General features: G+C 40.2%; 1 protein-coding gene and 1 pseudogene across 1 annotated transcript; one reads left to right on the top strand and one right to left on the bottom strand.

Moving 5' to 3' along the window:
• The first annotated feature begins 11,239 nt into the window (after window positions 1–11,239).
• Ndnf (neuron-derived neurotrophic factor) lies at window positions 11,240–48,717 on the top strand. The gene is made up of 4 exons (NM_001399535.1): window positions 11,240–11,726; window positions 39,342–39,530; window positions 44,401–44,525; window positions 45,957–48,717. Exons 2-4 carry the CDS (start codon window positions 39,343–39,345, stop codon window positions 47,348–47,350), a joined length of 1,707 nt encoding a protein of 568 aa, NP_001386464.1. The 5' UTR covers window positions 11,240–11,726; window position 39,342; the 3' UTR covers window positions 47,351–48,717.
• Window positions 48,718–59,963: 11,246 nt separating this feature from the next.
• LOC120102726 (small nucleolar RNA SNORA17) lies at window positions 59,964–60,065 on the bottom strand (annotated as a pseudogene).
• Between the last annotated feature and the right edge of the window lie 12,024 nt (window positions 60,066–72,089).

The raw sequence follows: 72,089 nt of genomic DNA on the forward strand, positions 1-72,089 counted from the left end.
TTAGGTTGTTAATTTCCTTCTAAAATAAGCTATTTTATATAGAGAGGGTTTATATCTTAAACAAATCAATCACATAAGTAATAGTAGACGTTGTGTTTAAATACAGAAAACCTTGGGGAAATTCTACCTTAAGGCAAAATTGGCTTAAATCCCACTTGGTTCAAATCCACAATCTAATTTACTTTCTCTCTTTTTCACTGAAAAGACTCTTCTGACTCCAGAGTTTCTGCGTCTCCATGTTCTGAAGACCTCATTTGTCCTGTCATGCTTGCAGGGCCTTGAGTTTCTATTCTGTGTTCTTGTTGCATCAGTGTGAGCCTAAAGATGTTACTAGGACATTCTGGTTAAAGGTTTTACAGTGGTATTACTTCCCTATGCTGTACCTCTCTGCCATGTCTGTCTTTCCCTCCCCTACCCCACATTTTCTATTCTCAGCATGCTTCTCTGCCCTTTCTGTCTTCCCCACCCCACATTGCTGTCCTATGACCCCCTCTATGCCATATCCTTCTTTCCCTTATTCTACATATGCCTTTCTGCAATGGCTGCCTTCCCCTCCTCACCCCATATTTCCTATTATATGTACCCTTTCTGCCATGTGTGCCTTCCCACCCTCCCCACACTTTGCAATCTGCATGTCCCTTTTGTCAGCACTTCCTGTGGTGCTGACAAGCTATGTAGCATTGTTTTCTTTTGAACTTGTTAGTTGGCATGTGCTGTTGATGATGACGATGATGTATTGTGACTGGGGTGAGCTGAAATCTCAAAGTAGTTTCCATTTCCATTTCCCTGATGGATGAAGATATTTAGCATCTTTTCATTTATTTATTGGCTGTTTGTACTTCTTTTGAGAGACGTCTGCTCGACATTAATTTGCTCATTCCTGGATCTCATTGCATGTTATTTTGCCATTTCAGTTTGCATTTCCTTACACATTCTAAATATGAATCCATGTCAAATGAATAGCTGTCGAAGAGTTTCGTCCATTCTGCACACTGCTTACTTCTTCACTTCATTGTTTCCATTGCTGCGTAGACACTTTTTAATTTCATGAAATCCCATCCATCAATTCTTAATACTTTAGAGCTCTGTTAAGAAAGTTTCTTATCTATGCCAATGTCTTGAAATGTTTCCCTGAGTGGTTTGAGCTACTTCTTTGACCTTTATACATGGTAAGAAGAGGTGTGGGAGAGGGGAGTGTGTGGGAGAGACTTTAGCCTTTTCCTTATGTTTCTTAATATCTAGTTATTAAAGAGATCATCTTTGCTTCATTTCTACACATACAAAAGAATATCAGTTGCTGATGGTTTTACCTACTGTCTCATAACTACTGTAATTTCTCAATTATCGTCCCCTTTTCATCCTTCCTACTCCCTTTCCCCTTTGTAATCTGTTATGATCCACTGGGATTATTGTTGTCCACTTTGTGTAATGCCTTGCCTTGAAGTGAGGATGAGGAAATCGATTCACAAGTGTGTCTGCCGGTGAAAAGAGAAAAGGAGTCACACTGCTGTGGTTCTGATGTTGTCTGTATTTAAGGCATAGCTGGAATCTGTGGCCTCCTCCTTTGAGAATATCACACCCAGTATTAAAAGCACTGCCCCAAAGCTAACTGGCTCTAAGGTGGTCTCCAGTTCCTGAGTGACATTCCATTAAGCACTACTTGCTTGTTGCTCAGTAGGTGATTTGCAGTTCCTCACAAAGGTGAGGCGTTTAAAGTTTTTCTTCTTTCCTCTTACTTTTTCTCTTCATCTTTCTTTGTTTCTTCTTCCTCTTCCTCTTCCTCTTCTTCCTTTCCAAATTAAAATGCCTTTCCCTTGCTTTCACAGACGAACAAGTAAATTTAAGTTTCCTGTCACCTGAGTTTCATACCTATTTGGATTCTCAGTTTGCTACTTTCTTTTCTCAATTACTAGAAAACATCCTACCGTTGTATATGAACTAGGATCCCCTGGGGTTTTGACTGAGCTGTTTGAGCTTGGAGGCAAGAAGTGATAGAACATCAAGATGGTTGCATTACTGGAAATTCATGGCTTCAGAAGCGCAAGAACATATAGGAGAACAAGACCAGGAACAGAGAGATATTCAGGATTCACACTGGGGCAATGACAGAATTTCAGTGATTTCAAATGAGAGGGAAGACCACAAAGCTAAATAAATCCGTATGGGAGATTTTGACTGATTTAATCTTCTAGACTTGTGGTCTAAAAGGTTGTGGCTAGCATGATTATATAACACACAACTGGCAGAAACAGTACCTGGGATGAATTCACTTTTTATCAGATGCCAACAGGGGACTCTCAAACATATTTTGTGGTAAAGTTTTTTCTCTTTAAGCCTATTAATATGAGAAGATCAAGAAAACAGAAATGAATCTAAAAACAGTTGATACAGCAGCTCCTGGCAACTTCCCAGGACTGACACAATTGGTTGAGAACACTGTATTTGAAGTTATGCTGAGTGAGACTCGGATCCTGGCTCAACCACTGATGGCTGGAAGCCTCAGTTTCACCATCTGAGAAGTATAAATAAATATGCCTTTCTCACAACCTGTGAGGGATGTGGGGTCAACCTTGTAGAGATTGGAAAGAGGTCTCAGTGCATCTTGTCAAACCTAAAGTTATCATCTGGGTGTCCAGTGTGCCAGAGTCAAGCAAGTCCTTCCAACTTATTATTCCTTTATGTATTTTTATAATCTGGATGAAGTAGATGTTCTGTATGTTTAATTATTTACTATGTGCTTTAATTGTCAAAATCGTTTAATGCTGCTAATAACACTCTGGGGGGGATGTTACTTCCCCATTTTATAGATGAGTGAGGACAGCCTCTGAGAGATTCAATTTTTCAAGTTCACACAGTCCCATAGCCATTAGACTTGTGGTGTGTAGGATACAGTACCCAAACTCAAAGGCCTGTGCTTTATTTTCCCACTCCATTTGAATCCATTCAGATATATGACATTTAAAAATAAGTAGGCCTTGTGTCTGTGTGACCTTAAGGCAAAATGACATCACCGGTAAGTAGCTCTGAGGGTCTGGACCCAAACTTCTCACGTGAAAGACACTTTTTTTCTTCAGCTTCATCTAAACAAAATTGATCAAATAAGGCATCCTCGCATGAATTTAATTATAGAAACATTATTTGTCACACAATCCCTGATCCTACTTTCATGGAAGGGCACGCCGCCATCCAGTTCTCTCAGACCTCTTTATGCTCTAGACTGGCACTGTGTTTTTCTCCTCTCTTATTTGTGTGTGTGTGCCTATCCTCACACAGACCTCACAGAGATCTGCTAACTTAGGCTCTCATGGTCGGCCTTTGTGTTAGTAACACAGAGCTAGACTAGACCAGAGTGGGAGGACATCACAGGCTTCAACTCTGCCATCGCGGAGTCTAGAAGAGAGAAGGCTCTTGGGAAATATGATTCACATTAAAAAATATTTGAATGATTTTTTTACCATGTAATTGATAGAGTATAATAATAAATTAATAAAAATGTCCACAGGAAATGAGATGAAAGCAAGAGTATCTGCTTTGAAGTGGAACACATAGGAGTTTTATGTGTGAGAGTACTGTTACTTGAAAATAAAAACTATCTCTGTTATAAGTCACCAGGGTTCTTCTTGAGTGTAGAAAACGATATTTGTTTTCTTGCTTTTTATATTTAGGTTTTGTGCATTGCCAAGAGGATGAAGCCAAAGCTTTTAACATGGTATTTCCAGTGTGCCCAGCCTAAAGAACAATTTCTTCTTCTGTTATTTCCTCTGACAAAAATCTATTGCAGCAAAATAAGTCTATCAACTGCCTCTCAAATGTGCCTTACTACTTCCTGTCTCTCTCTTCTGCATATAGCTTTCAGGATTTCTGTACTCCCACTCTCTCCCCTACCCAGTCAAACAGTTCCCAGTGGGAACAAGTCATATCCTGTGTTCTTACTCTTCTTTGCAGTTACCATTTGCTGTTGGAGGCTGTAACCAGTAGTTAAAAGCCAGCTAGTCTGTTACGTTGTGTGTTCTCTGAAGACAAAAGCGACTCCTTTCGAATCCTATGTTCCAGACTCTGTAAGATAATTGATGCCTAATAGGCATTTATTAAGTGTCTGAAGGAATGAAATAATATATTTCTAATAGCACTTTACAGATTTCTGGGCAAAGTGTTGTTTTAGATATCATTGCATCAAGTAATTTGCATGAAGTACGCAGTTCAGCACCTTAAAAAATAAGAATTAAAAACTTTGTATGGAATGCCGAATTATCCCTGATTCACTATTTAATAAAATATTAGTATATTTTATTAATATTAGTATATTTTATTAAATATAGTATATTATAAAATATTAGTATATTTTATTAAATATAGTATAAATAAGATTGTATTTGAGGTTTTAAGTTTTTAAAAAATAATTTTTTGTTTTTAATGAAGTGATTTTTTTCCTAGAAGGTAATAGCATTCTGATTTAAAGTAAATATAATTGATTATACCATAATGTTTTTTAAAAAATCTTCTAATCAAATCAAGAGTCAATGAAATATGTTATCCTCATATTTGATATCTGATGGTTTTCTATAGTAGCGGTTAATTTTTCCAGTTTGTAAGAGTCTTTGAATGTGTCAAAGTCTAGGCTGTTTCTTGTTCTTTTTTTTATTATTATTAACTTGAGTATTTCTTATATACATTTCGAGTGTTATTCCCTTTCCCGGTTTCCGGGCAAACATCCCCCTCCCCCCTCCCCTTCTCTATGGGTGTTCCCCTCCCCAACCTCCCCCCATTGCCGCCCTCCCCCCAACAGTCTAGTTCACCGGGGGTTCAGTCTTAGCAGGACCCAGGGCTTCCCCTTCCACTGGTGCTCTTACTAGGATATTCACTGCTACCTATGAGGTCAGAGTCCAGGGTCAGTCCATGTATAGTCTTTAGGTAGTGGCTTAGTCCCTGGAAGCTCTGGTTGCTTGACATTGTTGTACATATGGGGTCTCGAGCTCCTTCAAGCTCTTCCAGTTCTTTCTCTGATTCCTTCAACAGGGGTCCTATTCTCAGTTCAGTGGTTTGCTGCTGGCATTCGCCTCTGTGTTTGCTGTATTCTGGCTGTGTCTCTCAGGAGCTTGCACCCCAACCCCCAATTGTTGCTTTCTTTAGCAATCCTTCCAGGATTTCACCCTCCCAAGCTTCCCCTAGATTTGCATAGCACCTCATTATTTCCCTCTACCACATGGGAATTATATATATTTCTCTTCTAGACTACAGGTTCTGCAAGGAAAGAGACTCATTTACTCTACCCCTCCCAGCTCAATAGTGTGCACATAGTTAAGTGCTGAGTCTGTTGACTGAACTTCCTCAGAAAGCCTGAATGTTGGCTAGGGTTTATTTCTCCTTGGCATTGGCTATATGGGTCAGAGTAATCAAATGATCATTTAAGTCTTACAGAACTGAAGAGAATGGGTTTATGGCCCCTGAGGTAGAGAGACAGTGTATGGTACTCGAGACAAGGAAACTGAACGCATAAACAGGTGTGAGTGACATCTGCCAGCAAGACCAAGAGTAAGATTCTATTTTATCCAAGCTTCAAGGCTTGGAAGATGGTTTGAATTTGTTTTCTTGTCCCACTGCCCCTCCCCCCAGAGGCGAATGTCAACTCTTACAATGTAAAGAGTTGAGCTTATTGAAGATAGACTTACATTTGGTGGACAGGTAACAAATGATGATGATGCTCAAGCCTTGAAGACCTTTACAATCCCCTTTTGTGACTCTGTTTCTTATCATGTGGCCTTCTTCACTGTAGAGTGGTCCTTTAATCATTGAATATGATAGAGGACTCTGAGGCGCTCTAGTTTCTTGAGTTATTTTTATCAATATGTATATTCTATAACTCAGAACAGAAAATTTAAAATATTCATTTCAAAATAACTTACAATAAACTTAAGCATATTAAATAAAAGCATGCTCTGTAAAATAACCATATTTTTCAAAGAAAACAGTGTAACCAAAAAGGGCATTATTTTTTGTTCTTTAAAAACCTCTTTAATGTTGGCTTACTAGAAAACAGTTGCATATCATTTCTGTATACAACCTTTGCAGTGCTTGCTTTTGTTTGAGGTAAATGAGGAGATTCTAATTTTGTACAGGTAACTTCTTCAGTAATTCAGGGTATTCTTTAGTGTTACACCGAAACCCAGTGAGAAATAGTCTCTTTAACCTGGTTACTGTAATGTGAATCCGGAAGCTGCTTCGCTTTAGCTCCTAATGCTGCTACATCCAAGCCCAGTGGTTTATTTTGCACTTAGAAAGACTCTTTCACTCGGGGCTTATTCTAGGATGCATCATTTAGAAAATACTGGCTCCCTGTTTTATACAAATCTCTTGCAAACAGTGATACATCTTGTTACACAAAAACCACCTCAATTTCAGGACAAAGAGCTACCGGGTTCACTGGGACTGACCCAAGTTCTCTAAATATTCAGATTTTGTTTACATTGAAAATAGATGCTGCTGGTTACTACCTTGAAGAGACAGGCATTTCATTTTTAAAAAAAGTCCATCAGTATACAAACTAAAATAGCACAGAATGTTTGTCAGTTACTCTTTAAGTCTATATTCCATGCAAAAGGCAACCAGTGCAGCTCAATTATTCAAATATGTCATTTCAGGATAGATACCGTGTGCAGGTTAGTGTGCAATGGAAGGGCTTATATGCATTGTCTCTTTTGCTACAGGGAATATTAAAAAGAACTAGAAATGAAATTTCAATATGTGAATAATTTTTGTTGTTTCATCAAAGGCATCTTTAACGGTAACTGACATTTTGACAATAAAACTGAAATAACCATGAGGAAACGTTTCAGGGCATGGCTTCTTTCAATCCTGTGCTAGTAGGTTTCCCCACCAGGGTCTTGGTGTGCTTAGTACCAACTACAGGACAAAAGGCAAATCAGTCTCTTACAACTGACCTGAAAATAGAAAAGATCACCGCTGAAAAGGAACCAGGGACACATTTGGGGCACTGTGTCTAAGACTTGAACTAGGAATCCTCCCAAATGAACTTAATGCTGACTCTGCATTTTCCAATTCACTGGGTATGAATTTTGTAGTTTTTACAGTAAATTTGGGCAAAAATAAGCAAATACCCATCAAATGATTTAATATGTAAAGCTATTCTTGGAAACATATGTTATTAATTGTTCTATTTTTATATTCTCAAAATATTAATGCTCAGAAAATTTTTGCTCTATAATGAAAAGTTTTCAAGACTAGAATTACATATGACTGTCAGGCTTAATAATGCATATTATATCTAATACAACTCTCTTTAAACATACAAAGATTCCATAAATGTGAAAATGCAAAGCACTGGTTTCACTGACGATACATTTCTTTTTGAGAAAATAAGTATATTGGTAAGTGCAAATCTTGAATTTCAGAATGAATATTTGTATGAATTTCCATTAAAAACATCTTTCACATGTTCTAAAAACAGAGTTTCTCACATGGACCCATGTCTGTGTATAAGAGACAGAATCAATAAGTGACTTTAATGCCTTTTAGACTGTCTTCCTACTGGAAGTTTAGAATAATTCCTCTGCTATGGACTCACTTGGGTACTCTATCCATCCTGTAAAACTGATAAGGCAGAACACTGCCTACCTGCCACTGAAGTGGGAACTGACTCTCAGAGGACTAGCAGGCACCTCTGGGGCATCCTCATCCATTCCCTGCCCACACCTTTTCCTCAGCCACATGTAATCCAGACCAGGTAACTCACATAAGATAAACAAAATGACAAATAGTCCTTGAGAAGGCCACAAAACAATGTACAGTCTTCTATACATCTCCATTGCTGTCTGCCTTCCCTTTATTTCCCAGTCACTCCCCTACTCTTACTTTATTACCATTTATCCTCCACCGTGTCTTTATTTCCCACTAAGAGCTCTTCCTGCTACCTTATGGTTTCATTTCTAGTCTTGTGATCCATAAACATACACATATGTAAATGCATACATATCTGCATACATATGGACAATGTCAAATCTAGGTTCTACATATGAGCAAAACCACAGTACTTATCTTTCCCAGTCTCCTCATTTTGCTTAGCATAACGAATTCCAGTTGTATCCATTTTTCTGTGTCATGATTTCATTTTTCTTTATGGCTGCATAAAATTCCATTGTGTGTGTGGGATATATATGTATATATGTATATATATTACATTTTACTGTCATGTCTTAACTCTAGTAAAGATAGATATCTATGGTATGTTGACTCAGAGTCCTTTGGGTCATACTCAAGAGTGGTATATCTGGGTCATAAGTCAATTCCATTTTGCGTTTAAAATTTTAAATGTATTTATTTTTTAATATGTATGGGTGCTTTGTCTACCAAGCATGACCAGGCACCACTTGTGTACCTGATTGTGGGTCCCCACACTTATCTGCCATTGGGCACCAGCTGGGAGGGGCTGGGGAGCAGGATCTCAGGACCTGGTGAATACGGCAGGTATGAGCAACCCAGTAGACTGTTTCAGAGGGCAGCCCCTGTATTGAATAGGAGGGCTAGCATATATAGCTCAAGTCAGGGAAGGGGAGGACCAAGATCAAGGGAGGAAGTACTGCAGTGGAGTCAGGAAACTTCCAAGCATATCAACTAGATTAGCAGAATGCCAGTCACATGGTTTCTCCCTTGTCTGCTAGGGAGACAAAAGGCTAACTGGCTTTATCATGGCATGACCTTTGTCCTTATGGAGTTGAGTCGGCCCAAAGCTAATTTGGCTAGGGAGTGGCCCCACTTCTGCCTTGCTCTCTGAGAGATGCGCTAGACTTGCCAACACTCTCCTGTCACTTATCTGGTTCAGAACCTCCATGTGATGCATAAGGAGACCAGAAGAAGGCGGGGAGGTGGGAGGGAGTCGATGGATGGGTGGGTGGGGGAGCACCCTCATGGATGCAGGGGGTGGGGGGATGGGATGGGGGGTTTCCGAAGGGGAAACTCGGGAAAGGGGATAACATTTGAAATGTAAAGAAAATATTCAATAAAAGAAAAGGAAAAAAAAGGACTATTCTTATGTGCGTACTGACACAGATGCACACCACTAATTATTAACAGTTTACAAACTTTAAAAGAATTACTTTTCCTGTTAAGCTAATATTTTAAAATGAAATCACATTTCGTGGGATTATACTGATCTGTCCAGGGCCAATCCCTTGTCTTCTTACCCTTGAAGCCTTCCTTCTTCCTCTCAGACTTTTAAAACACCCGGATGCTGATGATCCCTGATGCCAGCCTGACCTCTCCAGAAACCTTCCTCCCTCTCCAGCTGCCAACACAATGCTGAATTCAGACATTACCAGCACCCTTACTCCACACACATAAAGCAGAAAACATTACCATGTATGTACACAAATATACATGTATATATCTATACCTACCTGCGTATTTCTATATCTATAGCTATTTCCCTTTATTATTTCTCCTTGCTAATGGCACCAACACCTGTCTTGTGCCACCCAGAAAACTTAGAATTAACCCTCTTCCTTCACCTTCCTTTAAGGGCTTACTAACCCCTGTCAGCAAATTCTAACTGTGTCTGAAATGACACCAGCCTCTCAACCTCGTTGGTTGAGACCTACACTTCTTTCCACCTTGTAGAAGTCTTCTCATTATTAAGTCACTCCAATTTGTCTTCCTAAGAGGTGTCAGAGTGACCTTCCTAAATGTGTACCACATGATACAAACCTTATGATCTGCTTCCTCTTAACCACTTTAATCATTTTCCAAACAACAGTCACCTTCAGAAGTTCTGTCTCGATGATCCTGGAGCCTGGGGTGGGAGACCTTGCTCAGTGCACTGGCAAAGCAGCCACACCTAGCACCTAACTGTACTCTGTTCCCAGGCTCCTCTGTACTCTGACACTTATCTGACCTCTTCAACAACTTCTGTGTGTGGAATGCTCGTCATCTTCCCTTCCCTCATCCTTATTTGCCCCGACTTCTTCAATCCTCCAGAGTTCTGTACTGAAGTCTATACCTGAGGACCTTCTAAGCCTTTGTGGCTCTTATGAAGACTAAGTCACAGCATGGACGCATTTAACAAATCCACCAAGAGAGCAGTCTCCCTGGCCGCAGGGAAAAGTGGGCTGGATTGCATTCTGCAAGATGCTTGCTATTCAAAGGCATTTAGCAGTGTCCACAGTTCTAAATAAGGGTTCAGTAAGGTTGAATTTCATCTTATCTGTACTTTGGTGAAAATGGAAATAGATACGTGTTTTCATGTTTTCAGTGCTGACACTATTAATAAATCCTGTATGGTATATTCTTAGAACTTGATACCCTAAAAACCAGAGTCTGAAGAAAGAAAGAAAGAAAGAAAGAAAGAAAGAAAGAAAGAGAGAGAGAGAGAGAAAAAGAAAGAAAGAACAAGAAAGAAAAGAGACTTGCTAGTCTAGATTCTCAGCCACGAAAATGAGATTTCTAAATATCACTCCATAGCCCTACACACACCCAGGCTCAGACCAGGTTGCTAATTAAGAAAGTTCTTACCATAATTACCTAGTCAGTCTTAATGGCCTTACAAGTTTTGCCAGTCCTCACTGGTCCTGTAGGGTCATTTTTTTTTTCCAATTGTTAAAACAGCTGCTGAGTTTCAAGCCCCAGAGGCTGGATTTGCAAAGGCAAAAGCTCCCTAGTGAAAGCTGGGGCAGGCAGTCTGTGAGGAGTCGCATTCTCCAGGGTTCCAACTGAACCTTTTTGCATCCCTAACCAAGTCCAGAGTTCCTCTCCATTGTGCTCCCTTGGCTTCTGGACAGTGAGATGGTCCCGCGTGCGCGCGTCTGGTCGTACAGCTTTGTTGGGGGTCTCAAAGGCGCCCTCCCACCCCTCTCCCCACCCCCTGGTGGCAGGGACCTAAAGAAAGCAATGTGTCCTTTGACACTGTGACACCCCCCAACCCCAGGCCACCGCAGCCCCACTAGGTTCTTGTGTGAGGAGCTCTGGGTCGCTGGACCGGAATGTATGCGAGAGAGAGGCAGCAAAGGAACGCGCGCGCGCGCGCGCTTGAGTGTGTGTGTGTGTGTGTGTGTGTGTGTGTGTGTGTGTGTGTGTGTGTGTGTGTGTGTGTTGCACGCTGGCGCGCAGCGGGAGAGAGGGCGCGAGGCACGAAGGGGGAGCGGCGGGCAGAGGAAGGCGGGGCAGCGGGCAGCGGCGGGCGGGCTGGGAGGGGCAGAGGCTCAAGCTCTGCAGTGACATTAGGAGCCAGCGCACACTCCTTGCCCGGAGCGGCGAGAGAGCAGAGCTTAGTGAGCCGCGTACAGCCGCCGCCTCTGTCGCCGGTGCACCGGACTCTGCCTCTGCATCCCGCGCGGGCATTCAGCGAGCCAGCCTGTCCGGCAGTGCCAGCTCCATTCAACATCCCCCCGCCACCCGTCGCCCGCATCTGCCTGCGCTGTCCCGCGACCCCCGGCCCGGCGCTGCCGCCTGAGCCACTTCGCTGCAACTTCTGCGGCCGCGTGTCGCCGGCCTTCTGCCCGCCTTGGAAGTTTGCAGCGCTCGCCACAAAGTTCGGACACTTGGGCATTTCATTTTGCCCTAGCGTGCAGGTCCCCTCGGTTGGTGGATCCTGGTACTTGACATCTTGGTGGGATCCCGGGACCTGGGTTTTGTCCGCACAGCACACTCCCGGGGAGAAAAAAAAAATAACCAACCAAACAAACTTTCCTCTTCCCGCTAGAAAAAACAAATTCTTTAAGGTAAGGAGCAAGATCGAATCGATCCTCGCCTCCCCGACCCTCGTGCGCCTTGCGGACCTGGCCCGACTGCGTTTGCACCTACGGGCTGGTGTGTGGTAGGGGTTGAGGTGCATCCTCACACTGGAAGGGAGCGATCAGAGGTTCTCTAGAACGTGGACGTGGGCAGCTCTCGCTGGGCTTGTCTGGGTGGTCTGTGGCTGGGTCAGAGATGGATTAGGTAGGCAGACAGCGCCAGTGCTGGGGAGATGGACTCTGCTTCGGGCTGGAGTGGGTCCCCGAAACCGCTGTCTTTATCCTAGCCCTGTCTAGACAGACTTTGGCCTGTTGGCGGGGGTAGGGGGGTGGGGGTTCTTGCTTCTCTTCCCGGGTTCGAAGTCCTCCTCCATATATGCTAGTTCTGCCGGACTGTGTGTTGGGGCGGGAGGTATTCGGGGGCAGTAGCGTGGGTCTGCGAGGCTTGCAGGACTCGCGGAGTGCAGCACGACGGTGGGATCCCTGCAGAAGGTGGCTGCGCGGCGGGCGGTGGCAGGAATCTTCTGGGACTAGCCTAGCGACCCCGTGCTCTCTCCTCATTTGTCCTCTGCCACGCAGACCAGTATCCTTAGAGAAGCTTCCCTAAGCTGGGTGGTCTAGGTCCGGCTCATACTTTCCACAGCTTAGCAGAGTAGCTACAGAGGTCAGGACACCCTCCCGCCGTCTCAGCGGCCACTCTGTGTGGTGACCTCTCCAGAGTGTGTGGCAGACCGGACTCTCTAGTCCGAGCCACCTTTCTCTTCGTCGCGCAGGGAGCCTCCAGAGTTAAAGTACTAGCTTTCACACCCGCTCCGCTCTTCCCGGGAGCTTCGCAACTGTGATTTGGGGTGCTCTTTCACTTTGTCACTCGAGCTTCATTCCCACTCTTCCTCTCTTCCCAGTCCCAGGCCGAGGTGTGAGAATTCATGAAGTCGGTCGCTCCAGCTGCAGTAGGGTGGCTCGGAGCTGGCTCACCCCAATCCCATAGGTCACCGCCCTCCTCCTTGTCCCTGCAGAGCGCTGTCCATTATCTGCTCTGGGGACCGTTAGCTCCCTGAAACCAAGACCTGGAATCGGAGAATGAACCTTTAAAAGTCTCCGCTTTTGATTTTTTTTTAAAACGGAGTTCTTTTAAGCAACTTAGCGTGGTCATTTGTTTAATTCTTGTCTTTAAGTTCCGCTAAAGTGCTTTGTTTATTTGCCTTGAGTTGCGGGGGGGGTCTCCAAACCATTACCTTCTCATTCTTTCTCCACCCTCCCCCTCCTCCGCCACTTGCTTTGTGGCCCCTTTTTTTCTTTTTCTTTTTTTTTTGAGAGTCTCTATTCCTCCCCATCTCCTCCACCGGGTTTCTGAGTGCCTGTGAGAACTGGGAAGGGGAGTCATCAATGGCAATAAACAGGACCCCCACGACATTCCCTGTCCCATTGAAACTAAATAAAACCCTCCGGAGCTCACAGAAGTGGAGATAAAACAGATAAGACAGCCCTCCCTCCCGAGAGAGCAGCTGCTGAGGATTGGATGCTGCGTTTGAATTGTTTTATTATCCTGAAAGAGTGATGGATGGATGCAAGAAGCAGTACGCATTCTGAGCAGAGTGTGCTGGGGGACGGTGGTATTTATTATTATTCATTATTAAGTATTAAGAGTGCTAATAAGGCCATCACCCCAGCTGAAGTCTGTGTTTACACTCACTTGGTTTTATGTCAGGCTCTTATTACAGTGGTTTCGGAAAGGGCCAACACCACAACTGTATTCATTCCCCACACTCATTCCGCATATGGAATTAATCAAACTGTCAAAAAAGATACTGTCATTTTACCAGTTTTAACTCTGGAAGTTGTAGAGGCTGCAACCCTACGAAATGTCATTTTCATCGCTTTGATTTTTCAGAGTTTAAAAAACTTGGCAACATAATTAATTATGGTCCCAATTCCCATTTTCAATCTAAACCTATATTCAGGATTGTATTAAAATATCCCACCACTCATTCTCTAAAAGTGACTCTTGTGAAATTAAATTCCAATTTGGGGGATGGTGGAACAACTGGGAATGTGCCCCCCCCCCCACAATGTAGAGAGATTAGTACTGTTTCAAATTTCCACCAAAAACTTTTCTTCCAAGGGTTGGAGTGATGTCTCAGAGGTTAAGAGCTTTTAATTCTCTCACAAAGGGCAAAGGACATCAGTTCTGTTCCAGCACACACGCACAGACACACACACACACACACACACACACACACACACACACACACACACACACACAGAGAGAGAGAGAGAGAGAGAGAGAGAGAGAGAGAGAGAGAGAGGGAGAGAGAGAAAGAAAACTTTAAAACCCTTCTTTTTCACTTAGAGTAATTCTTTTCTCCACAGCTCTTTCGTGACTGTTCTTAATCTTCACCATACACTTGAATCCCAACAGCTTGCAACTTTATATCCCTATTTTAATTTTTATATCAGAACGTTTTATTCATTAAACCTTTATGTCAAAGAATCAGGCAGCATTTAATTAGCAACCATCATAAAAAAAAGAAGCTAGAACTCTCTGATGGGACTAAATTGTTATGAATTATATGTGGCTTATTATGCATTTATTTCAGTAGAAATGACAGCATCCTTTAATCACTTGCACACAGAGCTTTTATCTCTGAAGATGTCACAAAATGTGTAATTGCAAACCTTCCTTGTACGAACAAAAAGTGCCCGGCTTTTAGTTTATTTGTCCTGGGTCTTAGCATCCGTGTGCTAAACTAGGAATCTTAGAAAAAACTCATAATATTATCATATAGTGCAAGAGGATGTAACATTCTAAGCAGCCAAAACAGGTCATCTTCATGTAATTTAGGGACTTTCCATTGACATCATGAATTTGGCCTTTCTGACTTTAGGCTTTCTCATATGGACTTATGAGCAGGACTCTGTGGTGGAGAAAGCCATGTATTTTTAAAGCTCTAACAAATTATTAAGAAAGATCTCAGGGCTGGTTCCTTAGCAGTTCTATTGTGCCTAACCAGAGGTCAGAATGCTCTATCTGTTTTCAAACTGGTTGACTTAATACCCCAACCTCCAATCACTGTGGTGAGAATGAAGCTTTTCAGGTTAACATGAAAACAGATTTTGAGTAATTATCAGAAAGCACGAATGCCATGTGAATCCCACATAGTTGCACAGATTCCTTTATTTTAGTGTCTCGTCCTCAGTTCGCCTGTGATGAGATGCTTGATACGCTCTCGTAAGTGTTCATTTCCCCCGTTTTCTTGTCATGTCGTATTGGAGGAACAGTAACCCGCTGAAGCACAGTTACAGAATAGTCCTTGCTAATCACCAGGAGGAACGTATATGCGCAGTTCCTTGTTCTGCTTCAAAGGAATACGAAGTCACTCCACTGATTCATTTCTATGTTCCCTACGTTATTTTTGGAGTGATTATTCTGAAAAATATAATTTGTCCATCCTCAGTTGGCTCATTTCCTGGTTAGTAGACACAGCACAGATGAGTTGTTTAAAAATTAACAACACAAAACATTGGCTTCAAAACTGATTTTAAATCACAACTTTGCTAGTATTTAAATATTCCCCTAAAACACACTCTATATTAAGGCTAGAGAGGTGGCTCGGTGACTAAGAACACTTGTTGCTCTGGCAGAGGACCTGGTTTCAGTTTCCAGAACCCACCTAGTGGCTCACAACCCTCTGTGATTCCATGTCCATGGACTCCAATGCTTTCTTTGGACCTCCAAGGGCAAAAGACACATATGTGATGTGTATACATATGTGTGGGCAAAACTCTCATACTCATAAAATAAAGACTCGTAAAAATACTCCATGTTTTATGCCCTGGGTCCAGATAGCTTTTATTTCTTCCCTATATATTAAAAGTGACATACACACACACACACACACACACACACACACACACACACACACAAAAGACAAATAAAATGGCAAGATGTATAGAGTCAAACCTCTTGGTTGAGTTTCATCTAGGAAGAAAACTAAATTCAGGAAATATAATAGTTTGTTATATTTCACAGTAGTACATAGACCATAACCTCAGAGTGTGGGGCACGGTATTATAATGTGTTTGTGCATGTTCACATATTTCTTAACACATTGAAGATATCACCTGGCACTTGCAAAGAGGTCCATTGTAAGCTCTCTTTGTAGAATAATAATAACAATAACAATAATAACAATAACAACAATTAATAATAATAATAAAAACTGCAAAGACCAACTCCACAAATCTCACTCTTCTGAAAGATTTGAAAAGCGTATATTGTATATAACATAGATGTCATAAATAAAACCATTTGCTTCTTTTGCCCTTTAGAAATTAAGAATAGAGCATCTGATGGGTGCAGAGAAAGGGGAAGCATAGGTCTGCGTCCTCATCCTGTAATTGAAGGAACAGGTCTGACCACAGAACAGCTGAACACTGGGCCCTGCAACAATGCCATTGTTGCCGGGAACTCACGGAGCAAGGCTCCATGTAAGCTTCGCTCTAAACGTCCTCAGTGCTATAACAAAAGCACAGGGAGTTCAGGATTAAGTCTTGTTATTCTTTCAAACTTTTGGAAATAGACTTTAGATAGTTGGTGAATAAATTTGAGCTTTTGTCATTTTTTATTCCAACTGCAACTTTGAATAGCACGTATTTGCCATTTTATATATTTTCCTGAAGTGTATTAGACTCACACATAAAAATTCTGAAGCAATTATCCCCTTTATTTTTATTTTCTTTTATTAAGTTATTTATTTACTTTACATCCTGATGGCAAGAAACATGTTACAACCCCAAAGTAGTAAAATGTATATGGTTAACATAATTAACTCAACAAACATCTGCTTTAGGTTTTGTTGTTGTTGTTGTTTTGTAAATAATATGTGGCCCTTTTGTTGGTTGAGAATGATAAAAAGACTTTTAAAAATAACAGGTTAGGGGTTGGGGATTTAGCTCAGTGGTAGAGCGCTTGCCTAGGAAGCGCAAGGCCCTGGGTTCGGTCCCCAGCTCCGGAAAAAAGAACCAAAAAAAAAAAAATAAAAAATAACAGGTTAGTAAAGTTTGGAAGGCCGTCAAAATTTGATTATTCGTTATTAGAAATCAACTCATTAAAGCAAAATTCTTCGACACTGTGCAGCATGGAAACTTTTAACATGGCCAAATTACAAACCTGTGATTCCGTGCCGCACAGGCACGTGTACCTGCTTCCCCACTGCAGCAGAGACTGCCGATGCCACAGACAGTGGGGATGCAGTGCGGTGAAGATCGTGCTGTTTACTCCAAGAGGACTCCGGGTGAATGCTGTCTTCCAGCTGCCGTGTCTGTAACAGTTTAAAGGCACTGTAAAAAAGATGTATTTAAGTGTACATTTTACCCATAACTAAAAGTCAGTATTTCTGGTAACTTCCCTAAATTCGTGGCCTTGTGGGCTTATCTACAAAGATGAAGGTATCATGGAACGATACAATTAACATTTTATCTTTCCTTTCTTTTGTCTTTTTGTTGTTAATGTTTTTGTTCAGTTCGTTTTGTTTTTGTTTTGTTTTGTTTTGTTTTGTTTTGTTTTGTTTTGAGATAAAGTCTCACGATGTTGCCCTAACTGGTCTAAATTTGCTATATAGACTGGGAGGTTCTACAATCTCACAGAGATGCATCCGACTCTGCCTCACGAGTGCTGAGATTAAGGGCATGCACTGCTGTGCCATGCCTGGCTGAAGTTTTCGTTTTATAAAAGGAACAGTAATCTCTGAGCTCATAATTAAAGCAAACTGTAGAGGATTATTGTATCCTGTTTTATCAAGGAGCGTGCGCACTTTTAAATTATAACAATATCAACTGAACAAAGTGTTACACGTAAAGAGTTCTACTCAGATCACTGGCAATGAATATTCAGTGTTTTGCTATTTACTGCCAGCAGGCGTGTTTGAGAAAGAGTGCTAACTTTAAAAGGCCTATTTGTTTAGGATTGGTGGTCTCTCCAGCTTAGATGCAACAAGTATCAAGAGACTGTTGGAAAATGAATAGTTACAGGGTATAGAATATTGTGGTAAAGCACAATCCACAACCAGCTTATACATCTTGGCAGGTTGCTGCTGCTCCTCATTTGCACACAAAACATATAGGCATGGCCAAGCAGAACACTGCAGATTTTACTCCAAAACTAGGATGTATCTCACAGTACCATACAGGGCAATTTGCACAATATAAACATACAAGATCCATTTTAGCTTTCAAATTCATCTTAAAGCCCGTATACTAAATATAGTTTGAATGGGAGAGATGTAGCAGCGTGTGGTTACATGGCTTCCCATAGCTCTAAATGTCCTGTGCTAGTCAGTTTCATCAAGTGTAAACATTCGCCGGACTTCATTATTGAAAGGTTTGGGTTGGGATAGATTCTGACATTCATGGACCAACTAATTGAAGAGACATTTATTGCCACAATAGTGACAAAGATCAGGGGCAGGGGGTTGGCTCCCTGATGGGCAGCTGGCTTTGTTTTTTTTTTTTTTTTTTTTTTGCTTTATTGGTGACTGTTCAAAGTTTGTGGAAATCTGTTATGAAAATTTAATGGGTTTTATGGAAAAATGAAGTTGCTTCTTAAATAGCTATCGACACTCACAGCATCGGGATCAGGATTCTCCCTTAACAAATGAGCTAAGAGGTAGTGATCTGAGGAAAGTGTCCCTGCCCAGCTGTTAACAAGGTGGAGATAAAAGGAAAAAGAGCTTTTTATTAATTTAAAAGGAAATTTATTTTTCAGGGCCTTCTATAATAGTAAAAATACCCCAACAGTAACAATAAAATTATATCATAATTATAATAATAAAAATTATAAGCTAAGATCTGAAAGGATAAAACCAAGTAAAAAAGAGACCAATATAACACTGAAATTTAGAGAATTGAACATATATGCATGTATGTGTGTGTATTCTTTTCTTTCTTTCCTTCTCTCTCTCTCTCTCTCTCTTTTGAGCAACCTATCTTTCCAATAATTTCCTTTGCTAATAATTCTACCTCTTGGCCATCTTCATGGGTCACACATACAAATACAATGACCTCATGTTTGGTTGATGCCCTCATTAAATTAATGATGCTCTTCATTCTGATCCCAGTTTCTCTTCTTTCATTTTCTCCCAGATCCTCCCCACCTCTGTACCTATCCAACTCTCTCTCTTTAGAAGACAAACAGGCAAAACAAAACACAAAACAAGCAAACAAAAACCAGAATGAAGTAAATAGCACAAGAAACATACATACATACGTACACACACACACACACACACACACACACACACACACACACACTCCATTGAAACACAAAATTGGAAATCATAGTATATAAGTATATATTACAGTTTGAAATCACTTTCCACTTTTTCATGCACTACGTGTTGCATTTTGAGCTTTTCCTTGAAAATTTGGTTTTCTACAAAGTTGTCAGTTATTAACTGATATTAAAGTTGTTCCTGTATTTTGAATTTTAAACATGGATGACAATGTTTTTACTCATTAATATTATTAGTCTTCTATGTAAGATTTGTTGTTTACAAAACATTTCCAAGTCCCTTGATTTCTGTAACATCCTCCTGCTAATAGGAAGTCTGAGGCATCAGCTCAATGAAGACACACAAACTCACAGGAACTTTTAAACATAGCACTAATTCTTTGACTCATGAGCAAAGTTGATTTTTAAAATTTTACAAAATTTGAGTTGAAATTAATAACTAAGTTAATTTGTATAGATAAACTTTGCACATTTTTATATTTATTGACCCAGGAATGTTATTTTCTTATAAAGTCTGAGGCCCTGGGTGCTAATTCTGGGGTCCTACATAGTGAAAGGAGAGGATGAAGCTTACCAAGGTGTTCTCTAACTTTCATGTTAGACATGTGTACATCACACCTTCCCCCCCCATGCACAAAAAAATAAAAGTAAAACATTTAAAAATTATATTTCTAGCTTAGGTTGCAGGATCACAGTGTTGAGCTGTTTACTAAATGTTTTGTTTGGTTTAGGGATGATTTGTTAAATACTTTTAAGAAAAAAAAATTAATTGCTTATGATTAATTTATCTTTAGTTTGAAAGTAAAAAGTAGTCATTCTGGTTCCAAATAGCACAGAAGGTATCTACGGTGAATAGACAAATGTTGATTCATACCTATCTTTCTAGAAACTTAGCTTGTTTTTTAGACAAGGGAAATCAACTGAAAGTAAAATGACCTCTATGTGCATTCTGACATAATCTTCAACATCCCCTACGCAATATTGAAGCAAATAAGTCTTCATACACGCTGCTCCGTGGGGAAAGGCATAGCAAATTTCAGTTGCTGTTAATCCACGAGTGTTTGGGAAATTGATTCTTGAAGGTGTTCTATTTGTTTCTTCTTCCTCCTCTTTGCTCTCACTGACCAGCTTTGGAAGTCTCTGGGTATTGAGTACTGCCAGATCGCTATTTTTTTTGCCTGTCCTCTGTGTTTCTTTATGTAAATGTCTACATGAGTACTGCCAGACATGCTATTTTTGAGTCAGTTCTCTGCATTTCTTTATGTAAGTGTGGTCTTATATGAACATTCATATACATGTATGTATAATTGAGAAAGAAATTCAAATACCTTAGCATTCATCGGGGAGGTAAGAAATAAAATGATTGTTTTAAGTAAGTAGAAACTAATAAGAAATGTTAGGATTAGAAAAATGAGTTGGACATTTATTTGAGACATGTAGTCTACAGTACTGAGATGTTTAAGTTTTGTATAGTAACTTTATCACTGGAAAACAAAAATACAACCTCTTGCAAATTAATTGTATTTAGTAGTTCAGCAGATATTTTATTCCTTTAACTGTAGTGTTCTTAAGACATAGGACTAAAGGTAGGTCAGGTCTGTGATTAAACAAGAGTTTAAATAAAGTGACTCTATTCGAGAGGATAATGCCTCTCCCAAATGTCCTATGCTTTCAAAGGAGAAGCCCAATGCTCTGTGTAATAATTGCCTTCGCTTCAAGTTGTTAACCAGTGGGCAGACTTCCAAAACCAATACAGACAGGTTATTGTGTTGTTCTTAGTTACTATCCAGTACTTGATAGTAAGACCCTGTGGTGTTGAAGACACCATAGACTTGAGTCCTGAGATACAAAGCAATTCATCTGTCATTGACCTGGGAGCTTCATCTTTACTAGAGAGGTTTACATAGTGCTGGAAGTTGCTACTAGGGGAGAAAAGTCATCAGTTAGCTGTGACCCATGCAAGCTCTGAAAGTGAATAGCCTCGGCAAGATATACGTATTGGTATAATAGTGTCACAAATATAGGAGTAACCAATGATTTTCCAACTAGATTAAAGGCTTGCAACAGAAAATGGAGGCCAGGCATGTTCTTTTCAATATGCTAAGAACCTGTACCTGGATAGGCCATAGACCCCCAAAAGAACTTACTACCATTATCTAGCTAAATGGACATAGTATTCATCCCTATCCTAAACATTTACCTTTATACCCATAAATTAGTGCAGCGCTCAACCTTTGTCACAGGTGCTTCTTTTTGCAATATATGGCATTTGATACAGAGACTTACAATTGGTCCAAATGCAGAGAATAAGAGACTGTGAAGTTCTTAACCCTAAGTGGGACATTTTTATCACTTGTTCCAACCTCAAAGATTAGGGACATCACAGACAAAAAAAATGGTAGAATATGTAAGAGTCAGGAATAATAGAGGACCTTTGTGACAGTGTCTTCCGGTCATGATAGAAATGTACTAAGACATAGATCAGGTATGACTTAATGCTCTAAGACTCCACAAGATCAAACCAGCCAAAATTCCAGCATCAGTGGTGGTCGGGGACTCAGGCAGCCCCTCCCCAATATGAAGAGCTATTGGCAGTTGATAGTTGCTGTGGGAGGGAAAATTAGATTATTTCAGATGTGACCTCCTGACAGGCAACCCATATTCAAGCAAATGGCCCTACACCATTACACAAACTGATAACATGAACGGACTTAGTGGATTTAAAGTGCACATGAATGTGGGAGGGAAGAACTGGGGAGGAGAACGAAGACCTGGAAGGGAGAGATAGAGGGGGTGGATTTTACAAAATCCAATAGTTTCATATATGAAATCCTCAAGCAAAGGGTTTTCCAAATTAAACTTAAAAGTACCTTTTAAGTGCATAAAAGCTTTTTAATCCAAGTTACTAATACATAGGGGAATTAACTTTTTCCTTTGGAAAAATAAGGACATATATCATTTTCATTCTGTCAGATGAGTGAGAGCATCGGCTGTAAGCTTGTCGGATGAGTGAGAGCATAGGCTGTAAGCTTGTCGGATGAGTGAGAGCATAGGCTGTAAGCTTGTCGGATGAGTGAGAGCATAGGCTGTAAGCTTGTCGGATGAGTGAGAGCATAGGCTGTAAGCTTGTCGGATGAGTGAGAGCATCGGCTGTAAGCTTTAAAGCACAGATGTAGATGAAGCTGCAGGGAAGAGCTCTCCTGTGAAAACTGAGCCCTTTTGACCTACTATTACGTACAATTATGTCATCTTTGATGAGGAGGAAAAATCATATCCATGGTTACAAACACACACACACACACACACACACACACACACACACACATACACACACACACACCTAGTATCTTGACCCTTCTGCTTCTATACCATGTGTAATTGAATAATGACATAGCCATTTACCTGACAGGTAAGCCAGCAAAGATAGATCAGTTCGCCTCTGAAACTCCTCCTATGTGCATTTATTAAGAATATGGTAAAAACATGTCTTTTCTTATTTAATCCAGTTTGATGCTCAGTGGCAGAGTGCTTGCCTAGTGTTAATAAAGTCCTGGGTTTCTTCCCCAGTCCCCAGTGTGTGGAAAAAGATTCCATTTGTACAGCTAGTCTAAGCAGATACATTTACACGATATGTATATAAATCGAGAGGATCTTTAATTTAAAAACATTTCTGTTTAATCTGAGGCATCTTGGTCTCCATAGTAGATGAGGAAATGAAGACTGAGGCTCAGAGTTACACTCAAGTTCAAGGATTAGCCAATTCTTCCGCACCTCGGATCTTTTACCACATGTTCAGTCCCACTTTTCTTTTCTTTTCTTTTCTTTTCTTTTCTTTTCTTTTCTTTTCTTTTCTTCTCTTCTCTTCTCTTCTCTTTTCTTTTCACTTTGCTTTGACAGCCTTTTAGCTCTCCAAACTTGAATGAACAGAAATTTGCGGGAAAGGTAGAGAAGGATGAAAAAGAACAGAGAACAGGCCTAGACTTAAATCTGTAGGAGATTTTGGTCTTGAATTGATGGGAAAACAAGATGTGGAAGGAGTTCACCTGAGAGGCTGGATGTGAGCTAGATGAGAGAGCTAAGTAGAGAAAGTAAAAGAGAGCTGTGTTTGCACCAGGTTCTCTAAATGACTAGGAGGCCCGGAACTTCCTCCTCAGAGGATATTATCTCATCTTTCCAAAATGTGCCTTTGTTCGGGGAAAGGGGCTGGACTTCTGTAAAAGAAAAATATATATTTAACAATTATTACTTTCAGATTCTTTTTTAAAAAGGTAACAAGACACATTTCTACGTTCTCTTCTTTTTTTTTTTACAGACAACAATTTAGAATTTCACCAATTTTAACTATCTAAAGCCTCCATTTATTTACTCAGTCTCTACGGCATTCATTATCTTTATTTTACTCACTTTGAGAAGATGATAGAGATTAATGTTTTGAAAGTTTCAAAATAAAAATTCATGAAAATCAAAAGATTCAGAGGGACAAAAGCAGCTATACCTGAGTGTTTGGTGCAGCCCAGGAGTTATCAGCATCCTTAGGTTACAGGACCAGTCTGAGGACACACCCCAGACCTGCTTAACCAAGATGATTTGCGTCTGTTAGTTTGAGAAGATGATACTTCTTTCCTCAGATCAGAATGTATTCCAATACAGTTTCAAAGGAAAATAATAGCTACTCCCCACATAAATACTGCTCTATTTACTGCCAGAGTATTTCTATGTTCTTTAGGAGAAAAGACATCTTTCTAGCACATATCTGGGTCATCTTCCTCATGCCCCTCTGGACACAGCAGCCTTGCGAGTGCCTGCCTTTTTGATATGTACCTCAAAATACTAAGGATATGCTTCTAAGCTACTTCAGGTTCATATAACAATCTGTTGTACATTTGGCAAATTTTAAAATTGTCAAAAGCAGACGTTCCTTTTTTCTCTTCAGCTCATGTTATTACTTGGTGAAAGAGCTCTATTTAATAAGGAACCCATTTCAATATTCTCATTTTCATTAACTTATGTGTTCCTACAAAATCAGCTTGATGCTGTGCTCTGTGATTAGCATTATTAGCTGTTGAACACTTGGGGATCTCATATATACAAACAGAATTTAAGATGGTTGTCAGTAAAAGTGTGTGAATGGATTTCCCTGTTGTTATCAATGTTCTTACAGAAGGTACGTTTCAGCTCAGGACTAGCCTGTGCTGGGAGTATAAAGCAGGGTGGGAGAAAGTTGGAGAAATGAGTTTTTCAGAGTGAGTAGGAGCTAGAGGAATAGACGCCCATACAACTGGAATTTTAGCTTCACCGTAATAGAAAACAATCTGGCAAACAAATTTTTGACGTGGTTGTCATGTGAATATTGTGCAGAGTATAAAAGCAGGCCAGAGCATTGATAATTTTTGGCATTGGCCATTTGGATAGGAGAAATGACACATGAAGTAGGTGGGTTGACAGGATTTGATGGTTAACAGAGCATGGATGTTCTCAATTGATAGCTTCAAAGACTATTGTGAGTGAGGCACACTCTTCCCTTAACACAGCATATCACTCCTCCAGCTGCCTAATAAGGACTTCCATGACCTAATACTGGACTCTGAGGCTCAGAGCAGGGCCACACATTCCCTACAGTCATAATGGCACAGGAATGCTCTGCCAGAAGAAGGAGATTCGAGTTTGACTTTGGAGCCTAACTAGAAGAAGTCATCACTATGCCATTTTCCACTGCTGGGTGATCAGAACGAACATGGGTCTGAAGTTCAGATTGAGCTGAGAGGCTCTAGCAAGCTGCCATCCCTAAGTTCCTCTCACATGATAGAAACAATTGGGATTTTTCTGATAGGAAACAGTCTAGATTGCTTTGGTCTTTGATATTATCATTTCAGAGGCAGACATTATAACTCGGCAAATATTCTGTGACCATTTTGTGCAAGCAAACTAAAAATAACCACCTAAGGATGTCAAGGTAAATAAAAAGAAATTTATTCTCATAAACTTGTGGAATTAAGTCTCATGAGAACACTTTTAGAGAAAAAATACATATAAAAAGCCTTACAATTCAAAAGAGATGGGATAGCACAATAAGAATCAAATTCAGGATTCTTCCAAAGACTGTGATTCTGCCTTATTTACTTCTGGAGCACCCTCCCCCTGGGGCAGAGGACTAACAATAGGAACCAAACAAACACAAGCTGCTTTACTGACATGTACAGAGAAGGCTTAGATATCAAACCCTACAAGTGAGCAGCATCTTGCTGCCATCCTGAGACTCCTGGAGTCTACAGAGCTCTGTTTTGTTGTCTGGCTCCAGAAGGTGGGAAGGCATCCTTGGACTGTTGCAATAGTTCTAACATTAATGGTCTTGCCAGGAAATATTGTTCTTACTTCACTTAGTCTCATCTGCACTTCCTTCTGGTCTTTGGGATGAGTTGGGGGTGGGGGGTGGTTCCCTTTGCTTCTGATATGTGTGGTAATGGACCTTGGAGTCGCTTTGACTCCAGCCCATTATTCCTCAACTGATCTGAGCCAAGACCTGTTTTCCTGGCTGTGTTACCTACTGTAACAGCTATGAAACCATTTCTTCCAAGACTGAAACATTCCATCATTCAGGAAAGCTCCTTAAGTCAGAAGGTAAGTAACTCAAAACTGCTCCAGGAAGTCCCTGAAACTGATCAGATTCAGTAGACTCCTCCCTGCCACAGGAAGCAATAAAGGCTAAGAGTCCCATTCAGATGGAAGGAAACTGAGTTGCAAAAAATGGTCTCAGAGAAGTTAAACAACAAAGGCAACTCACCACTGTCCAGATGCCTGAAAGAAGCAGAAACCATCCAAGCAGACTACCATAGGTTGAGACAACCAAGGCATCTAGAAATGATACTCTAACCTGTTGAGCTGCCTGAAGACTGTGCAGTGTGTTCCAGGTTTCCAGTTTTGCTGACTGTCATTTATGCTGGGGTGGGCTTGGATGATGAAGCTATCCTTGAGTAATTTCAGCTCCTGTAAGTAAGCCCTCACCCATATTCCTGTAAGAAACCCCAATAAAACTCACTGGAGCACCAAGTTGGATTTAGGTGCTCCCTCTCTGGAACGAGTTTAATGCCTCCCTGGGAAAATTTCTATCACATAATACTCTTCTTGACTGGTAGTTGCAGTTAACACAGATATGGACAGATCCCTAAATATAAGACCTGAGAGATGACCAACAGTGCTGCCCATATTCCTCAGGTCTGAAGTCCCTTCTAATTCCAACACCCCCAGCTTTGCATAGCTTCCTCTTTATTCTAGCCTTTATTAAGACCCCTGCTGAGATGTTCTTCCTCACAGCTGTCCTCTCTGTCCTCAGAGCCTGGAAGACCCACCATATCCCTATGTTCTCCAGCCCCTTTGGTGGGTCCATTTTCTGTTCAGGGTCCATTGTTCTCTGGAATTGGCATATTAATCCAATCTAATTCTTTCCTTGCTCTTTGTCTCTCTAAGCACAGTGTGAGCCTGACAGGTGCAAACACTTCACAAGAATTGTTCATTGCTGTTTCAGGGTTCCTCAGCCAGATCTTAGCGAAGCCTCTGTACCCAAGCAGTGCTTGGCCAGTTGCCCATTGAACACTGTGGTTCCACCATGCTTGCTGTTCTAAAGCAGCTTCTTCTTGTTGGTGGGGCTTGCTTTTAATTTCACCACTAGGAGCTGGATTATAAAAGCTTTCTTTGATCAAAGCGTTATGGAAGATGCGGCCCATGTGTTTAGCAGACACAGCTGGAGAATCACCAAAGCAATTTTCAAAACCAGGTTTGTCGTAGAAACAGGAATATCTTTGAAGTTGAATAATTTAAATACCTCCTTCTTTTTGGAGATTAGAATGTTTCTGGTCTTTTGAGAAAGTGACACAGATTACCTGAATTTGACAGAAAGTAGGTGAAGATTTAAGGTTGTTACTTATGGATGAGAAGAGAGAAGAGTCCGTGTGTTTTTGTAGACTCTTCTTTCCTGTTATAGTTTTTCTATTATTCTAACTGTCATTGTGTTCTCACTCACAAACAAGACTAGCGTTGTGTGTGTCTAAGTACAGAGGATTCAGTATTCAGTCCATGAGGCCCAGCAAGACCAGTCCATCTCAGCATAGGTGATCCGGTAGCTAGCCAGTTAGGCCACTCAATCCAGCAGAGCTTAGTTAGCACCTGGCTCTACTACAAAGCATGATTTCCCATTTGGGACTGTCCACCTCCTCAGTGCATTGCCATTCCATGAGGCAGCCAGTTGATCCTTTTCTGTCTTGGGCCCTGATAGCATTTGATCCCTTCCAGTCTTTATGAGGCAGCCATCTGCTTCCTCAGTGAAAATCTAGTTCTAGAAAGCCCGATAGATCCATGTCTCCCCACACAGCCTGTTCTGTGTGATTCCTCAAACTGGGACTGCCTATATAAAAATGCTGCTAAGTACAAGTTAAGTGACATAGGGCAAATACTGATTTGTAGGTGGGCTCCTAATTTTTTTTTTTAGCTATCTGTTAAGACACAGTCAGGAAGAGAGCTGGTGTCTGTTATGTGCTTCAAGTCAGTTTTCTTCATAACATCTGTGTTCATTTTTCTTGTTTGTTTCTGACTTACTAGTATTACACTAAGCTAAGATACAGCTTAAGGGCTCTTGGTTCTCTGTGTCTTTTGATAAATTTGATAAATTAGAACACCTGGAGTATTTTGCATCCCTCCACTTGAAATATAATTTCATTAGGTACAATCATGTGTGTGTGTGTGTGTGTGTGTCTGTGTGTGTTCATGCATTCTCAGTATGTCTCATCAGCCTTTTCTATTTCTGGATCCTATTTTGCATTATGACAATTGAAGTCAAGACTTTCACTTTTTTTAGGTCACACATGTCACCACTGCATACTTGAGTTTTTCCTCCCCTCCATAGAATTCTCATCACATTTTATTTGGCATAAGAATTACTTAGGCTTGGAGAGATGGCCTTGTGGATAAGGTGATGACTGCCAAAGCTGACTATCTAATTTGATGCCTGGAAGGACAGTAGAAGAACGGAATTGACCCCTGCAAATTTTCCTCTGACCCGTCCACATGCACTCTGTGGCAAGCACAAATAAAAAAAATAGATGTAAAAGTTAAGAAAAGAATTAGATTTAAAAGTTGCATCTTAGATAGGTAGTAATTTATTATGACATTGTATCAGTTCTACCTAATTTAAATTCTCTCTGATTTCTTAGGTTGCACCCTAGTATCATATCCTCAATTCTTCACCATAATCCTGTCTTCACCTCCTCTGTACTCTCTGTAATCTAGTTTGTAAAACATATCCTAAAGCTGCTCCATTATTCTTTGTCTTTCCCTCCAAGTCACCTATACTCTGCCACTGGCATCCACTAGAGCCTCTATGGTTTTAAGAGACTAGATTGAATTTTTTTTTAATTTCTATAGTCACCCTCCCCTTACAATTGGTTCCCTACACAATACAGAGTTATTGTTAGATGGATAGATGGATGAATATAGAGAGGTAGGTAGATAGGAAGATGATAGATAGTTAGACAGACAGACAGACAGACAGATGATAGACAGACAGATAGACAAATAAACAGATAGTACAGATTAGCCCAGGGACTTGTTCTACTTACAGAGCTTTTTATCACATTCAGAATAGAATCCAAAATCTTTGATATGGTGGTGAGGTTTTTGTGACCTGCGTTTTGCCTCCCTCTGTCTCCCTCTTCCTCTATGTTCCACCAGTGACCTTTGCCTTTGTCAATACCCCAAGCTTAGTCCCACACAGGACCTTAGCTGCAGACATTTCTCTGTACAGGATGCTCTTTCCTTTGGCCTTTGATTCTCGGGCATTCTCTTTCTGTTTAAATCTCAATGTAAATGTCATTTTCCCCATGAAACACTCTAAACACTCAGGATGAAGTTGCTTTCACCACTGTTCTTTAATACAGGCCTATTCTAATTTTCTACATGGCAATGAATAGCAGCCAACATTGTTTTCCTGTTTGTATTTGTGTGCTATTTATTACTCTGACTACAATATGCACTTTATGATATGTCCCCATGTGAGAGAAAATACCAATGCTTTTGCATTTGTAGGCGATTTTGTTATCATTGTTGAGTCCCTTCATCACCCAGCTCAGTTTGGAGTACTAAGTTAGCAATTGGCAAGGCACTTATTAGCAACTTGGCTTTTTAATATTAGTTTTTGTTCATATTTCATTTTTGGTAAGTCCATGTCTCAGAAGTAACTATGAAGTTAAATTGAGTGTGTGTGTTGCTGTCTCTGCTTCTCTGCTGACATGTGCTTGGGCTAATGGTCTCTGTCCCATGGGTCTCTGCAGAGAACGAGATGTGCAGGGAATAGACTGCTTGGGAACACTGTACCGGAAGCCACTTTCATTCTGCTGCAAACGGACAGGAAAATAAAAAGCAGCATAGCTGTCAAACACAAGCAAGAAAAGCAACTGCATACTTCTTCCCTCTCCACAGGTTCTCTTCAGTCTATGAATTATTAGCTGCTCCCGAGAAGGCAGGAACTCACCCAGTTATCTCCCATCCAGAGGACGTTTTGATAAGGATACAGCGTCCTCTCCTTTGTTTCAGTGTTACTTTTCATTATCCTACACACTGTCCTTGGACTTGGCCATATCTTGTGGTCCCCCATCCACTGCAGTTTAAATCTTCTTTCATTTGGTAAACTAAGTCTGGTTTCCCACATCAAAGACTATGGCTGTTTAAGGTGCATTTATTTGGGCCATTTTTGTTGCTATTGTGCTCTTTTTGGCCTTAACAACAGTAAGAAGGCAAGGTTACTTAATTTAAAATGTGTTCTTCTCTCAAGTAGTTCTGACTCTGTACCCTTGGCCATTTAAAATTAGAATGCCCTTGACTTTGGCCCTGTCACTAACTTCTTACCAGGAGGATCTGAGCGGATGATAACCGCATGGAGACTTTATTTAAATCTTTGGCAGGTTTTAATTTTACAGTGCTTCTTATATTAATTCAATTTCCCTTCAGAAAGTTGGCAGTCACTGGGGGAAGTGCTTGAGGATGTTGGAATCACTGGGGTAATGAACTCTAAAGCCCTTCATAATTGTGGCTCTACGGAGTGACAGCAGATTCTGTTAACAGGGATGTCCCCACAAGGACATCTTTGCATGGGAGCACCGTTGTCATCTGCTGAGACCACACCACAGGACACACTAGGAGCCTCCTATGCAGGACTTTCTTTTTACATATGGAAATCCCAAACTACAGTGCATTAATTTCTTTAATATTCAACCAAATCAGGGGATATTTTTGTTTTATTTTGTTTTTTATTTATTTTTACTTTTATTTATTTATTTTTTTTGCAAACTATCAACTAACTTTAGTCAACATTTTTGTTTTTTGAAAAGACAACAAAATCAAACCACTTCTAGGAATTTAAATATTACTTTTTGCGGTTCTGTCTTGAAGGGACTATTGCATCCAAAAGACAAGCTCTGGCACACTAGGGTACCAGAGCAGTCTCCTTGCTGACTGCCTGCAGGTTGGTGCAGACACAAGGACCAGTCCTTAGACCAACACCACATTTTCCTTTACAGCTAGATCAATCACTTAAATATATTATCACTTGAGCTTAGATGATGTAAATAAAAACAAACGCCCTCTAGTTTAATAATAGAAATTTAAATGACTAAATATTTGCATGAAAGGAAAATAACAGAAATCTTTGTGGAGTGCCATTCCTTAAATTATCCTCACTCAATTATAATCATGCACTTTCTACTCTGTAATTAAACATTAAATTTCATTTATTCCAGATGCATCTTCTTCAAGTCATTCAGGATAGTCTTCCCTTTGTGGGGCTTGGAGTTGCTTTGAATTTATTTCAAGTACTATAAAGGAAATCTCGATGTGGGTGTTTTAAAATTGTATCCTTTGTGCAGCCTGTTTACACCAGGAATTTGATGTTATGATTTATAGCACAGAATGGCTATCATCACCTGATGCCGTTCTTTATAAATATGTTCATGTTTTCTGCAAAGATATTACAGACTTTGATTACCATCGAGGGAAGTTGGACATGTTCGCTTTCATTCCAGTAACACCACTGAAGAGAGCTGTTGGTGGCAGTCCTGAGGAAGTTTCGTGTCTTCATTTACATCATGCTGCCACTTAGTAAGAAATTCTTGGTCGGATTTATCACAAACCACACAGTTTTTATTTACCAGACTTACAGATTACCGCCAACAATAACATAACTAGCAGTAGGTCTTCTGATTAGTTCGTAGCTAATTTAACCCAAGCTGGAATCATCTTGGAAGAAGGGAACTTAATTGAGAAAATATTTCCATCTGATTGACCTGTAGGCAAGTCTTTGGGAACCTTTTGTTGATTAATGATTGACCGGGGTAGGGCCCAGCCCACTGTGGAGTGTCACCCCAGGGTAGAATGCCCTAGGTTATGGAAGAAAGCAAACTGAGTAAACCATGAGAGGCTAGCTGGTAAGGAGAATTCATTCTTCTATGGCCTCTACTTCAGTTACTGCTTTGTGGTTCCTGTCTTGAGTTCCTTCCCAGACTTCCCTTCATGATGAAGTGTGACTTAGAGTTATTAGCCAGAGGAACCGTTTCTTCCACACGTTACTTTGGTGATGGTGGTAGGACAGTAGTCTATAAATACTAAAGCAAGACTTCTAGTCGCTTAAAATGGTTTCTACTCAAGATTGCTGTTAGAACTTGTGGTTAAAATCCATTGAATGTATTTGTATAGCAAAACCTCATCCAGTGTATTTGCTTTTTATTACTGTTTAAACAGGTTAAATAGTAAATAGTGTTCGCCTAACAAGCCAATGGTTTGCTCAGGACTGGCAGGTGGGTGAGTCCACCCACGGGCTGTATGTAGATGCTCTAGGTGTCAGACTGCAAGCTTCACTTGTTTGCGTATGGAATCAGTTGTGGACTTGGGCTTAGACAGTGTGCTTTAAGGTTTTACTTTGCTTATGTCTGGCCATTTAGCATTTCTCCAAGTTTATAGAAAAGAGGGATCAGTTTGACTTTATTTTTACTACACTAAAGGATCCATAGGATAAAAATTTGAAGGTCAGAAAGATGGCTAAGTTGGTAAAAGCTCTTGCTAGCAAGCTGGAATGTTTGAGTGGGATTCCTGGGATCCACATGTTAGAAAGAGGAAACTAAGTCCTGGACATTGTTCTCTGGTCTCCACACATTCATGCAACAACACACACGCACCAAGACATACCTATCCCCACACATAGACAGCACCCACATACACAAATAAATGATTGAATAAATATTAATAAATCAAAATTATAAAAGGAGAATTTCAAATTAATGTTGAATGTCTCAGACTAAACGGTGCATCTTCAGTTTCCCATTATTTGCCCTATTCCTTAGTTTATGTACTGAAAGCAGCTCCTATTTCTTCATTGGTTGTGACTGGAGAGGTGTCTCAGCAGGTAAGAGTGTGTACTGCTCTTTCAGAGAGTTGGAGCCCAGAACTAACATCAGGTGACTCACACCTGCCTATAATTGTAATGTTATCAAATCTGGCCTCTGAGGGTACCTGTACTTATGTGCACATACCCATTAAACAGACACACATGTCCCAATAATTGAAAATAAAGCATCTACTTATTTATTGACTTCTTCTTTACAACCTGTCTTCACCTCATCCTGTACTCTTCCGAGTCCAGCAAAGGTGAAGAAAATGAGATAGATGCATGTCTGCACCCAAGTTCTAAAACAAACTATTATCACATCAGCCTCACTGTAGTGTGTGCCTTCTCACCACACAGCAGCAGCAGATGCCACATTTTGCATTGAACAGACTCATCCTTTAGGACAACTCCTCATTGAGTTTCACTTCTACATCACCATATATTTCTACATACTTTGACCTGAAAAATATATGCATGTGCTTACAGCACACAACTAAATATAGATCCTATTGTGTATTCTTCTTGGGCTCTCCCCATCATTGTCAGTATAGAATGCATGGTAATCTTGAGATGATATTTCAGAACCAATGTATCTTCACTCATCAGTTCCTAGGAAAGAGCTGGATAGAGCTGGGGCTGACAGACATGATGGAGATGAGATGGAGATGAAGGAGGTGGAACAGTCATAGAAATAGTGATAGAAATAGAGGTGGAGTCACGGATAGAGAAGGAGAAAGAACTAGAGATGGAAACAGAAATGGAGTGAAGAAGATGAACGGGGGAGTGGAAGAGGAGGGGAAAAGAAAAAGAAACCTTTTTTTTTGTAACTTCTAATCTGACATATATTGTCCTTCCAGACAATAAGATTATCTCATGTGTTTGTAGCCTGTAATCCCAAAGACTTTGGGACATCCAGACACCCAGATTCTTTCTTTAGTCTCCACAGGATTTAAAGGTGCATGCTGTTAAGGTGAAAGGCTTTCGACAATGTAAGCATTGGCAGAGAATTGTTAACATCTCTCTGATCTAGACAACAGAAACTTCCAGTCCATACCGTGACAGCAACCCTACTAGGTATTTAGAATAGCAGCGTGCAGTTTTTCTGGATTGTTAGTCGTCATACAGCCATGTCAACTGACATTCTTAGTGCAGCATATGCATGTGCATGATTGCATATGTGTTTGCATACATATTTGAGGTAGATGTGGAACCATCCTGGCAACTTTTTACATCTGATTGAGCTATACACATGCTGTGGTAGAAGGAAAACAAGATTCCTTGCTACACATGGTCACAATCCACACATTACCCTCCAGATGGCCATGTAAGAAGTCATTCTGAAAGTGAAATTCTGACAAGTGAGTTTTTAATTATTGTTGCTTGGGGGCTTGTGTTGTTTTATTTTGGGAAAGGGAGGGATGCTATTTTTGTTTCTGTGAGTAAAAAAAGTCTCATTGTAGCTTAGGCTAGCCATAAACTGTTATGTAGCTGAGGGTGAACTTGCAGTCCTGACCCTCCTACTTCTATCTCCCAAGAGCTGAGATTATATGTATATGCCTCCTTGCCTGGCCTGGTTAATGCTACTGAATTCAAACTTTAAAGCTCTGGCTATGGAGAGATAGCAGAGAAGCAAAAGAAGTTATGCCATTAGAGGGCACTTCTGTAATTTTAGAAGTCTGTTCTTAGAGACTGACTTAGCAAGGCTTCCTCTGAAAAGGAATGCATTTCCAGTTGTTTATTTAAAGTGGCTAATTGCTCACAAGCAACATGAAAGCAGGATGATAAGTTGAGGAAGGAAGGGGCCAGGAGGATGGGAGAAGAGATGGGGGGTGCCTAGAATGATGGAAAAGTGTAAGACAACATGTAAGTGAGAGTCTGGCATCAAAACCTATTATTTTGTACACTATTTTTTTTAAATTGAAGTAGCTAATCCTTAGAATGAAAGTTTTAGAGAGAACACATGGGTTAAAGAACTATAAACTTTAAGCCTTCCATTTAAACAATCTCTAAATAAGTCCATTTTCGATCAGAGTATAAATTATGCATTAAATTCTACATATTATGTTTGCAAAATAATGGTTGATTGCTCCTGGCTCTTTCTCAAAGTGTATTTTATTAAAAATAAATCCTGTCTATAATCTGATAACATTGAGAAAATGACTAATATTCATCACAGGAACTTTCCCCTTCCCAACTATTTCATGTCCATTATCTAACATTTATCTAGATCTAGCGTCTGCTTTTATTTATCAAAATATCATATTTTCTTAATATAGTTCTACCAGATATGTTTTTGGTTTCTGACACCCATTGTATTTGTCATGTCAATTATGATGATCGGGGCAGACTGGTTTTACAGAGAAGAGTTTGAAATGAATATAACCTCAAAACACGGAATTTATATTATGTCACACACGATGGTTCAAAAGTCAGTATTTTAAGCATACTTTATTTATTTATTTATTTATTTATTTATTTATTTTGTGTGGAAGTTTCTACCATTGGTGTTCTAGAGAATGGACTTAGGTTGTCCAATTCACTGATCATCCCATATTTTAACATGGAAGAAACAATACTGAAGATGGCAAAGCAAAGTGGATATGTATTGAAATAATTCAGTAAATGCATCCTACGAACTAGAAGAAAATGTCTGAATGTTCCCGACATACGTGCATAATAGAAGTTTAAGAATATAAAAATGTTAATTATTCTGACTTGATCAGTGTATGTTACATACATGCATCAAGTTACCATCCTGTTTGTCTTGAATGTATATAACTGTTATGTGCCAATTTACTTTTTAACTTTATAGAGTTAACTCTGTTTTCTCTTGGTTGGAGTCTATTTCAATATTCAAGCTAATAATTAGTTTGTCATAGTTAATGTGGCTATCTAAGGAAGGAGCAAGATTCCTGGGCTAGCATCCCCCAGAGGTGCAGCCTCAGCTCTAATACCATTGTCTTCAGGTGGCTTCCTGACCTGTGACTCCTACAGATGAAGAAGGAGGCAGCTAGGTTTAGGGAGCCCTCAGCCTTAACCACTGGCAGTGACTACTCTCACTTTTGTATCCCAAGGCTTTATCCTCCAAGGATGCTAGGTTGACAAGTCCCTGATCAAATCAAACAAACAAACAAAAAACTTTGAAATGCTTCTAAAACTTTTTGAGCCCCAACATGACCTCACTCATCAAAAATTTCACACAAAAAACTTTACTTCATGTACAAAATCATTAATTTTTCATGCGAATTTACCATTTATAAATTTGTGCTATTTCTAATAGTCATGGAATGCAGCTTCTCTCCATCCCAGACTTTCCTAAACAGACAGTCAGCCTAGGTTCACTTAGTGGAACTGGACAGTTGACAGCTTCATGGGCAGGCAAGGAGGCTACTGAGGTGTGCTGCCCTGGAGTAGTCAGATCCTCACATTCTCAAGACACTTAAGCAACTGCCTCTGGGGAGGCAAAGTTTAGGAACTGTACTACGAAAAGGAATGTCCAAATATGTTTTATTTGGTTAAAATAGGCAATCTTCCTAAGCACATTTTAAATATATTTCTTAAAGATTTATTTATTTATTTTATGTATGTGAGTGCTCTATCTGCATGTGCACCTGCATGCCAGGAGAGGACATCAGAACTCATTATAGATGGTTGTAAGCTACCATGTGGTTGTTGAGACTTGAACTCAGGACCTCTGGAAAAACAGGTTCTCTTAACCGCTGAGCCATCTCTCCAGCCCCTAACCACATTTGATTTTGTGCTTAACAAATACCAAATGCTATTCATGTTTTCCTTTCAGTGAAGGCAGTAGTAGGGAAGAGCGAAGGAACAAGGCACCTATCCATCTCAACCCACCATGTCCCTGTTTGCTAGGGACAAGCTTCATGAGTTTGACTTGGATTCATTCAGTTGACTCTTGTAGACTTCTATCAGGATCTCACATAAGCTTGTACTTATACATCAGTGTCCCTTCTGTTCCCTTTGACAGTCACCTTAGTATTTGAGAGACTTTTTTCTATTTATTTTTCTTTAATTTTGCATAATATCTTTATTTTTCCATAATTTTTTTTACTTTACATGTCAATCTCAGCTCCCTCTCTCTCCCTTCCTCACTGTCCTGCCTTTACAAATCGCAACCTGTGTTACCCCGTCCATTCTCTGTGGAAAAGAGGAGGCCCCCACTTGTGAACCACACCACTCTGGAACATCTTGTTGCAGCAGGGATAGGCACATCCTCTCCTACTGAGGCTCAACCAGGCAGTCCAGGTAGGGGAAGGGGATCCAATGGCAGGCAACAGAGTTAGAGAGAGCCACCGATCTAATTGTTAGGGGATCCACATGAATACCAAGCAGGCCATCTGCTACGTATGCATAGGGGGCCTAGGTCCAGCCCCTACATGCTCTTTGGTTGGTTGTTTAGTCTCTGTGAGCCTCCACGAACTCAAATTAGTTGACTCTGTAGGTCTTTCTGTTATGTCCTTGACCTCTCTGGTTCACTCAATTCTATCCTCTTCTCTTTCACAAGACTCCTTGAAGCTCAGCTAATGTTTGGCTGCAGGTCTCCGCATCTGTGTTCATCGGCAGCTAGATAAAACTTCCCAGGAGATTGGTATGCCAGATTGTTGTCTGCAGTCATAGCAGGGTATTAGTAACAGTGTCAGAGCTTGGCTCTCTCCCATGGGATAGCTTCAAGCTGGGCCATTCCTTGTTTGGCCATTCCCTCAATCTCTGCTCCACCTTTATCTCTACACATCTTGTAGAAAGGACACATTTTGGGTCAAAGGTCCTACCTCCTTCTACTGAAAGTCTTGCCTGGCTACAGGAGAGATACCCAAGGGAGCCTGGTGTTTTCCCAGTGTCATCTAGTTCAGGTGATGCATTTAAGGCTCACTAACAGAATCTCTGTCCATTCTGAGTTCAGGGATCATCCATCAAAACCCTCCAGAAAACTGAGTTCCAGAGCAGTTGAACTGCCTAAAATCATACATCTAGTTAAAGACTAAAACTGAATGCTAGCTTTTTCAGTTCTCTGTCAAGTTTTCCTTCAATTATAGTGAAACTAAGTAAGGATAGACAATTTAAACAAAAAACGAAAAACAAACCCACAGCATTCTTGAGAGATATTGCAAAGTTTAGATTCTTCGGCCAATTCTACCTGAAATTGGATCCCTCTCTGGCAATGTAATTGAGGTTTCATTTGTATGATAATACAAATACTATATTTGTATTGACCTACTTCATACTATATAATGATTCTGACTGATGTAGTAACCCAGTGTAGGCAAAACTTTCATAACATTTACTAAATATAGTAATGAAAGCAGCAAACAGGGCATTGCATGTAGTAACTCCATTACGGCAGACATTTCGAGTGGCAAAGTAGATACAAAGCAGGCAAAAACATGTAGAAGAAGTTAGAAGAACTTTTTGAGCAAGACGACTGTCTTATAAACTACTTATATCCTCATTATAAAGATTACTGTTTTCAAAACCCATATTTAGATATCTAAAAAATTTTAAATGTTTTTGTGTGTGTGTGTGTGTGTGTGTGTGTGTGTGTGTGTGTGTGTCTGCAAGTGAAGGCCACAAATGTGTGGGTGTCTCAGAAGACCAGAAGCATTACATTTGGAGTTACAGGTTGTTATGAGTTGCCCTGTGTGAGTGCTGGGAATAGAACTTGGCTCCTCTAGAAGAACAGTAAGCACCGTTAACCATTGAGACATCTTAGATGGTATGGATGGTATGGAACTTCAAAAACAGAGAGACAAAATTATTTCAAAAGTATATATTTGACTTTCTCACAATGTGAAGTACTTAAGTGGAAAAAACCTTTATATTTTTCTGATACTTGAATTTCTAAGAAATAATTCTTTATAAAATTTTGTAAGAAAAATATAGTACAGTTAACCAGAGGAACTGAACCTCACTTATCATGTCAACACTTCTTCCTATCTAGGCCACCCTACAGAAAACAAGAAAGACAATGGTCTTAACAGCAGCCTTACATGTGTGGGCAGTAGAGAGTGAGGCCCTTTATCTGATACAGAGCCTTGAGAGAAGTCAGTGATAAACACCACAATACAATTCAGTTGGAAAGATCCTTCAGGAAGTTAAGACCAAAGACTTAAAGATCTGAGTAGCTTGTTCTACAGCTGATATCTAAGCCCTGGATCTCAACATGCAAATTTGTATGCAAATGTGCTTCTGTTAGTTGTAACAATTAGATATCAATAAAATCACTTCCTTTGAGTCTTTGAACAAATTGTTTACAGATGATAGAGCTGAGCATTTTAATCATTTTTTAACAATTTATGAAATTCTAGTGTTAAGTAAAATATTATAAAAATTTCTGAATCAATTTTTCAACAAGAATTTTAAAACTGTGTAAAATATTTCTGTTTTTCAGTGGGTCCCTATGGCTTAGGTTGGGATTGCTTGTTCAACTCTGTCAGTGACTAGTAACTTGGTTTCTGAGCAATGGCTCTGACCAATCATGGGCATACATTTTGTAAAACTTGAAAGGACTGACCCTTGATGATCCTCCAAACTTCTGGACACTCACAGGATGTCTTTAGTAAGGATCACATTGGCTTCTGTCACAATGAAGTGAGGACTTTCTTTCTTAGGACTTTGGGAAGTTGATGCATTAAAAAAAAGTCCTTTCATTACAAAACATTTTGTTTAATGTCTGGGATTCTAGTAAATCTACTCTCAATGTTATGAAATAGCTTAAATGAAACACAGTTGAATTGCTTCGAAATTGTGTGTGTATGAGACACGTGCTATATCACTGATTCTGTGTAAACGAAGAGTTCTGACTTGTCAGAAAGTTTCCTACCAGCCCCAATATCTGCTTGCAGGACTAATTGAAAAACTTGTTTCTGTTGCCCAGGATGGAGCTGCTCTACTGGTGTTTGCTGTGCCTCCTGTTACCACTCACCTCCAGGACCCAGAAGCTGCCCACCAGAGATGAGGAACTTTTTCAGATGCAGATCCGGGATAAGGCATTGTTTCACGATTCATCCGTGATTCCAGATGGAGCTGAAATCAGCAGTTACCTATTTAGAGATACACCTAGAAGGTACTGTCCTTGTAGTGATTAATGTCTTAAAAGAGGCTGCATAGAAGACAGCAAGCTTTCAAATGGAGTTCTGAAAGGCAACTTATTAACTGCATTGTGTAGTTTCTCTAAGTAAGGCAGGCATAGGGGTCATGCAATGTTTGCTCATTGGGTGAGGCTGGCTCGGCCTTCTTTCTTGTGCTCTCTTTTTTGGTGCAGAAGGCAACACTGGTATTCATATGTTGAAATGATTGCTTTCTAATTTCTATGAGAGTAAAGGATTATAAGAAAGGCTCTGTAGGATTAAACGGAAATTAATTCAATGTGTTAGAATGGAGAGAATAGAGATAGAAGGAAATTCTGAGAAACTCAAATACTGAAAAACTGACAACTACTATGTCTTTCACTCCACTGTAAGCAACTGACCTTCTGCTCTGTTTCTAAATATGCCCATCTTTGAAAGTTGTATACCTATATTCTATATACCTATATGATATGCTTGAATTAGTACATTTGAAGTTATCAATCTGTCATGCTTTAACATTTCTTTGCCTTTCATTGTAAATCTTTTGAATTAAAAGAAAAAAGATGTCCTATGGGGTCTGAGATGGCTTGGGATTCCAAAACATAGAATTGTGCCACATCACTAACCCACTTTCCAAAGACTGAGATAAAGGATCTTTATATCGTATTTTCAACTTCATGGAGGAAGAATTGTATTCTAAGCCTCTTCTATTTAATGCCCCCATTATTTCATTCTCTGATCAAGAATGACCACAGATGACCTGTTTCCAGAGGTGAAACGCGCATTGTTTCAAACCTGTAACAAAGTAACTTGTGTGAAGGAAGGCAGCAGAGTAAGAACTGGCTGGAAGTGTGAATAATTATGAAGCCTTAAATGGTGTTCATGAGACTGAAGCCATAAGATGAAATGTTTACGTAGTACATGGAGCAGCTGGCTGCCCCAGTCCTCACAGAGGCTCAGTCTGTGAGAATAAGGAAAGATACCCAAAGCCATGCATGACTTTAGAGGAATAGTAACTGAATTGTCATTGAGCATAGTTAGATTTGTGTCCTTGAAATATTTTAGTGAAGGAGACCAAACCAAAATTTTTCTTTAGGCGTGTCTTTCTTTTCCCAAATATACTTGGGTTCTGTTCCTTTTGTAGCATTCTTTAGATATAGCTTACCAATTATATAATCACATCACTTAATCAAATAAATGACTTACCCCTGCTCTTCTAAAACTTAAGTAAGCTGTACTTCCAAGGGTGGTATTAAAAATAACATTTTCTTTAAAACAGGTTTTCATTATGTGGCATTACAAAACTGTCAATAAACATTCCTTCCCCTTTCTTCCATTTACTAATTTTTTTTATTTCCAAAAAAAATATTTTAAAGGCCCCTTGTATCTACACCTGAGAGAACCGTTTGCTTACACTAGTTAGGCAGAGTTATAGCTCCAAGAAGCAACGTAACTTCAGAACTGGGGTTATACAGTGGTGTGTGCACACAGCCATGTTGATGTTCTACCTCGGATGATTGTCCTAAGGAGTAGAAAGAGACACCACATGTACATTGTTCTCATGTTTACATATACATTGCAAGGGTGGGTGGTTTGTGGTGTTCATCCCTCCTTATCCATACTTTACATCCATTCATATCATTTCTACCAACCTTACTTGGCAGGCCATGTCCTATCCCTTCTTATTGTACCTCTCTCTGTTTTATGTGCGTTTTGTGTGTGCTTAACGAGGGATGCATGGTATATGGCTGGGTCAGGTTCTCGCTGGTCCCTAACTTTCAAGCTTTCAGATGAAGCATTGCCTTAGAGATGTCCTGCTCCTGTACATGCATGATGGTCACCCTGGGCAGTGCAAGCATCCTCCTTTCTGTTAATAGGTACAGTCTGTCATCAAATTACTAATACACCATTGCTTAGCTAAGGAAAGAAACCGCTCTCTGAAGGAAGAGAACAGCAAACACATCAGATTGTGTTTGCCTCTGGCATTGCTAGCCTGTGCTGCTCCAATGAAATCCAAGAAACAAATCATGAAATTCCACACACTATTTGATACTATGTCTCCTTTTCTCTGTGATACGAAAAGGCTCAGCTTAATATCTCTGCTAAAGGATTAAAAAAAAAAAAAACCCTTCTCTTCAGAAAGTAGTCAGAACTAAATGAAAACTATTCTGACACATGTATGGGTGGCCATAGTAAGTAGTGTATCAGACTTCACACAGTAAACAGTTAAATTATCAAGCTGTCATTTTAGATAATTGTCCACTATTATTTTTAAGACACTGCATGAGCTTAATATGTTTCTCACTCTGTCTTTTCTTGCTTCTCATCACCTGCCATACCTAAATTTATCTCTGCATAGTGAAGAGAAAAACTATTTTTGTTCCAATTCTATGGATTCAGATAGAAAAAGATTCTGGATATAATGTCCTCAGGCTAGACTAATGAGATTGCTGTTAAGATTCCTGAGTTAGCTCATTGACTTAGAATTCATTCATTCGAAATTGTCCAGCAAGTGCTTGCTCTATGCAGAAATCTGTGCCAGCATGCTGAGAACAGGGCACATTACAGTGACATTGAAAATGAGCCCTAAGTGAGCCTTGGGGGGAATGTGAGATCAAATAATCACACAAATGCATACCGGCACAAATTGCAGTAAATGTGACAAGTGGAGAGCATAGGCCCTGAGAGAGAATTTGCAAACCTCTTCTGGAATAAATGAGGAAAAACATTTCTGAAGAAGTAGCATCTAAATATGAGTAGAGCAGAGAGGGAGTTTTCAAAAAAAAACCACATCTCAAAGACCCTGGAATGGGAAGTGTTTCAGAGATCACCAGAGTCCTCTGTGGTTACCACACCAATAAGCTGAAGGGATGGAGACAAGAGCAGAACCTGATGAGGAAGGTAGGACCTCACTGAGGAAGCTTGACCCAATTCTAAAATCTGAAGCTGTGAAAAGGTTCGAAGCTGAAAAAGAAAACTTATGTGGTTTACACAAGTACAGTGCAAGGGGCATGACAATGATTTGTCTCCTTCTAGGAAACCATAGCTTAAACATAAGGGCCTGACAACTGCTATTGTGTGAAGGATGTTTTTGAGTTGTGCTTGGGGAGTGGTGTGGAATACCTGTGAGAAATAATAAGGCTTAGACATAGGAAAGGAAATCTGACGTCATCAGTGATGAGTTGATTGACTTTTTCCCTTCTACTGGGAAAGAGAAATTCTACATACTTCATTTTCAATCAGTGGTAAAAGTTGGAAAAGAATGGTTCTTTCTCTGGTCACCCAGTGCTTCACCAGGTTCTAGAAATTTGGAATAGAACTTTGAATAGAGATTGCTCCTGTTTCAATGGAAAGAATAGCTGGAAGTAAAATGATTTAACAGTGGAAATCACAATTGGTTAGTTGACTCAACAAATATTTTTTAATTATTTCAGTGTCTGAGTATATACCAATGAAATAAATGAATACCCACTTGTAGCTGTCAGTCTAGTTGAGGGAGACAGAAAAATTAAAAAGGAATAAATGAAACATAATATGCTAGGTGCCAATAAATACTTTAAAAATATAGTGAAAGGGACACTCATTGGCAAGAAGGAAATATTTTACATATGGAGTTGAATGGATGTTCATAATGGTACTGGAGTAGAGAGGAGAAGTAAGAGCTTGAGCACATCCTGGCCTCTGTCTCAAAGAGCACTGCTAGGTGGGGGAGGTGTAGACCATACACATAGGAAATGGCATACATGCACCACAGACAACAAAGCACAGAGTGAAATGGTGGCAAGGCACATGCAGTTGAGTTGGACCAGGAGGGGACTTGATAGATACCATAAGCTCTGTGGGTCTAATTCTGCAGCGCACAGGTCTCAGAAGGTTTTCAGCCAGGGGAAGTGCAGTGTTTGAGGTTTACAAAACCAGGAGCCTGATCAGGAGGCCACAGCAGGTCTCAGGCAAGAGGGACACTCATGTGAATGCCCAGACTCACTAGAGAGACTGGCTGCAGGAGAGGCGATCAGAGAGAGTACAGTAGGAGTTGGGTACTGTGGTCAGCCTGGCATATGTGTTGGGGGTGGGCATGCGGAGAAGAATATCTCAAGGGAGGTTGAGTAATACAGCCTATAGGAAATAAAGCCCATCCACCTCCTTAACTGTAGAGCATGTGAGCTAGCCAGCACCTCTAGCAGTTTCCCTGATTTGCAAGGTTACAGCCAATGAAAGATAAGTAAAGTTATGAAGGCAATTTAAAGTTAGAATTTGACCATTTTTATAGGTTACTGATATTTTTATTCTCCATGAAATATCTCCTGAGGTACATGAAAAATGTCTAAGGTAAAAACAAAGAACAGAATGCTTTTATTTTCTTTTTAATTATGCTTTAAAATTCTTAACACACTTAATTCAACAGGACATGTTGGTAATAAATAAATGAATAATAAGTACACATGCTGTGTTATCTTGCAAGCCAACGGTACTATGGTTTTGGGACTATGATGTTGGAAACTGATCTTTTGACGTAGCAGGTGACGTGTCAGAGTACCATCAAGGTAACACAAACATTTGTCAAAGCATAATGCTATAGGGCACATAGAGAAGGCTTAGTGGCTATGACTTATTTCATGGTGGGGGCCCCTACAGATGGACAAGAGTTCATCTTCAACCCTGAACAGTTGGTTGAATCTTCCTTTGTTACCTTCATTGTATTATTTGATATAAAGTGTGGTTGCCTATTTGAATTTGAGCTTTAAACTCATGGACTTTCTTTTCTCTGAAAAGTATTAAATGAATAAAGCTGAAAACCAAGTGCCTTTTCTGATAAGACTTAATTGTAGTTATTAGAATCATCATAGAGTCTCAACTTTCCCATAGGTATTTCTTCATGGTTGAGGAAGATAACACCCCACTGTCAGTCACAGTGACACCTTGTGATGCGCCTTTGGAATGGAAGCTTAGCCTCCAGGAGCTGCCTGAGGAGTCCAGTGCAGATGGGTCAGGTAAGCAGCAGAATCCACCTAGCGTCAGAACTCTTAAAGTTAGTCAAAAGCCCACATAGGCTTCTGAAAGTAACAACCTGGAGCCTGAAATGGAAAAATGGCATGAGATGATACTGATCCAAGTGAAAGAAAAGAGGCAAATGGGGGTGTGTAGGTCAGTGGTTTGGACAGCCTCTGTGTCTAGTCTCTGCAGGCCTGTCTACTTACTTGTAACATCTGAAACCTTAGGTCCTTGAGTTCAGCCTCAGATGTTCATTCTGGCTTAGTTGTTGTAAGGTCTAAAATCTCTCCATAGCTGTCATTGAGGCTCAATGAAGATGAAGAGTGTTTCATCTCTAGGGAATAAAAGGTGCATTAAAGAAGTAGAGAGGCATTTAGCAGTGTTTAATGGCCAGAATGAAAAGCAAGTTAGTAGGAAAAAAAAGAGTTAGTCACCTAACAATGACAGAAGGTGGAAAGTAGATAACAGAAATCGAGTGAAAAACAGATATAACTCTTTCTAAGGGAAATTTAACTGAAAGATAAAGGCCTGCCAGATGTGCCCATGAGAAGGAAGCTTGTGAATTATAGTACTCCAGCAATTTTGGAAGAGCCCACGGGCAAACAATAAGACTTATAGTACAGGATCTCTGAGAATAACAGACATGGTAGTTCTGTTCTTCCCAGAATCGTGAAATAAGTTCATTCTGCACACTTTTAACTTATGTTAATAAGCTGGAAAACAATTATTTGCACTGCTCACCCAGTGTTCTACCAAATTCTAGAAATTGTATGCTTATATCTACATTGTGTTGATGTTAACAACAGCTTAATAATTTTTAATGGAAAAAATAGACTTCCTTTGTACTATCTTGAGAAACAATTCTGAACACCGGTCCTTAAACTCCCTTACTGGGCTTTATATCCTATATTTTAATCAGGTCATCCAGATCCACTAACAATCATGGAATTAAAATAATGGCTGACCATCTGCCAACATGTTTGATTCATATCTCTGAAATGTTTGGTCTTTGACTTAACTTTTCCTCAAACCTAACTGGATTCTGTCCCAAAGAAGAAAAGTCTTGCTCATATGTGGGCATCATTTACAATAATAAAAGATAAACTGATAGTATTATTTTATGACATAAGCCAAAATAGGGTTCTAAAACTAAAGAGTTGTGTAGATTTATATACGTACAACAATATATTTTATTGAGCTATTAATTGTCCTCAAAAATGTAGAAGAACAAAGACTGGAAGGATGCACAGGAGTAAGAAGCTACTCTGTGGTGAGAAATTAGTGACTTCATGTTCATCTTTCTTCCATTGGTGCCATTGTCTCTGTTAGAAATATGTCATGTCTTAGACATGAAGATATGATGTTTGAAAACAGTCTAAGACTGGCAATCCACAGTAACATGCAGCCTATATTTCTCCCTTGTTCCCCAGGTGACCCAGAACCACTTGACCAGCAGAAGCAGCAGATGACTGATGTGGAGGGCACAGAACTGTTCTCCTACAAGGGCAATGATGTAGAGTATTTTCTGTCTTCAAGTTCCCCATCTGGTTTGTATCAGTTGGAGCTTCTTTCAACAGAGAAAGACACACATTTCAAAGTATATGCCACCACCACTCCAGAATCTGATCAACCATACCCTGACTTACCATATGACCCCAGAGTTGATGTGACCTCTATTGGACGTACCACAGTCACTTTGGCCTGGAAGCAAAGCCCCACAGCTTCTATGCTGAAACAACCCATAGAGTACTGTGTGGTCATCAACAAGGAGCACAATTTCAAAAGCCTTTGTGCAGCAGAAACAAAAATGAGTGCAGATGATGCCTTCATGGTGGCGCCCAAACCTGGCCTAGACTTTAGCCCCTTTGACTTTGCCCATTTCGGATTTCCAACAGATAATTTGGGTAAGGATCGCAGCTTCCTGGCAAAGCCTTCTCCCAAAGTGGGGCGCCATGTCTACTGGAGGCCTAAGGTTGACATAAAAAAAATCTGCATAGGAAGTAAAAATATTTTCACAGTCTCCGACCTGAAGCCCAATACCCAGTACTACTTTGATGTCTTCATGGTCAATACCAACACTAACATGAGCACAGCTTTTGTGGGTGCCTTTGCCAGGACCAAGGAGGAGGCAAAACAGAAGACAGTGGAGCTCAAAGATGGGAGGGTCACAGATGTGGTCGTTAAAAGGAAAGGGAAAAAGTTTCTACGGTTTGCTCCAGTCTCCTCTCACCAAAAAGTCACCCTCTTTATTCACTCTTGTATGGACACTGTTCAAGTCCAAGTGAGAAGAGATGGGAAGCTGCTTCTGTCACAGAATGTGGAAGGCATTCGGCAGTTCCAGTTAAGAGGAAAACCCAAAGGAAAGTACCTCATTCGACTGAAAGGCAACAAGAAAGGAGCATCAATGTTGAAAATACTAGCCACCACCAGGCCCAGTAAGCACGCATTCCCCTCTCTTCCTGATGACACAAGAATCAAAGCCTTTGACAAGCTACGCACTTGCTCTTCAGTCACGGTGGCTTGGCTTGGCACCCAAGAGAGGAGAAAGTTTTGTATCTACAGAAAGGAAGTGGGTGGAAACTACAGTGAAGAGCAGAAGAGAAGAGAGAGAAACCAGTGCCTAGGACCAGACACCAGAAAGAAGTCAGAGAAGGTTCTTTGCAAGTACTTCCACAGCCAAAACCTGCAGAAAGCAGTGACGACAGAGACAATCAGAGATCTGCAACCTGGCAAGTCTTACCTACTGGACGTTTATGTTGTAGGACATGGGGGACACTCTGTGAAGTATCAGAGTAAACTTGTGAAAACAAGGAAGGTCTGTTAGTTACCTTAAGTGAAGATCAGTAGAACTCCCGGAGAGATATGGAATCACACTGCCTGTTACTGACTACTCTCATGACAAACAGAAGTTGTACTTGAAAGAAAGGATAACAACATGTGTACATTGATGCCTGTGTAATGTAACGTGGAGACTTGTATTCACGCACACCTGTGGTACTTAGGGTCCATCTGTCTAATGCTGGCTAATGTCAAAGGAAGAGAGTATCTTGATGGATGCCACTCCTTACTTTGACCATTGCATGAACTTCTTCTAAATTATTTTATTACCTAAAATTTTAAAATATGCCATTCGTTGCACACATTCACAAATGCAAATCATTCCTCTCTATAGATGTTAGGGGAAATTTATATATAAATATATAAATATAAATTATTTTATAAAGTCTGTTTTAAATGTTGGTGTTTCTATTATTGTAAGCTATTAAATTTTTTCTCTGTTAAAGTATAGACCTAATCTAAGATCGCATCATCCTCTAAGCAGTAATATTGTTGTAAATTCTTATTTGTTCAGTAAAACATTTAAATGCTGTCAGTATGTATCCCATGTAAAAACTTGATATACAATATATTCATGTACATAAAATTAAGAATATTAGATTATTACACTATTCATTTTTCCAAGCAGTACTGTGGTATATTCAATCTCTTACCTGTCCTTAAAACTGCTTTTCTGTAAGTTGGCACCAAAATTTAGTCTTATTCAGTAGCTAGGGGAAACGTTGCCTGTCTTGACATTGACTCTGCAGGCTCTACCAAAGCAGCATGAGGGCACTTTTATCCTCTACAGACTTTACTTGGAAATCCCAAGGCATCATGGAACCACAAGATTCAGAAACACTGGTCATTGTTAATCACCTAAAACAATATGACTTTAGGAGGATGTTACTGCCCACTATTCCCTTTCCCATTGACAAAGTTAAGGAAATGGTAGGTGTGGACACAATGACACCGTGAAATACCTTCTATCATAAGAAATTGTCATTTGTAAAATCCTGACTCTAAACCCTTGTGTTCTATGGCTACAGTGGGGACAGGCACAATGGTGCTGTCCTCTGCATGCTGGCACAGCCTTGGCTGTCAAGAGTTCACCAGCGTCATTGCTATGGAGTATAGGAATACTATGGCTGAGACAGGGCTACTTATAACTCCCTATGATGTGTGCTCTACCTTACCTTAAGAGAAAATAGACTGTTGTGCCATACTCTCTAACTTCTTAGCAGTAACTTTCAGCAAAATTAATGCATCCATGCGATGCAGGAACAACATCTGAACTAATTTTTTGAAAGCTGACGACTATATACCAATGCTTTATTTAAGTAGCTTCAATAAATGGAGAAACTGACAAATGAACACCCAGAGAAATTCTTCATCTACAAATGTGGGGAAAACAGCTTCCTAATGTTGCTGAGGAACTTGTAAGTGGGACTGCAGTGAATCAGATTACTGTTGCTCTGAAGGTCTGGGATCCTGGATACTGCCTAACTCCCAGCATCTGGGAACCAGACTGAGCTGATCTAACCAAGCTTTGAGTTTTCTGCTAGGTGTGATGGTAGTTTCTTCATATTGTGGACAAATACAAGAATCCTCTACTGACGCTAGGGAGAAAATTGCCTTTTAAAAGTAAGGAAAACCAAACACATAATGAAAGATCTACTGCTCACAACAAAAGGGAAATACATGAAAACTGTGCCTTGCTACACATTGATGCACTAAGATTTCAAGAGCATCCAGGTAGATGAGGGCCAAGACTCATTCATTCCCACTTTAGAAATAACTACAATATGCTAATATGAAAGCAAAACCTGGCCGACGCTGATGTCTGAGTGAGCAATAGGTACTGAGGGAGATGACGCCCAATGCCGTGTGTAGACAGACATTGAACAGAGAAGGTTTTGAGATATTTAGCTCATGATCTTTCCTTTTCAAGTGCAATGACTGAGAAAGAACAGAATATATTTAAAACAAGAGAAAAAAATAGGAAAGTTTCGCCCAAGTGTGGTGGTACACAAATGTGTACCAGGAGACGGAGGCAGACAGAGTTTTGTGAGTTTGAGTTCAGCCTGGTCTATTTAATGAGCTACATCGTGAGACTCAGCCCAGAAAAATGAAACAAAGCAAAACAAACAAATGGTTTTAGAGTTGCAAGAGGTAAGCACGTTACTATGCAGACTGAAAATGTTTTCCAAATACAAGTCACCAATTTTTGGTTGAAACGAAACATTCATTTATAGGTTAGTGTTTAAAAAGTAGTCTTTTAATGCCATAATTTCTTAAGTGTCTTAAGAACTGATGACTGTAAGTGATCACTTCGAAGTTCTAAGAAAAGAATTTTGAAGATTGGAGTATTTCTAATATGTTTGCATGTACAAAGTTAAGATCAGAAGTTTATTAGTCCATTAATTAACATGTATGCAAACATGCATTCTTCATCTCAAAAACACATAACAGAATTTTAAGAATTAATTTGTAATCAGTATGTAGATTAGTCAGTATGCAGAATATTTTGTCTGCATGCATATCTCTGTACCAAGTGTGTGCCTGGTGCCTATGGAGGCTAGAATTGAGTGTGGATCTCTGAGGACTGTGGGTACAGACAATTGTGAGCCACCATGTGGGTACTGGGAAATGAGCTTCAGTTCTCTGGAAGAGGAGCCAGTGCTCTTAATCACTGAGCCATCTATCTAGACCCTAAATCAATTTTACACATGTATTCAAAGATTAGAACTAAAAGGACATATGCAATGTTTGATTTTGTTGCCCAAAACACATCTGAAGTAGCTAATATTTCTATGTCCTCAATAGTCAAGTGAAATGATGAGTTCAGTTTAAACTGACAAATTACAGAATTCAAAGTACAGTTAATTCTTCTTTTAAAAGTTTAAAAATATGTTTGTGTATGTATAGAGGCTCTATGTGCATACATGTTTCATGTATCTGCAGAAGACTGAAGGGGGCATTGGCTCCCTTAGAACTGGAGTTACAGGCAGTTGTGACCTGACATGAGGATGTGGGGCGTTGAACCTGGTCTCCTGGAAGAGCAGCCAGTACTCTGATCCACTGAGCCATCTCACCAACCTGATAACCTAGTGTTCATTGCTTACTTTGTGAGGTTGGGGGTGGGTGCACTCAGTGAAATCAGACACAAACACATTTTGGCATACAGTTTGCTGATTAGGTGGACTTTAATCCAGAATCCCTTCAGTACTTTGCCACCACTTTGCATAGGTAAACTAACCCTGCCATCTGCCTTACAATGGGGGTCTACTCAGGACACCAACCCATGTTTCTTAACACCTTGTCAACAGTTCAACAGATCACCTAGTGATAACATCCCACTTTACAAGGAGGAAAGTGATGTCTCCCTAGGACTGGAACACAGCTTCCTTTATTCCCAACTTACTGCTTTCTCAGGACTTGGTTTTAAGCATGAGGTTTTATCATAGAGATAAAATCCTGCTCTCAGCTTCTCTTCCCAGGACCAAGCTGATAGGGTTCCATGAAGGTGTCAGCTGTCATCTATTTTTTCTGGGTGGTCTGGGAGACATCAGGTCACCCAGGGAGCTTGACTCAGAAGAGTATACAGTACTCTACTACCTCAGCCTTTGTTGTTGGTTTGAAAACAGGAAGTACCAAAGAGAAGAGCAGCCCAAACAATAGAGTAGAGAAGGAAGGACAGGTTTATCCAATTTGCTTCTCTCAGAGGCCCAGGAGATGAAGAGAAGTGAGAGTTGTAAGACAATTCTATTTTATTAAGATTTTGCATGCTGTCCCACATGCAACTCACCCTGGAAATTCTGACCCAAGTCACCATCCTATGATAAAATTGTATCCCACTGACAGAAACTTAATTTCCTAGGTGTACCAACCGTGTGTGCAAACATGATTGATTTGAGTTACAGTCTTTCAGAGCCTGCCCATATTTCTTTCACAGATACTTTTATAGTATTCTTCTCACTTGCAAATAAGAAAGAAAGGTTGTTGATGCACTGCCTGAAAAAATAATTGGCCCACAATTGAAAAGCTGAGTCGTAGGCATACCAACACTGCTTCACTGTCCCTGTGCAGGTCTCCATACAGATAGGAAGGGACCAGTTTTGGTGTGGGAAGGTGCCCTGGGTCCTAGTCAAATCCAAGGATGTTTATACTATTCTGCACTACCGTGTTTCATAGTTGTAGGGATTACATCCAGAGGTATTACAGACCAAGGATGTTACTGGAACGTAGCCACTACTCACTATGCTGCCCAGGAGAACTTTCCGGGAAAAGAGCTGTTCTTGAAACTTGTTAGGAATGTATTTAGACTAAACCAAGGGCAGACATAATAAGGCAACCTCCCAGAACAGAGTCTTGCCCCAAGAGATTAGGTAAAGGATTTATGTTTGAGTAAACACAAAGGTGTAAATCAGAGGGATTGGAGGAGATCAGGGCCGATTGAGGGTGACAGGATGCAGATATTGCAGTCTAAAAAACAAGACCAAATTGAAAATGCAACTGGAATGGGCCTAGCATAAAACTGGGCTATTTAAGCAGTAGTTTCAAATCACAGTCTCTGGTTGTTTTGATTTGCATTTTCCTGATGAATAAGGATGTTGAACATTTCTGTAAGAGCTTCATTACCATTCCAGATTCCTCTGTTGACAATTTTCTGATTAGCTCTGTACCCCATTCTCTAATTAGGTTATTTGGGTTCTTGGTGTCTAACTTCTTGAGTTCTTTATAAATTTTGGATGCTAGCCCCCTATCAGATGTAGCGCTTTTTCTTTTTTTCCCAATCTGTAGGTTGCCATTTTGTCTCATCCTTACGGATGCTTTCGGTTTCACGTGGTCCCATTTATCAATTGTTGATTTTAGAGCCTAAGCCATTGGTTTTCTGTTCAGGAAAAATTTCCCTGAGCCAATTCATTCAAGGCTACTTCCCACTTTCTCTTCTATTGGATTCAGTGTATCTGGTTGTATATTGAGCTCCTTGATCTACTTGGACTTGAGCTTTGCGCTCTCTACCTCTTTTTCTCCTTCCTTCCCCCTTTCTCTCTCCCTCCCTTTATCTCTTTAAAACCTTCTGCTTCCTCTCTTTTATCCTTCTCCCCCTCACTCCACCTTCTCACAAACTGCCTAAAATTAGTTCCCATTCAAATTATCATGATTTGGACATAAGCAAATATGTAGTTCTTTTATGTAATTGCCTCTTGGTATAATCTCTCGACTGTGAAAACATGGTAGCACCGGATAATATAAGCAGTTTTCAGGGTGAACCTTTCAAAATCCCAAGGTATACATAATTAGTCATTATTATAAAAAGGTATTCCTTCTGAAAAAATTTATCTATACTAAGCAGAACCAAGCATATAGTACTTGGAACACAGAAGGTTGATTAGAGTGTTCTAGAAAATGCACCCTGGACTCTGGACTGTCAAGGAAGATTTAGCATAGGAGTGCTTTTATCACAGTGTCTGGAATAGTCATACAGTGCTAGTCAGATACCCAAAGAAGCACAGGAGAAGGTCTGCTCTGAATATTCTCTGTACCTGAGTCTGGGGAAGTGGCTCTGAGGCTAAAACACCGACTGTTCTTCTAGAGTATCTAGTCTAAGTCCTAGCACCTACATGGCAATTCACAACCATTTGTAACTTCGGTCTCATATCTAACACCCTTTTCCTGTCTTTGCAGTCACCAGGCACAAATGTGGTACACAGACATCATGCAGACAAAACATCCATACACATAAAATAAATATATTACTTTAAAACTTGTCTGAATGCAAAATAACCAGACTATAATTTACCCATACCCATAGTAATGACAATAGGCACAGCTAGCTACAAGCAGTTAATAGCACCTCTGTAGTCCAATGCTTGGTTTCCATGTGGGTCAGCAATGGCTAAGCCTTAGAACATTTCATGCTTTCTGCATTTTCTGGATATGGTAAGTGCTTTAAGTGGGACAAACAAGCACACATATATTCGCTTAAATACAGAAATAACATTCCAGCCATTTTATCGTGATGAGTGTTTTATAAGGCATTTTAATTAGTAGCATTAACTTTCTATCTCCTTACAGGAGCTTACCATTTCTGTCTCCCAGCTATAAGGTGCAGGTTGTTGAATTCCTCAGCCTTTCACCAACATAAAACTCAATGCTTGGGTACAGAGAAATGACAGGAATCTGAAAGAAAGGTACTGAGTCACAACACAAACAATTCATTGTTGTACAGGTATGAGTGACTAATGATAGACACTGGACGGTCAGTACAGTGGTGTGCTGGACATATGTAGCTGCTCTCAGTATCAGATGCCAGTTAGTTAGCAGCTCCCATGGGCAGGCATTCCAGGAGGCCCAACTTAAAGTGGGCAGATGTATACTGTGTTCTAAAGATTTGGGTACCAAAGCATACAGAATGTTCATGTTCTGCTGTGGAGATCTTGGAAGAGCAGAACTACTGTTTTTAAGAGTTCTTAGATTGCGATTGTCCTTCATGATGCTCATTCCGACTTTTAAAGTCTCCATGGCTTATTCATGTGAAAAAAAAAGAAAATATTCCTTTATTCAGCTAAACTGATATAATACTGAGAAGTCATATAAATATACTGAGAAGTCATATAAAGAAAGAAGGAGAAATTAGCATGCTTGAAGCTCGCCTGGACATTGACAAAACATCAGTGAGATGAATAAGTGTGGGCAACCTGAAACAGAAAAGAAACCATTGGCAAATAGTTGCTGAGTTCTTTATAATGTATAGAATTTTCCTATCTTATACTGTGTGATACGCCACCACAATAAACTGGTTGGTACTTGATCCCATCTATTAGTCTCTAGAATTTGCTGTGATACTCATATATGGTATGAATGTCTGTGATATGCATTAATAAAGGTTTCTTTAATGCTCCGGTTCAGTACACAAGCAGTTATCTGTGGTTGTCATTTCTGTCCTGCTGTGTGTATATTGCTTTTCTCTGTCATTGCTTTCTTTAATAGAAAGTATTTGGGGATTTTTCACTACATAGCTGCCAAGCCTTGTGTTGAGGGCTTGGCAACACAATCCAACACTGGACGGATTGGTTTTGATTTGCTTCCTTGGAGAATGATCATCCAACTGCCTTCCATGAAGCTCACTAGCTCTAAGTTTGTTAGGCCACTTCCTTTTCTAGAAGACTACCTCAGATGACCTATCCTGAGCTTGCTGGAGACATTCCCATTTGCTTCATTGTGCCTGTGTCCCCACACTCTTCCATGCCTGACCATGCTTGATTTAAGGAGCTCACACACAAACACTGCCTTTGATCTAGGCCGAACTCGGGCTTGCATGGAAAAGGAGAAGGCCAGAGACAGGATTTAAGCACAGCCTTTGCAGCTTTTGAATCCATCACTGTGGTTTAATGGGTTACTTTTTCTGGAAAACGATAAACACAGAATGCTGACACATGGCTGCCTTTCTTGCTCTCCACAATTGGAAACCATTTTTGATTGATGAAGTGTATGTAGTAGATATGTGCAAACTATGTCATGCCCCTAGTGTCAGAAAACTTGATTCTTCACTTTAATTCTTCTCCACAAAGACAGTTATTTTAGCAGTTCAATTTGAAATCTGACACTTTCCCTTCTATGCACACACATACACATACACACGCATTGCAATTTTAGCATATATAAAATTATACTAAATAGACAGTTCTTCTGAATTTTCCAGTTTTACATGATACTTTGACCCATATTCTATTCCAGTCTGATTTCATTTTTAAGCAATCTCTTTTTCCCTTCCCATTATTCTCATTCATTCACACCATGTGTGTTTTATGACCACATGGTGGAGGCCTGAATCAGTCACATTTCTAACCAACCTCTCCTATGCTCTAACCAACCTCTCCTATGTTTGGTAACAGAACCTTCTTCTGCAGAGAATTAAACTACTTCCAGAAAGTGCATTCGTTTTCAGTCTTTTAGCATATTGGTAGGGATACTTCTCTGACAATGATTCTTAAAATCAGACTTCTGTGCTCAGATGTCAAATCTAAAAAAATTACCTGAAGGCCCCAGTTCAGCGATTTTTACTTTAACATTAAATTACATTATTGCCTGCGGTGATCCTGTGTCTCTGGTTCATACTAATCAAGTTGGCATGTAAAGTTGACACTTTTGGTTCCATTATCTCCTGTATGCCTGTGACTTAGATGCTGAGGTAAAAGCAGGCCATCCCCTGGCTTCTCGTTCAACATTCACAAAGCCTCTACGTTGCACCCAAATACATTCCAATAAGGGCAAAACCATGCTTTTTATCTCTCCATTTTATTTCACTGTGGGAAAACACTCAATGTGAGATCTAGATTCTTAGTGATTTTTTTTTGAGGCTAACCATGTACTATTGTTAACTATTTGTACAGTTTTGAGTAGCAAACCTCTAGAATTGCATCCATCTTGGTTAACTGGACTTGACCACTGATGAGTGTCTCTCAGTGTTCCTTCTCCACAGTCCCCGGTGTCCCTCCTTATGCTCTGCCTTTTGTGAATACTCCTAGTTTAGCGATCTTATAAGTACAATCAATCACACAATTATTTTTTGAGGGGGAAGCCTGGCTTTCTTTAACTTAACAAAATTTTCATAAAGTTCACTCATGTGGCTCTATATTGAAGAATTTACTTGTTTTCCCAAGTTTGAGTCACGCTCCCTGACACAGACTTGCTACGTCATGCTTATCTTCATTGATGCCAGGGTTGCCTCAGTGGCTCAGCTGTTTTAGCATCCTAAATGACCAGAGGCTATGGTCTCATTAACACCCTTTCTTTCCTTTTGTAAATGTAAAATTACATTTATTCATTGGGAGATAATGCCATGTCAGGTCTGTTGAAACCAGAGGACAAAGCCAGAAGTTAGTTCTTGCCTTTTACCATGTGGTGCCTGGGGATCAAACTCAGGTCACCAAGCTTGATAGGAATCTCCCTCCCTCTAACATCCTTTTAAGGCCTGTCCTCTGCCTGCATGCTAGTTTCTGGACTGTTCAGGTGAGTGGCTGATGTGTGTAGAAATGCAGCCTCACATGTTTTGGAGGTTAATGACATACATCTCATGACTTCTACGACTGTCGAGAGCGTACATGAAATGCTGGCCTACACTGCTTTCTATTGCTGAGCACCATGACCAAAGCAACTTGGAAAGGAAAGAATTTCGTTCGCCTTACAGCTCTCGGTCCACTGCAAAAGGATGGTAAGGTCGAAAACCCAAGGCAGGGACTAAAGCAGATCCCACATAGAAACACTGCTTGGTTTTTGCTTGCTATGGCCTGTTCAGCTTGCTTTTCTTATGCCACCCAAGATTACTTGTCCAGGGGTGGCAATGCCTCAGTGGACTGGACTCTAACACATCAATCATTAAGCAAGAAAACACAAGGCAGAGTTGCCTACTGGCCAATCCGATGGAGGCACCTTTGTGTCAAGTTGATAAACAACCAATAGAGCAGAGGCCTTTAAACTTCCCATTTCATGGCCCTACTAAAGTTGAGTTATGTAAAGGGACAATGACATAGTAAGCAAATGTGCTCTTGAGAAAAACTCAGAGAAACCTGAACAGTTGAATAAGAGTTATTTAATTGTAAGCACTTCATTCATTTTGAGTAAGATAAAATACTAGATGTTAATACTATCATAGTCTGTTAACAAGTTTATAAAAAATACTTTTTACATAAGCAGAGGATAAAAATTCAGTCATAAAATCTCATGTGGAATATGATAGTTGGAATATCCTTGACTTGGAACTGTAATTTCCTGGTCCAGGACTATGATGTCTGTTGGATTTTGTTCCTGATAGTGCTTTTACTGTTTTTAAAACACTCTTGTTAAAGAAAATGAGTGGAAACCAGTCTCCTAAGAATGCCTTAGTTTTACTAAAATAAGTTTTGAAATGGCTTATATTCTCATACTTTGAGATATTATCACTATTTTTATTAATATTATTTTTATTATTTGAGATGTTATGGCTCCATTATTCCATTATTTTGATTCTCTCTTATACTAGTTTTCCATTTTTAGCTTAAAATTTTAATTTATATTTTCTTTAAATTCTGTTACTTTCAAGTTCATTATTCAGAAGTTATTCTTAGCATGCTCTAGTCTTTATGTGTGTTCTCTATTAATGACTTTTTTCTTGTATTGCTTTCTGCCTTCTTTAAAGCTTCGTATTGGCTCTTTGTGAATTTCACATCATGCACCTCAATCCTTCCCATCTCCTTTTCCCCTTTTACCTAACCTCCACCCTTATATTCTTCCCCCTAACAAAAGAGAAAAAAGTTCTGTCTGTGGAAGCTGTTATGTGTCACACTGTGTTCCACAGTACACTCTTGTATCCACACTGTTTGCTTGTTTATGTTCATTTCAATGATTCCTTGGTCTGTTAGGAAGCCTCTGGATTCTGCTACCCAATCAGTACTGGAACCTCACTTGGACTCCTCTTGGACATGCTGTTGTTGCACTGTGTTGTGCAGTTAGACTTACTGGACAAGTCTCCTCATGCACTCCAGTGGTTCATCAACTGGATAGATATTGAGGTGGCCAATTCAAAACCCTGGATGTGGGACTGAGAGGAATTTGAGCTGGTCAGCCCACTGGCTCTCCTGCTTTCCAGGTTGGCTCACCAGTAACCCTGCCACCAGAGTCAGCTCTAGTCTGCTCTCCATGCCATTGCAGGGCTTGCTCTCCCAAATGTTGCAGCTTGTGAGGTACAGGGCCAGTTCTCCCACTCTCATCTCTCCCTCCTCTAAGCCACCACACACCAGAAAAGAGGCAGGGCTGGCTCTCCTATGCTCATGTCCTCAGGGGTGGCTCACCCTCAGCCCATACATTCAGATCCATTTGTATTGTGCTGCCCAGGCTAGGTAGAGCCTCCTGAGTTCTGAAGAAGGTGACAGGCAGGGCCAGCTCTCCCTCTTTGATAACCTCAGGGCCTGCAGTAAGTGGCAAGGAGCAAAGAGGGGCATCTTCCCCTCACCCATGTCACCACATGGCAGATAAGTGGTGAGGTCAGCTTTCCCACCATGTCCTTGCCACCCCACTCTGGAGTGCTATAGCTGTCAAGGAGCAGGACCAGCTCTCCTGCTCCCATGACCTCAGCACCAGGTCAGTAGTGATGGGAGGAGGGTATCTCTCCCTTGTTCATGCCACCATACAGGAGACCAATGGCAAGGTCTTCTCTCCGATGTTCATACCTTCTGGGCTGGCTCACACCCCCATGACAAGCCTTCCCACATGCCCAGGTAATGGGTGGGAAAAGTTGTGCACAGCCCTCAGACATCAACATGTTCTTGGGTGGCAACCCAGACTAGGTACATCTACCTGGACTTTGGTGGTAACAAGTCCCTGCAGACTCAGAGGTAGACCCCAGTAGCATCAAAAGCTAGGACTCCATGCTCTCAGGCATCACCAGGTACACTCACGTAGGATTGTTCCTCACTACCTTCAACTGTCCAGTTCTGTCCCTCTTCATTGTGCGCACATATCCTTCTGTTTCTCTTTCTTTTTCATTTATTTACCACTTACTTGTTCCTCTTAGTGGCACCCCAGGTCGCTGAGTGTCTGGTGTCACCTCAGGAATGGTTTTAGGAGTACTATGTCCCACTCATGCATTATGGCACCAGGCAGTAGTCATCTCGGGCATCATCTTCAGTCCTCTCACTCAGGCCTGCGTGATGCCCAGCGGGTGGTCATCTCAGGCTCACTCCTCACTTAGACTGCTCACGTGGCCTCAAGAAAGGGTTTTCTGTTTTGGAGGGATTCTTCTAATCTCAGGCTCACTCCCATCCTGGAATCCTGTCTGGGTCTGCAGGACTGGTGGTCATCTCAGGCTAGCTTCCTGTCCAGGCCCCTGAACAAATATTTAATGGTTTAAATTGTCTAATATTTATACCAATAATGACATTGGAGTTATAAACTGAGGCAGCGAGGTAACTTTATTTTCTTAACTATATACAAAATATCTAATTCTGATGTTACAACTACACTGCTAGCTCTTTAGAAATCTTTATCTGTGTCATTCTATCATAGGACCCTTTAGCTCTCTTTACAAGAATACTGTTTTACCTGCATCCTGTCAGTTCTTCTCATGGTTTTCCTGTATGAAGAGAAAATCCCCATCTCTGACCTGGAGCTCCTTCCATGTAGGCTCTTCCAAGCCAAAAACAAACAAACAAACAAACAAACAAAAACCAAAACCAAATAAAACAAAACATGAGAACACTTGGCAGAAGAAACTACGTTACCATCATGGTGGGTAGGGGGTCCAAGCCAAGTCAGTAGAGGCTGAACCTATACAATGGGGTAGCTTGAAACCACATCAGACTTTGCTTCAGGTCATAGAGCAGAGACCACAAGCCCTCTCCCAGGCAACTTGCCTTAAAATAGCTAGAGTAAAAGGCTTTAGTATTCTTATCTATGGAGGCTTTTGGAGCCACACCCAACTACATCTCTTCAGGGCACACCTAACTGCATCTGACTAATGCAATATTTACTTAAGTTTTTATAGTTTGCTAACAATTAGCTTTTCTGTGTACAATAATCAAATATCCTGTAACACCCTGGCACCGGACTGTTGGTCATCTCAGGGTCTTTTTTCAGGGAGTGTTAGGCTACTAATCATTCAGAGGTTTGCAGGTCAGAGCACTGAGGACAGACAGAGCTCCTCTCTGCTCTGCCACATCTGTAACACCTCTAGGGACAGCTTCTCCACTTTTTAAAACCTCAGGAATTTGTCTGCTTCTTTTTTTTCCCAGAGGGTTAACAATGCTCAGACTGACATTCAGATAGATTATAGATAGTAGAAGGTAGCTCTGGGAGGGAATTAACAGAGAAGATGAGGCAGGAGCAAAAATGAACCACTGCTAATACATTAGAATCACAGACATGTACTGTGCTTAAATTAATATTAATGTAGATGATTCCTCATAAAATGCTTGTCAGTGTATACACACACAATGTCCAGGATATATACACTAGTATATGTCCATATATTTCTATGCTATCACTTAAGAGAACATAAAATAGCATACCTTGACTTCTGAAGGGTCATAGTACAATGAACATACCCAGCACCTAGAGTTTTACTTTTGTTATTGTTTGTATTATTTTTAACTAATTAATCCATCTTTTATAGATAAATTTATTTGTTATCATATGAAAATGGAATTCACTGTGTAATTTTTCATATATGTATCATTATATTTTTCTTATCTACCCCATTGTCATCTCATGCTGTTCCTTCTTATCTTTTTCTTCCCCTTCATCCCACAAATAACTCTCGCTCTGCTTTCATGACATATATAATGTATATATACATATGTATGTGTATATATATATATTATGTGTGTGTGTATTCTCACATATAGACACACGTATATGCATTCCCTTACCCTTTTGTGTTCCTCATTCCATCTTAGATTTAAAGGAGAAAAGCTAGGACAGAGGATAGAGAGCGTCTTAAGATTAATCCCCCTAGGCATGTCTGTGAGAGCATTCACAGAGAACTAACTGATGTGGGAAAGCCTATCCTGGGTGTGGCAGACATCATTCACAGACTGGGTAAAAGGTCTGAGTAAAAAGGAGGAAGAGAGCTGAGCAGCACTAGTTATGTCTTTCTCTGCTTATTGCTTTGGATGCAGAATGGGTCATTTGTTACACACATACACACACACACACACACACATACACACACACACTTCTAAATTCTACACATGAGATAAAACATTATGCCTGTCTTTTGGAGTCTAGCTTATTTTGCTCAATAAATGATTACTACTTCCACCTATTTTCCCCTGAATATCATTACTTCATTTTATTTTACACTTTTACAACAAAATCCTATGGTGTCTATGTACTATACATTCTTTATCCATTTGTCTGTTGATGGATAGATTCCATACCATGACTATTGTGAATAGGGAGGAAATAAACCAAGGTAGTGGTCTCTATCATTATTCTGAGAAGAGGATTCATATTTCTTGGAGACAATAATTTCAGTGACCAACACAAGAGAAAAAAAAAGACAAGAAAGAATCACCATAAGCTACCACAAAGTAAGAATGTCTTAAACAGTGAGGAAGTCAAAACTTCACCATGGTGAGGGTATAGCAAGCATAGAAAGCAGACAAAAGATGTTCAATGACGAACCTAGAGTGATTATTAAGAAGCTTTGGATTATACAGCAGAGTATAAGCCATTAGCACAAAATCCATACTGCTATGAGTAAAGGGTCAAATGAATTACCAGGCTGGGGATAAGAGACAATTCTTCCAGGAAAAATCTTAAATAATTTATGTGGATAGTTTTCTTTTAGAAGATAAAGACACTTTCCTACTCGTGTGTATGGTGGACGATGACTTCCTTTCAAAAATATTGGCTGGAAAATGAAGGGAAAGCAGTCATAGTAGAAAGACCGATAAGCCTACCATGGTTGGATGAAGATCAACATCCAAGGTACAAAAAAGCTTTGAGAAAGTTTCCTGGTGCATGAAAAGAGGGGAAACCACAGTTACTTTTGTGCTCTTCCTAAGGCCAATCAGCTAATATTTTATTGCCATTTATTTATTTGTTTATTTATATGTGTGTATAGAGGTCAGAAAACAACTTGTGGGAATTGTGTCTCCCCTCTCAGAAGTTGAGTTCTGGGGGGATCTGACCCAGTCATCAAGCTTGGCAGCAAGCACCTTTACCTGCTGAGCTCCCATCTGCCAATGTAATCATGAAAAAACAATTCAAATTACAACTGAAAGACTGTAAAACCTCTGACCATAATTTTCAAGGTCATTCAGTATAGAACAACCTGATAAAAGCAATTGAAGAAGGGGAAGGATAAAGAGAAGGTGGCAGGGGTAGGGCATTTAGTTTGATGCACCAAGTGTATTCAAGTGTAGATAAAGTGTAGAAGAGACCAGAATACTCAGCACAGTTCTGTTTTTTAAGACGCACCCCTCCATTTCTGAGGCTCTCTTACCTTAGCTTCAGGAGACTCTGCCTGCTTGGATTCGTGGATCAACAAGCTTACAGCATGGCCTGCATCACATGAGTCAATCAGAAGTACAGATAGGCCACAGCCTCAGGTGTCAGAGGTCAGAACCAAGGACTGGAGGTATGTCTTGGTAAGATGTGAGAAGCAGACAGCCTTCTGTGTTGTTGCATTAAAGAAAGAAGCAGAGTCTTCTGGTAAAATCAGTGACTACACGTGGCAAGTTCTCTATATGAGACATACATTTTTCCCAATTAAATAAAAGCTAAATTAGAATAGGCTTAAAGTCAGATAGACTGAAATTTCACATGGATGCTTTCGTCTACTAACTGTGTCGCCTCCAGTAAGTTGCTTTATTAAAAAAATTCGAGGCTCGGAAAGGTTAAGACAAACAGCAGAGCTCACACAGCAAAGCTGAACTTTGAACTCAAGTGGATGTCCAATCCCAGGCTCAATCAGCCTCCAAACTTCCTTCCTGAGCGGAGTGCCCAAGGGCCTGAGCTATGTCACTACCAGGATCAGGGTTTCTTCCTCGTCAGAAAAATGCTGAAAGTGGATATAAAGGTCTGCATCTTGGTGAAATAAAGTGTTTGTTATCTTAGGACAAGAGACTTGGTCATTGTGCAGTAAGAGCCTCTCTCAAGTCACAAGTGCCTCTCACTACTTAAAGAAAATGAAAATGAAAAACAAGAGTCAGGTCCTAAGGTTATTTTTCAGTCAGCGCACTCTTGTTCTGGATTTTTCATTTTACTGTCCTGAACTCATCAGAAACTGGCTCCTGATTGACCTTATTGACCAATATGATAATATTGTAGATAGCTAAGCATATATTCAGATGTACTATTGAGCTGGTTAATAAAAGCATACTTTAGGTTCTTGAACAATAATCTTCACAGAGAAAGAAATAGTAATATTAAAATATACTTCTAAAGAAAGAAGAAAAAGTAAGATATAAGAAAATAAATAATAAATGATAGTTTATTTCTATAATGGGTCATAGTTTCAAAGGCTTGTTTCATTTCATATGTGAAAAAATATATAAATTTCTGGGGTACCCATCACCTTGATTTCTCAAATTATGACTGCAGTTCCTGGCAAACACTACTTCTTATTTAATTAATTAAAGATCAAAAGTGTCTACACACACAAATTTCAGACACACATATGTGCATACACATACAATCACACAGAAAGACATATTCTCACACACATGTACACACATAAATACACATGTACCCACGTATACTCTCTCTCACACACATACACACATGCACACATACATGCACTCCACAAACACACACACACACACACACACACACACACACACACACACACACACACACACGTGCCCACTGGGTTCAGAAGCTCTAGAGAAGTTTGTGATCAGCACTATTACCAAGTGAAGGGCCCTGTGTTCTCTCTCATGTGTTGTTGATTGCTTGGAAAGCCAATATTTCCAGTCCATTTACTCTAAATTCATTCCACTCCAAGGTGTTATTTTGCATGGCCAGCACTCTTGTGTTACCCCTGGCACATCTGTTGATTTCTCTGTAATTAAAAGCTTTCTGGAAAGGCAGAAATCTGGCCTTTACATCATTTTCTCATTAGTTGAATTTTTTCATTCCCATTGGTTCATTGTTCAGGCTTGTCACAGCAAACTCTTCATTAGTCTTTTGGCTGCAATGTTGTTTTAACAGAACAAAGGGAATTTAGAAACCCAAACAAATCAATATCTTTTTATCATTTTCCATGGATAAAGGAAAGATGTGACTACCAAGATAGTTTTAACTGATAGGATATGTGTCTTCACAATTAGGAGAACTATCATTTAAGAAATGTCCATGAGTGTTAAATCAAACTTTAGTGGAGTCGGTTGAGTTTAATTACTAGGTATAGATTCAAAGATGTCAGGAGCTCAAGAAGGAAGACTCTAGCAGTGCAGATAGCCTCCATCCATCAGTCAATGAGTGTCAGTGTGAAGAGTAGGATTAACGTTCCACAATTGCCCTATGGAAGAACCCTGTAATTCTATGTCTTTACTTTTTTTTATGTCAGCCCTCTCCTTTGGGCTCTTCAGGTGCCAACTTAAGTCTCTACATGAATGACTAGGAAAGACAAATGTGTATGTCCATATTCAACAGCCTGATGGTTGCTAAGCCATTCTGGGGTGAGGAAACTAGCTACATCTCTTCATAGTTGTGTTCTGGGTTGACCCACGTGTCTAGGGAAGCCTTGTACCAGGCTTTAGCTCATAGCTACATCATAGGCCCAGGCCATAAATAAACTCAAGGTTGCTAATACTGTTGCAAACAGCAGGATCAAATTTTAAAAAAAAGTCCATTAAAATGAAACAACCCGATTTCAGATAAAAGACATCTTTGGCCTCCAAGCTCGTTCCTTTGTGTCAATGTTATTCCTCAAGCTTCCTCTTGCATTGGCTTTGCTTACTTATAAACCTGACTGAGTTCTAGGAAACACAGCTGTAGCTGTGAAATGGGGAAGTACAAGCATCCTAAGATTGTACAAGTTCAATGACTTCCCTTGACTACATAGCAAAGTAGTCATAGAGAATGTTATCAATTTGATTTAAAAAAGAAAGAGAGAAAATTCAGGCTAACAACACTGCCCATGTACCAGGAGCCAGCAAGTCCTGCCCTTTGCTTTGTTATCCAAGCATTACATCTAGCACTGAGAATGCCTCTTTTCACCAGCGTGTAAATACCACTCTTTCAGTTCTGCTTAATATAACTTGCACTTCTGTGGCTGGTGTCTTTAACACGTGCTGTTCTGAAATGCTTATGTAATGCTCCATTGTTTCAGTTTTAATGCATTAAAAATGTTCTGTGACCATGCACATTTGTAATACAGATAACACCAATGCTTTTGAAACTGGCTATAAATCTGTATTATTATGAAACACATGGGCTGTAATGATGAAATGAACAAGATGACTCATATTTTCAGAAGCAAAATGGAAACAATCTCACTCTTCTACACTTAGTAGTTGCTTGAAAGTCATAAAACCATAGTTACCGAATACTCTAGTAAGCATGGGAGAGCCCTTGCATCTAGTCTGATCTAGCATCTTCATTCTGACTAAGGCTGGAAGCAGTTATAAACATTGTCTCTACATACATTCTTACTTGAAAGTCTCATTTTAGCATGTTTCCTTTGGCACTTCCTTCCACTGACACAAAAAAATTAGTCAATAAACTGTGGCCCAACAGTCATAGTTTTTCAAAGGTGTCTTTAATTATTAAAATTCCATGCAAATCAAAACTTCAGACTTAATCATTAAAAGTAGTAGAAGTAAACCCTTACATTCCTCTGTATTGTTGCAGCTTGCAGTAACATTCACCATTAGAAATCCATACAAAGAGTTTTACTTTAGAAATGCCAGATAACAGAACCAAGGAAATGACTTGGTTGTCCAAATGATTGCTACCCAAGCATGAGATCTTGAGTTTGGATTGCCAGCACCCCTATAGAAAGCTCGGTATGACAACATACATCTATAATCCCACCGATGGGGAAACAGAGAGAGGAGAATCGCTGGAGCTTACTGGCGAAACTCTGGAAATATTGGGAGAAATAATCCATAAAGACCCACAGTATTGATCTTTGGCCTTCATATGCATGGACACAGACGCAAATAACATCCATCAATATAAAGTAGTAACTTAAAGACTGGCCTATAAATCAGTTTGTTAGTTGTGCTAAACATAGCCCATGCCTGATCAAAATCTAATTTCTTTCTTTTAACAAGCCTACTGCGGTACTGCAGGGCTGCTTCTCCAAGGCCATATTGCAAGGCTGTCAAGGCCTTCTTAAGAAGTCCCACCCTTGCAGAGTGTGATCTGGGTCTCCTATATAGTGCAACCAGAGCTGGAGAGAAGCTGAATGAAATAGAGTCTGAGATGTTTTGCTGCTCTGCTGAATTCACCTTGAACTGCAGAACCTGGCTGTTCAAAGGGAACCATTGAAGTGACAATTACTACATCTGGAAGTAAGAGCAAGCTAAAAGACAGACTTGGGAAGACTAAGCTGAGAAATGCCACAGCTCTAAGGAATAATTCTCGTGCCACCTTAAGGAACTATGACTTCCTTAATTACAATGTGCCCTGACCAAGGCATCCTGGGGACTTGGTAAAGGGGAATAAATACCTAAAGGGCAGATTAATGAATGGGAGCTAAGCTGGTAGTGAGGATCAAATGTCAAGGGCCAGATACTTACTCTCTCTCTCTCTCTCTCTCTCTCTCTCTCTCTCTCTCTCTCTCTGTGTGTGTGTGTGTGTGTTTGTGTGTGTGTTTGTGTGTATGTGTGTGTTTGTGTGTTTGTGTGTGTTTGTGGTTAGAGAGAGGGAGGGAAGGAGGGAAGAAAGGAGGAGGAGAGGAAAGAGAGGGGGAGGGGGAAAGGGAGAGGGAGAACTTGATTATACAAAACTTGGTCTGGATAATGGTTGATATTCCTTGGTAGAGTAAATGGATTCAGAGTGACAGCACACCCTCTTTATGTGGGTAAGAACACTAGCAAGTAATATTTGAGGAAAGGTTTATATATTGAACAAGGTTTCAGGATACCTCACATTTAACAGAATTTTAATATATCTGTCAGAATTTAAGAAACCTACTTTTAATGATTAGAATCTAATACCTTTCTGAGAAAACAAGCATCTGAGCTTTATCAGAAAGCCCTTTAATGTTCTCATTCACAGACCACAAGAGCATTATTGGACAGCACAACCTAATATAACGAGAACAAGGCACGTCTGCCTTCATATCACTCTGGGTGTCTAAAGGATTCTGACAACAGGGATTTGAATACAAAAGTCTCTGGTTCTTCTATGGACACAGACATGGTTCAGCATAAAAACAGTTTAACAATATTACCCTCTGACTTGAAGAGACTTGCATTACCTCATTTATACATTTAACAATGAAATAGCCTCTCAGAGCACTCATACACCTGTTGTTGTTGGTTTTTTTTTCTTAAATCTTCACTGGCACTGTTAGTATTGTGTTGTATCAACACTTCAGGGGAGGATACAAGAGTTCAAAGATATAAGCTGATATCCTAATACCCTCATGGTTACAATAACCAGAGTTGTGACTGGGTCTCCTTTCCTTTCCTTTCTTTTCCTTTCCTTTCCTTTTTTTTTAAAATTAGTTCTTTGAGAATTTTGCATAATGGAGTTTGAATGCATTAGCCCCCTACCCCAGTTCCTCTCCCAGATCAATATTCTCTTTTCTAATGTTGTGTTCTCTCTCTCTCTCTCTCTCTCTCTCTCTCTCTCTCTCTCTCTCACACACACACACACACACACACACACACACACACACACACCAATCAAGTATAATCTATGCTGTCCACTGCTGCATGGTAGACTTACCAGTGGCAATACACTCAAAGAAAACTGACTTTCTCTCTCCATTAGCTGTCAATAGCCAATAGCTCATTGGTTAAGATAAGCCCAATGATCTGTTGTCAAATCTATTTTGGTCTCCCTTTCCTTTTTAACCAAGTCTGTGGTTCTTTAGGACCCATTCATAGTGGGTTTTTGTCGTTTATTTATTTTTGTTTGTTTGTTTGTTTTTGTTTTTGCTTTTGGTTTGTTTTGTTTTGTTTTTTGTTTTGTTTTGTTTTTTTGTTTTTTTTTTTTTGGTTCTTTTTTTTGGAGCTGGGGACCGAACCCAGGGCCTTGCGCTTCCTAGGTAAGCGCTCTACCACTGAGCTAAATCCTCAGCCCCTGTTTTTTTTTTTTTTTTTTTTTTTTTGAGGCAGGGTCTCTTACTGGGGCCTGGTACCTGGGACCAACAGATTGGCATTGGCTGATGGGTCAGGGAGCCCCACAGGTCTACCTGTCTCCATCTCCCCAGAACTGGGATAGCAAATACATGGCACCATGCTCAGCATTATTTGTATAGTCTATAGCGATCAAACTCCTGCCCTCATACATGAGTGTAAGCAGTTACCAGCTAAGCCACTGCTCCACTCCTCTGCCAGCATTCTTTGACCTCATGTCAAACTCTTTCTAAGGACTTATCTAATTCTAGATTGATTACCATTTATGTGAAATGTTTGAGACTGTGAGAAGAAGGGCCAGTTCAGGACATACAGTAGTTACCTGTCTGTTATCTTGACAAAATTCCATGACTCAGACAACTTATGGAGTAGAGAGTTGATTTTGGCTTCTGCTTCCAGAGGGATGGCAAGGAGGTGTGGCAGCAGGCAGCAGGCTTGACAGCAGGTTCAGGAAGCTGAGAGGTGGCACCCCTTGCTATATGCTCAAAGCTTACAGTAAAGAGAGTGAAAACTGGAAGTGAGGTGAGATGATAAATGCTCGGACCATCATCAGTGGCAAATTCCTCCACTAAGATGCCATTTCCAAATGTCCCACAATCTCTCCAAATAGTGCTCCCAATTGGGGATCAGGAGTTCAAATGTGGAGCCTCTGAGAGGGACATTTCTCATTAAACCTATCACAAGACTCTGACGGCATGCTGTTAAAGGGATGTAGAGTGAATAAATTAATTAATGGAATAAAATAAAATGTAAAACGAAACAAAGATATTTCTTGTCTTCTGTCTGTTTCCCAGCCTCCTTGACGTGAGCAGAGTAGCTCTACCACAGTGTGTCTGCCACATCTTAGGTAGTCCCAGTACTGAAGCCAGCAGACCACAGGGTAAACCTTTGAAACCATGAGTCAAAATAAATATTTTTCCCTTTAAATTCCTCTTCCCCCAAACATTTGGTCACAGAGATGAAAATTTTAGGAGAATTATATAATGTTATTTTATGACCAGATCCATCAAGCTCAGATACACATAATTATTAAAGTCTGTGCTGTAGCTACAAATCTTCTAGGTAGGCTTTGTGATACTGATTCAAGTACAAGCAGAAAACTAGAAACCTGCCTTTTGTCCTCTGGGCAGTGTCTATCCACCCTCTATAAAATGCAGCCCTGGCAGACCTTGGGAAAGTCCTTTCTCCACATATAATTTCCCCATCACAGGAAGATTTTGAGCTCTAGTGAGCTGAACCCTTATTTCCTGTTGAATCTTGATACTTTCAAATATTTTTTCTACTCAATGCTAATATCCCAGAATTCTCCCTTCTCTGCCTAAGGAAAGAAATCGTTTCTTAATTGTTTGAGCTCTGTAAGAAAATTGTGAAACTTCCTCCTTAACAATTCTGACTTAGTGTTGTTGTACCTAAGAGTTAGAAGTCCGGGGTTGGAGACATGGCTCAGTGGTCAAAGTGCTTGCTGCACAATTGTAAAGACATTAGCTTGATACTCAGCACTCACACAAGAGCTCAGTGTGGAGATGTGCACCTACAACCTCATCCAGGAGTGAAGGCAGAGACAGGCAGATACAGAGGCTTGGTGGCCAGACAGTGGCTTCCACATATGCTTGCATAAGGTAAGTACATCTATCTACACACATGTGCACAATTCACATTACACGCATTGGGTGGCAGCACCTAAGTATTAAGCAAGTTATATTTACTTCAATCGCTTATCTAAATTTACCATTAGAATATGAGCTTTTACCCAAACTAGTCAATTTTATCACTAAATTAAACACTGCCAAAACTGCCAAGTAACAGGAGCTGAGCGACTAACAGTCTGTGCAGTCAGCAAGCCTGCTTGTTTCCTGGCCCCTGCCATGCTAATGCTTTACAACCAAACACATGTCTCCATCTCTCCAGAAACTTGCTTGAAAGATGGAAACAAATTAAACTTTAAACCGTAACAGTGGAGCCTCATTTAAAGTCTAATGAGCTAAAAATCTCAGCTTAATGATCTCTCTTGCTGCCACTCAGGTCAAACAGCATCTCCTGAAATGATTACACTCCCAGCCACTTCAAGAGGAGGATCCTTGGGCAGATTTTTAAAAATGGCATCATTAGTAGCCAAAGATAGGCCTTGATCCCCGGGGGGGGGGGGGGAGCAGGAGGAACTGGGAAGGTGACTCAGATAACAAAGACTTTAAGTGCAGACTGTCCAGTATCCATATAAAAATAGTTTAGGGAAATGGTGTATGCCTATCACACCAGGACTGGGCAAGTCATGGGGGACAAGAGGGAGGGCAGAGACAGATAGGTCCTCATGCCTGCTGCTTAGACAATGTAGCTCAAACAGTAAGCCCCAGTTTCAGAGAAATGCTGTTTTAAAATATACAGCAGACAATGCTAGAGGATGCTCCCAATATGGCCTCTGTCCTTCATATTCTCACACCCAGACTCATTCACACACACACACACACACACACACACACACACACACACACACACACACACACACACATAAACACGTACACACACATGAGATAAACACAAAAAACCCACACATATTAAAATCAGAGAAACAAGAACCCATGAGAGCATTCAAAAAATGCATTGCTTAAAAATAATTGTGGTCTCCATAAGCCGGTACAGGGACATACCAACTGATCTGCAGGTTAGCCAACTGCTTCAGTGTGTTATCCACAGGCACGTTCTTAAGTGAAGCATGCTGTTGAGACATCACTGGCTATGTATCTTGAAGGGGACTGCTAAGGTCATGTCCAGGATATGCTTGTCAACAGCATAGTCCTGGCAAAACTGTAAAGAAAGGAATGGAAACCATCAAATTTCAAGGTCCCTTTGGACACTTACAACCCTGGTTGACCTACAATTGGACAGTGAATATATTTCCCCTTGTTTACTCGGGATTAAATGAGACATTTTCTTGAAGAAAAAGGCTCTTGTGGCAGTGGAAAAATATTTGATTGTTGTTGTCTTGTTTGTTTTTTGTCTCTGGTGTGGGGAAATCTAAATACATCCCTCATCATCATAGGACATCCATTTCACAGGAACTCTCCCTACAAAGCCGCCTTTAAAGGCTTCTACTAACAAAAATTGTATCTACCATTGTCATGAGAAGTAGAGCAAAGGAATGAAACGCTACAACTAGAGTAAACAATGTTTCCAATCCCTGGGCTTCCCCCCACCCCACACTGGCACTTCACAGTTTTAACAAAGTAACCACCTGGGATTAATCAGCTTCTACCTTATGAGTAGTGGGTAACTCTGTAGTAAGGAATTTCATCTTCAATTTCCCCTGAAAGTTGATAGGACCAAGCACAGCAATGAATTCAAGCAGTCTTAGCATATACAAGCAGAGGCATCACAACATCCTACCGTGGATACACCAAACAACTCAGTCCAGAGATCATAGCTACTGGAAGAACGTTGCTCTGGAGCTTTGCTAGACGGCACCAGGCACTGTTGACATCATCACCATGGTAAGCTCCTAGTCATTGATGCTTAGACCCATGTCCTCAAACTGTCAGAAAATCTTAAGCAAGCAAATATTCTTAAGACTCTTCCAAAGAGTAGACATCCAGAACAGGCTTGTCTTGTCAACCACAGATCTTTAGGTCCAGCTAATAACAGTGGCTCCAAGGTGATACAATTGTTCATTATTCTGGAATTAGTATTTTCCTGCTTAACATTCTTTATTGTTAATCTTATTTGCTCTTGGATTTTATTGACACCCTGTGACTTTTTCCAGAACATTCATCAGTACCTTTTTATGTATGCTATCACTTTTCAAGATAAACATCACTTTACCATCAAAAGTATGAAAACCTAACAGGTTATTAGACTTTGTGTCCAACCTGATCCTGAGAGCAAGGCTTAACAGCTATCTAGGTAAAACATTAGAATATATTTCTCTCTACTGCCCTCTTCAGGTACCTG

This window comes from Rattus norvegicus, chromosome 4 (genome assembly GCF_036323735.1).
Source record: "Rattus norvegicus strain BN/NHsdMcwi chromosome 4, GRCr8, whole genome shotgun sequence".
Lineage (NCBI taxonomy): Eukaryota > Metazoa > Chordata > Mammalia > Rodentia > Muridae > Rattus > Rattus norvegicus.

Excerpts from the sequence above, each read along its gene's own strand:
- Ndnf (NM_001399535.1), top strand. The coding sequence starts at position 39,343 with ATGGAGCTGCTCTACTGGTGTTTGCTGTGCCTCCTGTTACCACTCACC. Across the intron at positions 39,531-44,400 it reads TTTAGAGATACACCTAGAAG|GTATTTCTTCATGGTTGAGG; the intron begins GTACTGTCCTTG and ends ACTTTCCCATAG. Across the intron at positions 44,526-45,956 it reads GTCCAGTGCAGATGGGTCAG|GTGACCCAGAACCACTTGAC; the intron begins GTAAGCAGCAGA and ends CTTGTTCCCCAG.